A 72,089-nucleotide genomic window follows, 5' to 3' on the forward strand; every position below is an offset into this window, starting at 1 on the left:
TTTCAAATAAATTCCAATTTTTCATAGTTTATGTTAAAAAGAATGTTATATAGCATTTACTGCTATTATTATTGCTGTTGTAATTATTATTATTGTCTGGTATGGCTGTGTTGTGAGTTTACTCTCCAAAATATTGGTTATGTTAGGTATGGTCTATATAATATGATCTTTGATATTTTTTATATTGTAGTTTAATGCATGGTTAATTTTTGCTTAAAGAGAATATATTCACTAACTGTAAGGGTTAAGAGTTCAAGTTACATGTCAATATATAGAGATTAAGCTTGTTATTTATTTTACTTAATTCATTTTTAGTTGTACTTTTGTTCTGCTTGATCTACTAGTTTCTGAAATATCATCATCTCCCACGCTAATTGAAGATATGTCCAATTTTCCTCACAATACAGGCGAATTTTGAATTATCTATTTTGAGATTGTTTTAAACTCATTCCTGTTCTGAATTATAACATCTTGTCAAATTTTTCCTTAATCACTGTGTAGAGTAGTGACTTTATCTCTAATAATCATTCTCTCTCAAATTCAAAATTGTCTGATTAATATTATTATATCAACTTTCCTCTCTTTAGTATTTGCCTATATCATCCTTTCACATGCAATCTTTCTCTGTCATTTTGTTTCATGTGTGCTACTTTATAGAACAGGTTTATTTTTTTAATTCATTTTGAGAGTTTCTGTCAATTGATGAGATTGGCTTATTTCTATTTATTGTGATCACTGGTTTATTTAAATTCATTTCTGCTGTCATATTTTGTACTTTATATTTGCCATACTTTTATTTCCTTTCCTCTTACTTTTTTATTTAGTAAACTTTATTTTTTAGAGCTGTTTTAGGTTCATAGCAAAACTGAGTGGAAAATGCAGCCCCTCTTCCCACACATGCACAACCTCCCTCACTGTCAACATTCCTCACCACAGTGGTACATTTGTTACAACTGATGAACCTGCACTGACACCTCATATTCACCCAAAGTCCACGGTTTACATTAGTTGACTTAGTCCCTTTGGGCTTCTGCAACAGAAAGTTATAGACTGTTATAGAAGGTTTATAAACAGCAGAAATTTATTTTTCACAATTCTGGAGGCTGAGAAGTCCAAGATAAAGGCTCCAGCAGATTCGATGTCTAGTGAGAGCCAGCTTCCTGGTTCATAGATGATCGTCTTCTGTGTATTCATAGAGTAGAAGGGGTGAGGAATCTCTCTGGGATCTCTTTTGTAAGGATACTAAACTCATTCATGTGGGCTCTATCCTTATGATTTAATCAACTCCAAAGGTCCTACCTCCACACCACTACATTAGGAACTAGGCTTCAATATATGAATTTTGAGGGGACATAAACATTCCATCTATAGCTTTAGGGTTCATTATTGGTTTTGCACATTCTATGGGTTTCGATAAATGTATAATAACAGGTGTTCACCATTATAATATCATACAGAATAGTTTCACTATCCTAGAAATCCTCTGTGCTCCTATCATCCCACCATCCCCCATAACCACTGGCAGCCACTGGTATTTTTACCATCTCCATAGTTTTGCCTTTTCCAGAATGCCATATAGTTGGAATTATATAGCATGTAGCTTTTTCAGATTGAATTTTCTCTTAGAAATACACATTTAAGTTCTCCCCATGTCTTTTTACGGCTTGATATCTCAATCACTTTTAGCAGCAAAGAGTCTGTTGTCTGGATGTACCCAATTTATTTATCCATTTGCCCGTTGACGGACATCTTGATTTTCAATTATGAATAAATCTGCAGATTTCTGTGTGGATATACGTTTTCAATTCATTTGGGTAAATACCACAGATCATGACTGCCAGATTAAATGGTAAGAGTACTTTTAGTTTTGTAAAAGCTGACAAACTGCCTTCCAAAGTAGATGTACCATTTTTGCATTCCTATCATCAATAAATGAGAGCTTTTGCTGTTCCACATTCTCACCAGCATTTGATGTTTCAATGTTTTGGATTTTGGCCATTTTAATAGGTGTGTAGTGGTAGCTCATTTTTGTCTTAATTTGTAATTCCCTAATGATATATGATGTTGAGCTTCTTTTCACATGGTTATTTGCCATCTGTTTATATTACTTGGTGAGATGTCTGTTAAGATCTTTGGCCCATTTTTCAAATCAGGTTGTTTATTTTCCTATTGTTGTGTTTTAAGAACTCTCTGTATATTTTAAACAATTCTTTATCAAATGGGTCTCTTGTGATTATTTTCTCCCAGTGTGTGGCTTATCTTCTCATTCTTTTGAAAGTGTCTTGAAGAGCAGAAGTTTTTAATTTTAATAAGTCCAACTTATCAATTATTTCTTCCATGGATCATGACTTTGGTGTTGAATATAAAAAGGCATCACCATGCACAAGATCATCTATATTTTCTCCTGTGTTATCTTCTAGGAGTTTTATACTTTTGCTTTTTACATTTAGGTAAAAAGCAAAACTATGATTCATAGTTAATTTTTGTGATAATGTAAAGTCTATGTCTAGATTAATTTTTTGCATGTGGATGTCCAGTTGTTTTTGTACCATTTGTTTGTTGAAAAGGCTATATCTTCTCCACTGTATTGCCTTTGCTACTCTGTCAAAGATTAGTTCACTATATTTATGAGGGTGAACTATTTCTGGGCTCCGTATTCTGTTCCATTGATCTATTGTCTGTTCTTTCACCAATATCACAATGTCTTGATTATCATAGCTTTTAGTAAGTCTTGAATTGGGTAGTGTCAGTCCTCTAACTTTGTTCTTTTTCAATATTGAGTTGGCTATTCTGGATGTTTGGCCTCTCCATATATACTTTAGAATCAGTTTGCCAGTATTCTGGGATTTTGATTGGTACTGCATTGAATTTATAGGTCAAATTGAGAATAACTGACATCTTGACAATATTGAGCCTTCCTGTTTATGAACATGGAATATCTCTCAATATATTTAGTTCTCTGATTTCACTCATCAGGTGTTTGTACTTTCCCTCATATAGATCTTGTACATATTTTGTTAGATTTATATCTAAGTATTTTCATTTTTTTGGAGTGTAAATATAAATGGCCTTGAGTTTTAATTTCAAATTCCACTTATTTATTACTAGTATATAGGAAAATGATTGGCTTTTATGTATTAATCTTTTATGCCTTGTATCATGTGATCTTGCTATAATCACTTATTAGTTCCAGGAGTTTTTGTCTGTTCTATCTGTATTTGACATAGATGATTATATCCTCAGCAAACAAAAACTATTTTATTTCTTCCTTCCTAAGCTGCACCTTTTTATTTATGTATTTAAGAACTCAGGCATGCATTCAAATTATATGATTAATTATTTTGTTTCAAAGATTTCTAGCTGCTGTGGCAGAAGAGTTTTATACTTTGTCCATCTGTCATCTTGATAGACGTGAACATTATGCTCAAAATTTCTAGACATCACAACTAGAAGAAGAACCTAGGTGATCACCTCAAACAATGTCTCCAAGCCTCTATTATGACCCACTCAGAAATAATAAATGTACAGCTCACTGAATTAGACTGTATAAGACTTCTTTTAGTTTGTGGCAACCAGCCTAGGCACCCAGCCACCCCAGGTTCCACCCACCTCCAAGGAAGGCTGAGAAGATCAGCATCCCGTTAGCCTATTTGTAAGCATACTGTGTTCCTTGGCACACAGCTTAGAAAACTCTGATAACTAAGATGAATGTTTTACTATCTCTATTTTTGATAATTTAAACACTATAATATCTTAGTATACTTGTTACAGTTAAAATCTTTGTCTCTATTTGCTTACATTGTAACAAAGGTTATATTTTTCAACTCTATACTTTGTATATTTCCTTAAAAATACCAATTTGTTTTAAAACATTAAAAAAAATCAAGAAATATAAAATTAACAGAAATCTCAACACCAAAAGACAAAAAAAAAGCCCTTATAACCCCAAAGCTTAAAAAACATGTCTAGTAGAGAATATGTGCTCAATAACATTTTTAAAGGGCATGAGTTCTGAATTTTTATAGAATTAAAAAATATATTTTACTTTGCATATTTGATATAGTTGCTATCCTTATATATGTAAATACAGTTTTATGTCTAACTTTTATTTTTTTACCTAACATTCTAATGTAATTAAATCAAGACAAATTTGTATAAAAGTGACAGAGAAGCAAATTAATCTGATTTAAGGGAAAAGAAGCCATTGTTGGAAAGATATCAAACAACTGAAGGAAATTTTAACCTTCAAATTCTGAAAGCAGGCGTGTTCTTGTTTAGCCACAAAGAGTGCTAAGGCACTCAAACCATCCCAAGAATCTTTCTGCCATTTTTACTGACTTCTTTCTGCATATCAACTTTTCTCTCTGCCCATTGCATTCCCCCAGATGGCAGGAAGTATGCACACCAAATATACCAAATATCCCATATTGTGGCTTCTTTCAGCAAAAAGAGCTGATTTATGATCTCTCTGGTGCCACATTTAAAAAAATAACACAAGTAAGAATTCTGATGGATCACTTCCCAGAAGAAAATAGACATCCCTTCTAGAAGAAAGGAAAAATGCCTGAAAGGCACAGCAATATATGTATTATAGAGCATAAAGAATTTTAATTGCTAATTTAAGCTTCTTGTGAATATGTTCTTTAACGACTATATAATGAGCATTGTAGTGGATGTCCCAGAATTTGCTCACCTTTTATCCTGTTTCTAGACAGAACATCATTCTAATTTTCCACTATTAAAATTAATGTGGTAATGAATGTTTTTTGCATAATATTTGTCATTTTTATAGAATTTACTTAGAATATATTTTCTTTAAAAATCACTAGGGAATACATAGTAAGTAATGTGTAAAATTTTATTTACATCAGCATTGGGCATTATATTTTAAACTTTTATTTGAGTGTTCATGTTGACTGTCTCTACTTTTTTTTCAGGAGAGTGTTTTACCCAATGTATCATACTGTTTGTACATTGGACATCAGTAAAATGAACACTGGTTTTATACAAATTGAAAACAAATATTTACCACATGCTGAAATCTATATTTATATGCAGCTGCGTGATAGAATAAGCCTTAAAAAGTACGCAAGTTGCCAGATGAAAGTCTTATTTAATGAACTGTATTTAAAACAGATGAAACAAAATATAGTAGACTGACTATATGAAATCACCATTTTTACAAGTTAAAAATTCATGGATATCAGAACTTTTATGTGGTTAAGCCTAATATATCAGTTAGAAACTTTTTTTTAAATCTGCAAATAAGGAATACTGAGCAATAGTAACTTAAAGCAAATAGAAGCTAATGTTTTTTTCTCACACAGCAAGAATTCTGGAAGTGGGTGCACATGCTGGTTCAGCAGAACAGGGCTTGTAGAGCCGCAGGGTACAGACTTTTTTCCTTCCTTTCAACTCTACTACATATTGTGTGTTGGCTTTCATTTTTATGCTTGCTACCTCATAATCACAAAGTTGTGGCTAAAACTCTAGACATTATGTTTGTATGATGAGAAAAAGGACAGGAGGCAGGGTAAAGGCACTGTGGTTCCAGCTCTGTCTATGCCTTTTTTTATCAGAAAAGAAAATATTTTTCAGAAACCCACAGTAGCCTTCTGCTTATAACTCACTGGCCAAAACAGTGTTGTGGTCACATTTGCCTGCAAAGCTGGAGTGGCAAGTAGGTACATTGCCATCCAAAACAAAATCATGATTCTGTTGGTTAAGGATAAGAGAGAAATAGATAATAGGAAGGCAATTCACAGAGTATTTCCTCACTAAATTCAGTACCATGGAAATCCAGAATAACACGATAATCTCTACTCATGGTAAATATGAAAGAGGACTTTTAACATGTATGAATGATTTTAGGAATTAAGAAACATAAATAAGTACAATCATAATTTTAGATATTAATAAACATATGCTCTATCATCTTGAACTTTGTGTATTACAGAAAGAAAAAGAGGTTTATAAAATTGTTTCCACAATTGGTGCACCTAGTGATATATTTCCCTATTGAAACACTGGTATTACTTCTTCAAAGGTAATCCTACATAGTAGGCATCTAGAATTTACTCAGCTGACAATGGCTGTGCTTCATACATGGTGAAACAAACCTGGAAAAACTATGAAGCTGACCCACCAGAAATCATTTTACGTCAGGCATTCTGAAGCCTCCTGAAAAGTGAATACCATCCTTATGGAGAAAGATTCAGGTGTGAGAAGCTTAGCCTCAAAACAAAGCCTTTGTATTGGGAAGGAGTGGTGACTCAGAGCCTATCACTGTTCTGAAGCATGATTTGTTTCTCAATCCAAACTAAACCCTTCCAACTATTAGAATCTTAAGAGTATAGAGGGAAGGCATGATTTATAAATGAGAAATGGTTTGTAAGTAGTTCACAGTCATACCTGCTCAATTAACTTACTGGAACCCTAGTAGCTCCCTTTAGTTAAATATAACACAAAAATAGGAGACAGGTATTCTTCTCCACTCAGTAACAATATTTATGAGGATCACAGTGATTCTAGCATAGCAGGTGGCTGCAGTGACTAAGGGACAGAGAGATGCCTGAGGGAAGCCGCCATCTCTGGCAGGAATACCTACACATCCGTATAGACAGCAATGCCAAGTGTTAGAGGAAGGCCAAGAAGTTATGGCTGTACCCAGCATTAGTGACATGGGTTAAAGTGGAGTCCAACATGAGGCACTGTGATACTCAGCTGGGGATGGGGGGTGCAGGGCGCTGCCAAGTGGTCATGGCAGGCTCCAGCGGATGGAGCTAGTTTAAGACAGTGGTCCTGGGCTTCCCTGGTGGCGCAGTGGTTGAGAATCCGCCTGCCGATGCAAGGGACGCTGGTTCGTGCCCCGGTCCGGGAAGATCCCACGTGCCACGGAGCGGCTGGGCCCGTGAGTCACGGCCGCTGAGCCTGCGCGTCCGGAGCCTGTACTCCGCAATGGGAGAGGCCACAACAGTGAGAGACCCGCGTACCGGGAAAAAAAAAAAAAAAAAAGACAGCGGTCCCCGACTTCGCTCGCTTGCCCGCCGCTCACCTCCTGCTGTGCGGTCCGGCTCCCTTGGGGATCCCTGGTTTAAGAGGTAAGAAATGGAGCACGCTGATAAAGTAATCATATTTGTCTGTGAGTGGGTATCATGTTCCTAGATATTCTTATGGGCACATTTTCAGTAGCCACAAAGTATTATTCTTATTTTGACTTCTTTCATCCATTTTAAAAAGTGAAAACCATTCCTAAGCTCTCAGGCTGTATAAAAACAGACACAAAGTTGTAGTTGCTGACCCTTGTTCTAGAAGCATAAATGAACTCATTTTATCTCTGTAAGAATTTAATGGATTAGTTATAATCTTTATCAAATGTATGAGTTAACTGAGGTCCAGATAGACCTCAGTGGGTGGACATACAGTGAGTGGTAAAACCAGTATTCACACAAAGGTATATGTCTGACTTTAAATCTCATGTTCTTCTGATATATGGAAATTTGTATTAATTGGCAGTAGTTTCCAAGAGTGCTGTGCTGAGATGGACCCGTAAAGTTGTGCTCTGGCTCAGCAGGAAGTCCAGCGAAGAATTTATGATGTCTTCCATGAGTATGGGATGCAAGGGTGGAGGCATATGCTCTGTATAGTAATTTCTCCGTTGTTTTCATTTCTACTGTGACAACCCTTTTCTGCAGCAACAGATGAATTGGTCTCACATCTAACTGAAGAAGGAGAGCCGTCCACAGACTAATAATGGAATTACAGTAAATAAAGAATACATAGCCGAATATATCAAAAGGTCATTTTGTCACTTTGTTGATGGCCTTGTTCTGCTCTCTCTTGTGGGGCAGACTCCTTCCTGGGTCATTGCCAGTGCGAGATTAAAGTGAAGCAAAAGGGTGAAGTCCTTGGTCAACTCATAGAGGGGAATAGACCTCAACATTTTCCAAATCTGTGGTTTCCTTATACAGTAAAAATGACTAGAGGGTAGAACAGGTTAGCTCCTGAGGAATTAGGACTACAGGCTTATTAACTACATTGAGTTAATCAGTGTCAGCAGAAGAATCAACAGAAGATAATGTTTGTCCCATTTTACATGGGAGAAAACTAAGCTCAGATTTTTGCATACAGAACTCATTGACATTATGCCTATGATAGGCAAGTGTCATGTTGTATAATTTTCTATTACTGCAGTTACAAATTACTGTAAGTTTAGTGTCTTAAAATAATAACTGTTTATTATCTCAGAGTTTCTATGGGTCAGAAATCCAGGTGGGCTTAGTTAGGTATTCTGCTGAGGTAGACAGGGCTTAAATCAAAATGTAGGCTAGTTCTTATCTAAAAGCTATGAGGAAGGATCCATTTACAATTTCATTCAGGTTTTTGGCATAATTTGGTTCTTTGAGGTTGTAGAACTGAGGTTCCTGTTTCTTCGACATGTTGCCTCCTCTGTCTTTAAGCCAGTAATGGTGTTTCAAATTGTTCTCGTCCTTTGAATCTCATTTCTTCTGTCAATCTTCTCTGATGTCTGCTTGTGTTTTGAAGAGCTTATGTGATTACACTAAGGCCATAAAATAATCCAGAATAATCTCACTATCTTGAGGTTAACAGACCTGTTACCTTAATTATATTTGTAAAGTCCCTTTAGCCATGTAACACAACAAATTCTCAAGTGTAACACACTGGCACAAAGGCCACAGGGTCCAAAATTCTGCCTAACACATGTGTTTATACAACATGAACATTTAAAAAAATGACACAGATTAATATATAGCATAGTTATAGTCTAAATTTTCAACATTCATGCACAATAAATATGCTTTGAACATATTATCTGGCCACTTAGAGAAACAGAAAGCCTTCTAGTATTTGCTTGGACAGTGTATGACTTGAAATACATCATTTAATCTTTCAGTGCTTCTGAATTTTTATTGTAAAATGGGAATAATACATTTTACTATACCTAACTTGCTGAACTGATTTAAGCATCACTAGAAATAACAGTGGTAAACGCAGTATTTCAAGAATTTAGTGCCTATCCCTTATTTATCATCACTGAGATTAGACTGTGATTAGAATCACTGCTCTTGGCTGAAAAAAGAAGGAAGAACAGTCAATGTTTAGAAGAATGTATATTTAGAATTATTTAACTCTAATGAACTTTGAGAATCTTATGGAAAAAGCCATATGGTGTGTGCAAGTGCAAATAGAAAAAAAAAGTTGAGAAATCTATTTCTTTTCATGTTTTATTATGCCAAGAGATAATGCAGTCCTTGCTCTGGAATCTCATCTGTTACACTGCTCTATAAAGTGACAGGACACGATGTGACATGTTGATGAGACCCAACGTGACACAGGGCATGGTTTGTGGTCTGCGTGTAGGCATAGATAATTAGGAAAATCCTGGAAAAGGGCAGTTGGGGAAGGATTTAATGAAGAATTACTCTGATAGATAAATAAGAGATAAGAATGAGGGTATATCTTTAAAAAAATAAAACATATAGAATATTAGGTGGACTCCCCCGACCCTCAAATTCTATAATCATCTGTTTGGCCTTTAACCTTCATATACGATTAAGATAGCAAACCTCATACCACAGCATTCCCTTGTAAGAGGAGAATATGGTGATATGAAGTAATTGAATTTTGTTCTGACCCTCTTTGGCCTCTGTGCAGAAGCAATTTGTGAATTATTTAGGAAAAAAGGAAAAGGATATTTGCTTCAAGAGAGAAATGCTGGATGCAAGAAGAATTTAGTTCAGTTGTGCTGTCTCTTATAATACATCTGCTTTCCCAGCTTGAAATGAAAATCGAAATGGAAATTTCTATTCATCCTTATGCATTAACAAGATCCCTTCCTTTTGCTGCAATGCTTCGTATGTCCTAAACGAGAGCAACAGCAGATCTAAAACTTTACAAATCATGCTGGGGCCTTTGTTATTAAAATGACAATCTATGACTGAGCCAATGAAAGAAAGTAACCCCACTGTAAATAAATATGGCATGAACATTTGGGCTTCTCAAGTCAAAACTAAAGCAAATTAAGAGCAGTGTTAATCTTAGCATTTCTGAGTTATATCTGTTTATATTTATAGAACTTTCAAAAAGAACTACAGCTTATAGACATAAGAATAGTGGTGAAATGATTAGAATAAATTCCTTTTTTCCCCTTGTCTCTTTCTTTGGTTTTAAAGTACTTTTTGATGTTGTGATTACATAACTTAGTGTCTGAAAGAATAAAAAAAGGCTGATATTGTCATTGAGCTTTAAAATAAATCATGAATATGTCTCCAGAACACCATTCTCCAAAGATTACAGATACACTACTTTTTATAGCCATCAACAGTATTGGCATGTATGTGACAGCCAAAGGGTCAGAATGAAAATTATTTAATAAAGAAATTGAAAACTAATGTAAGAAATGAAATTGCAACCCGGCTGTCACAGCCTTAGAGAGTTGAGGGGCCCGTATGAAACGTTTTGTTTTATTTCTAAAGCTTTGATTGGCCTGCCAACTTGCATTTGTGCTGTCACTCTGAGGACCCTTCTAGTAGCACTGAAGTGGCAGGTAGCTCTTGATTGATGAGCATTGAATCCATTTTATTATTTGTTGCATATTTCTTCCCTGACATGTTTAACTGAAAAAAATTCACACAAGAACTTCTACAATTATGTGAGTCAACCCACTCCAGAATTCCATTTCAATGTGTTTAAGAAATGGCAGCAAAAACAAACAGGTGCACAAACACAACAGCTTCTATGGAGATATAAGGAAGATAATATCAGTTCCATAACATCGTTCATATAGTTTTGTTGAAGGGGGAAGAAAGGGGGAACAAAGAATCTAATACTAAAAATATAAATAAATCAGACTTGGCTAAAAACTTTCTGAAATTGTTTCTATTTTTTTGGTATTAAGTCATTTTTCTCTTTCCCCATTGCAATTTTCATTTGCAAAAGGCAAAGTACCTCAAGATTGAGACTATGTAGCATTTGATTCTCTAAATATTAGTTAGCTGTGTTTGGAACCTACAGTGGCCTCATGATCAATGATTCAGCATCCTCATTTCATGAGCTATTGCAGGTTCGCACAGGTTAACGCCTTAAACCCAAGGGTGGCTCAGGGTGCAAGTTGGAGCATCCATATTGGCTTCAACTTGGTCTTTCATTGTGTTTCCTGACTGAACAAAATGCATGAAAAATACATTTGCCCTTTGATTTCTCTCCCTTATTTTAATGGAGCAGTCTTTGTGTGTGTTAGAGCTCTATGTTTCAGGTGAAAAAAAAGCAACTAAAACTGGCTTAAATGATACACAAAAAAGGAATGTGTTTTGCTTTTTGCTTTTACAACTGGACTATCCAGAATTGGGTGGAAATCAGGATTGACTTGCTTTAGCTGTCACTCTGTGTGCCTTGTGCAGGGTCAGCCACATTTCCATACGGCCTTCTCTCAGAGGGGCAAAATGACTGCTTGGATTTACACTTTATATATACTCACCCACTGTCAAGAATTAGACACAAACCTAGCTTTTTTCTCAGAATCTGCCAGAAACCTGAACTGTTCTAATCGAGTCAGATGTTCTTTCTTGAGCCAATATAAAGAGCATGGTTGACATTCACCAAATACCAAACACAGGACAAGTTTAATTTATGGTATTTTTAAGACTCATAAGTCAACTGGTGTTTTAATAAGCTTGGTGAAGAAATTTTTGTGGAAATTGAATTAATTAGCATTAAAATTCTTCCTGGAGGAAGTTATATTCTTAATAGATACTTGAAACAGAAGAAAGAAGAAATGTGATAAACTAGGAGGGGGAAATTGGAGGTGTGTGTACAGGTAATCGCTTCCTATTCCAATACCTTTGTACATGCATCTGTGATGCACTTAAAAATAGCTACCCTATCAAGCACTTACTCTAACCCCTATGCTAAACTCTTTATAAATATTATTTCATATTGTACAACAATGCTACTTAGAATTAGATATTATTATCTTTATTTAGCAGATGAGGAAACTGGATTTCAGAGAGATTAAGTAACTATCCCAATATCATTGGTAGAAAGTGATGGAGGATAATTTGAATTCATATTTTCTAATTTCAAAGTTCATGGTTATGACTACTACATTATTATTGTACTCACAATTTTTTGGTTTGCAGGTCAGTCACTTATTACTTGAATACCCTAAGGGCAGAGACTTTTCTGCTTTATTCACTACCATATCTTCAGTGCCTAGAATAGAGCCTGGCTTATAGTAGATGTTTACTTAATATTGAAACATTGTTGAATAAAGGATTACATCCCTTTGGCTAGAAAAATGACATTTAATAATTGGTTTAGGGCAACCCTGGTATTGGTTGCTATATAGGAGGGGAGGGATAGAATTTACCATAGGAAAAATAAAATAACTACAATGTCTACTACAATTCTTGAGAGAAAATTCTAGATTTGAAATTTGGCATGCCCTTTTATCAGCTATGTACTTAAAATATGATTTTCTGGTCCTCTCTTCCCTCCTTTAAAAAATTATGATAATTTATAGTACATATCTCATTGTATTATCGTGAATTACTGCAATAATTAAATAAGGTAACACATATAAGTCAGTTATCATGCTATCATCTGCTAAGCATAAACACCCACCCACTGAATATTAAATGTTGTATCTTATTGTTATTACCCTCCTTCTATTTCATCACTACCCTTATCATCATCATCACCACCATCAGATCAAAGTGGCTCATTTATACATATCTTGAAGGATGCCATTTTTAACATATGTTTTTAAGTGTAAGATGGTCCTTAATAGCATCAATACTCTGTATGAATTAGATAAGCATGCCCAAGAAGAATATTTGGGCTTATTTGTCTTAAATCAGTTACTCCCTAGGGACTGTTCTCATCACATGTCATTTAAAATACTATCTAATGTGGGAGGGAGGGAGATGCAAGAGGGAAGAGATATGGGAACATATGTATATGTATAACTGATTCACTTTGTTGTAAAGCAGAAACTAACACATCATTGTAAAGCAATTATACTCCAATAAAGATGTTAAAAAAAATACTATCTAATGAAGCCTCTGCTACAAGCAACACAAAGAAGTTAAAGGATGCCTTTGATATCCAAACAGAATATTTTGAATTCTAACTTAGTAGACCCAGGTAGCTGAAATAAATTACCTAATTTTTCAGTTTCTGGAAAGGTAGACTTTAAGAATTCTCTAAAATACATTTGATTCTGATGATTTAATAAAATTTTATTCCTACTCTATATGACTGATCTTAAATACACCTGTACTTTAGAAACCTGTTTTTAATCACTCCTCGTACACTGAAATATTATTGCACATACCTGACATTCATAGCTGTTTGTCACATATCATCTGACAGTACTAGTTGTCGTTTAATGGATCTTGGACTTGATTTTCTAAGTTTTTTGTCACTACCTATTCTCATAGTGATAGCACCTTCCGATCTTAAAAGGGTAAAATATAATTAATTAATGGGTGTATACACACACACACACACACACAGTACTTAAGAATGCTTTTTAAATATCAACCTTATATGACATAGAGCAAGTAATTTTATTTTACAATGGAGAACAATCTAAATTTCAGACGATTAAGTAATTTATTCAAGGTCACTCATATAGTAAGTGGCAGATCCCAGATTTCAATTCAGGTAGGTTTTTACACTCGAGTCTAGTATTTTGGCTTCTTTTCTAACATAGATATCACTATTGCCTGTGTACACGGTTGCACTAGATTGGGAGACATATGAAAGCGGGTACTTTTTCTTTATTTCTTTGTACTTCTCAGAATATTCACTGTATTTCTCAGAATATACATATTGAGTATTAAAAAAATAAGCTTAACTGATGAAAAAGGAAGCCCAGAAGCAGGTACAGAGGTTGTATGTTGGAATGATCTAGTCCTACCTTCTGTGGACCCTTAAAAAGTACCTTTAGAAAAGGCTGAAATTTAGTTTCTAGCTTACCAAACATGGAAAATGACACATTCAAATTTGGTGTGACTGGATCAGGGTTTATTTAAACACACAGTAATCATTAAAGTGTGAGTGTAATACAGGGGAACTGTAAGGAATAGTGTAGGAATCTGGGAATTTTCTCCATCCGTAAGCATGTAGAACTTGGAAGGAGAAAAATGTCTGCAGAGCAGACCCTAGCCACCTCGAGGAACCTCATAAGAGGGAAATAAGACATCTGACTTCACTCTCCTTTCTTTCTTCTGCCAATCTTTCGCCAGGGAAAACCAGGTTATTAATATGGTCCATAGAGATCAGTTACTGGGGCAGAAAAATGGATGGAGAAGGGTGGAGAGTAGTTCTGGAGGCTCAGTGAAGATACTGAACACATAAATCTTTCTGTATAGTTGTGTGAAACAATGAGATTATATATGCAAACGTGCCTGGTAAACTATAAACTGAAGTGCATAAAAGTATTCATTATTTCATATTATTTGAAAGCTTAAAAAATTGATAATTGATTGCATCAGAGTGCAATGCTTTGTATAAAAAAATACAGATCTGCAACTTGTCCAGTTAAAGCAAAATTTTAGTTCTAGTTCTATTACATTTTCCAGGAAATATGGTGGTTCAAAATATCGAATTTTTTTTAAAAAACTGCTGACCTAACTAGACTTACCAATAATTCTAAAAATCACATAAAAAAACAAAAATTGCATTTGGGTTGCAAATACATTCAGCTCTTTCTGTCTTCATGTCCTCCCCACCTACTTGAACAATCCTACAAGCACACACATTCTTCTAAATTCAGATAAATAAGAAAACAAAGTGAAATGAATTTTATACTTAGAAGAAACCAAAGATCATTAAGTCCTCCATTTTCTAGCTACAGTGATGGAAGTGAAGCTCAGAAAGGTAAAGTGACTTGTCCAAGGTCATGGAACTACCAGAGGAGACTGAGGGTGAAGGCTCTGACTTCCTGCATGGGATTCTTTCCATTGGTCCATCTTCATTCAGCTACACCCACTGAAGAATGCTCAGTTACTTAGGCATCCTCTGATTGTTTTTATTTTTCTTTAAGTTTTCATATATATATATATATATATATATAATTATTTTTTTGGCTCCACCACTGGCTTGCAGGATCTTAGTTCCCTGACAAGGGATCGAACCAACACCCTTGGCAGTGAGAGTGTGGTGTCCTAACCACTGGACTGCCAGGGAATTCCCTATGATTATTTTTAGAAATTGGAGATTGTTATTACTGATTTCTTGTTTTCAGTGTTTTTATTTTCTTGACTTTTATTCTAATATAAATATTAGAATAGGCGAGTGGTATGTCACTACATTGGCACCCAGAACTGGCTCAGCTTATATGACAGTCTAGATGAGGTTCTGCTTTCTTCTGTGCTCCATCGCATGCTTTCTAATATTAAATCAGACAAAGAAGATGATGACCATCCCATAGATATGAGGATGCAGATTTTGCTAGAGCCTCTAAACAACTAAATATTATTTAACCAACTGATTATCAAGCATTCATTCAACCCCTTGTTTATTCATTTATTCAACTCCTATTGAATCAGTGGGGATACAACAATGAATGAGATATAATCTCTGACCTCAAATGGTTTATAGTCTAGCAGCTAGTATGATGAAGCAAACTGATAAAACCACAGAGATACATTTGATCTTTGGGGTAAGCATTGGGTACCAGGTAAGCACTTACAAGGCACCAGTCTCTATTCTAAGTAGTTCACATGTATTAGCTCAATTAATATTCACATGTGTCTGAGAGATTGGTATTATCATTTTCCCCATGATACAGATTATACAATGGAAACCCAAATAGATTCAGTAAATTTCTCAATAGTTATACAGTTACCAAATCAGGGCTTAAAACTCCTAAGCTGTTTGACTGAAAAAATCCAAGTTCCATATTACCTCCATGCAATCAAAGTATTTGCGTTTAGTATTGTATCTCTCACAAGATTCTACAATATATGTTGTTATTTGTGTACATGTGCTATTTTCTACTAGATTCTTCGCTTCTCAGAGAAAAGAACCATATTTCATGTCTTTGGGACTTACCTGTACTATCTAGCATCATGTTTTGGGAATAACTGCTTTAGAAACACATTAAGGAGTAAATGACCGCTTCTCTTTCATTGCAATTTAAGAAAATGGATGAATAATATCAAATGTAAAGAATTTGACAGACACACTGGGCCAAATTTTCAAATTCATTTTGTAATAGCAAAATGTAGGCTCTTATCGTAATGCAGGATGATCTCAATGCTCAAAGAATAATCCTGTTCTATTGTTAAATCGAATAAGGACGTCTAATTAGCTAAGCACAGATTTTTCTTTCTTTTTTCCTCCCCCAGAAACCCATTCAATTTTTAAAATATTCAAAATTCCTAAACGAAACAATTTTAATCATCTACCTGTAAGTTGGTAGCATTATAGGAAATTGACAGCCTGGCATCAGAGTTAAACACCCTTTTAATTCTTCTTGCTCCTAATTTGTATCATTAGCGTATCTTAGTCTGTCAAAGTAATCAAAGCCATCAGTGGGGGAGAAAAGGTGACTTGTACTTACGACTATCATGTATTTATTAATATGATTATTTAAATCCTTTAGTTGGCAAGAGCTTATTTGTAATGAGTACAGTTGCTGACCACGTGTATATTAGCATATTTCCACCATGGCAAAGGTCCCATCTGCAAGTAAGCAAGCTGTAACTAGCATCAAGGAGTGATAACACAGCTCTGAGTAATGTGTGTTCTTGCACTCTGAGAGGCTACAATGCAGGGTTGGGGAGGAGGCTTTCTCTATAGTACCAGGTGGGGGATTATGAACACTTACCTGCCTTACTCTCCTCTACTTTTCATGGCATGTGTGTGATTTAATGCCACCACTGCAAATCTTCTGGTATGGCAAACTGAGTTTGGCCAGTGCCAGTCATTAGAATTACAAAAGCAATTTAAAGAAACTAACATTTGCTTTGGGGTCTCTAGTATGGACTACTTTTTCCTCTTTTTCCTGTCCATTGCCTGATTCCCAGCAAAAGAAAAATACACATATGCATGCCTATGTGTATAAACTATACATATGAAAATATATAGTCATATTCATAGATGAGAAACACACACTTACCCATTTAGAATTCCCTAGGAGGAAAAGCCTAACTTAACAGAATGTAGTGTTTTGTTTTTAGTTTTGAGAAAGTATTCATTAAGGGTAAAACAGGAAAGACAATCAAAGCACATGAAAGAGAAACTGTATTCTTTGTACTTTCCTTGTTGTCTTGACTGAAATTTAGTCCTCTTCACCTCTTGCCCCACTGGATTCACTAACCTCCAGTTTTCTTCTCCCTATTGTGCTAAACTCAAAAATGTGCCTAGAAACCAAAGAATAAGGTTGCCTGTGACTTACGTATGTTTGGAATAGGGAATTACTATAGGTAAGTTTTCTCAGATACTTTTGAATTATTTTTCCCCCTCAAGGAAAGGGAATCTTTTTTTTTTCTTGTTTCTCCCCCACCCCCGCACCCACTCCTGCTTTTCATTGTCCATTTAGAAGCTGCCTGATATAGGCACTGTGAAAACACTGGGTGGCAGTTCTCCTCCCTTCCAGCCACCAGCACAGGAATGGTCATCACGGGTGCTCCATCTATATAACATATTATTTCCCTGCTTTTGCCTGCTGCACTGAAACTCCAAATTCCACCGAAGCCTGTTCAGTGGAGACAGGGCAGTGCAGAGCAGCAGAAATAACAGATTTTCCTAAAAGCATGTGTCACAAAGCAAAACCATGAGATTTCCTAGGTCAGCCAAAACATGAAACCTGGAAGTGAAACATGTCCTGTTCAGTGATCCAGTCAGTGGGATTAAATCACAAAATTCCCAACAGTTGTTTTTAGTAATCTTACTCATGATTTTCTGAGTACAGATGTATATTTTGTGATCCAGTATCTTTTTCTCCCTTCCACATGTAGTTCCGTGTACCATCATCATTTATTTATATGAGTTTCCTTCAATCAAAGTATCTGTAAGGGCTAGCATCTGGAGTCTTCTGCCATACTCTTGTTCCTTCCCTTTTACTCTATAAATGCCCCCTCCTCCCCACCCCATTCAAGACAAGAGTTTATGTTATGGGGCTCCAAAGTACACACGGTACGGCTTGCCTGCTGGGACTCAGCAGTGTCCCAGCACGGAGCTCACAAATCAGCTCCTTTCTAAACTCCTGAGCACTGCTGGATGGAAAATAAAGGGTTTTTTTCCCAATTAATTTTAAAGATTAAAAAATATGACAGTGCAAGGCATTCAGAAAGTAATTAAATAGGCAACGTCTGACACTATATATATTGTAAGCAAAAAAATGAACAAAAAAATATTCCCCTTACGCAACTTTGTAAATAAACTATACTTCAATTTAAAAAATTCCCATATGGTGTATCTGATATAAGATATTTAATTTAAAAAGCCAAAACCATTTAAAGATCATGAGATTCCATCAGGAAGAAGCTGATATTTTAGGCATCATGAAACATTGTACATAAATGGGAGTCAGATATCTGTATCTGTACCTGTATCTATATCTAGTCTTTTTTATTGTTGATTTTATGCCACCAATAGTCTTAAACTAAAAAAGAAATAAGTAAACAGACAAACAAAAAAGCAAATAAATAAATACATTCACAAAAACAAAGGCAGATTTTCTAGCCAAATAAATTCACCACAAAGTGTTCCATGTCCCATAAAATTATTATTTTTTTTTATCATCAACATCCCTAAAAGAGCTAATAGGAGCAATGCTTCTTCAATGTTAATTACTGCAAAATTAAATAAGACAAATGAGTTAAAAAGTTAAGGTACAGTCTCCAAAATCATGGATAACAGTTAGAAAAAGGCTGTAAGAATTTATTATACAAGTAATTTTCAAAACAATAAGAATTTACTAATAATTTTTTTCTTTTAACAAATTTTTTTGAGTATCTTCTATGTGTTAGACTTTGATATGGGTCCTGGAGATTCAGCAGTGCTCAAAATAGAGGAAGCCGTGCTCTTGGGGCATAATCCTGACACATCAGGCATCTGTCTCTAATTCTAAATTAGGAGGTGAGGTAACCATTTCTCATACATCATTAAATTGTCTCGTACCTTACTTTGTCATTGGAGGTGCTCCCAATTTTGGTTTAAAAATAAATTAATTACTAATGCAAGGAGATGCTTGCATGTAAAAAGCAGTACACCGGCATGTAAAATGATCAGCCAAAAGATTTTTTTAAATACACAATTATAAAGAAAAACTGTATTAAAGTCTGTTATTGTAATATGAATTATAATGTGTAGTATTTTGATAGCACATTTCTAGAGTATTAATACTTTGCTTACTCCTCTGCCAACAATTTAACTTAATATCTATAATAATATACACAGAAATTCTAGCATTTTACTTTTACCGGAAATTCAATATTGAAGTTTTTATATATAAAGTGGAAAATCTTGCCCATGTGACTCATGCATTGTACCTGTGACTTTAATGCCTTTAACAAGATAGCCTAATGGCCCATTATTGTTTTTAACATGCCACCTTAAAATAACCTTTCTGCAAATTTTCTGACATTTTATCTTAGCCTCCATTTATTTCATTTATATTGACCCTGGTCCCTTTAAAATAGCTGGTTTTTGAGAAACATTGGAGTAAGCATACCATTTCTGCAAAGACTTTCGGATTCTTCCAGTAATTTCACGTTGATGCTGCTTAGTTTCATGGGTAGCAATCTGCTCTTCTTTTGGAATCTGTCAAGAGCAGAAAAATACGCGTTAATCATTTCCTATAGGAGCCTGTACTGCTCCAAATGTCCCCTATTTCAAGATGACAATTGGACACTTATCAGGAATTACCCACATCCTCACAAGTGAGGAGCTGGCTGTGCAGAGTTATCCGTGAATTTCACCTCCTGATCGGATGCTGTTCTTAGTGACATCAGGATGGACCTCTACAGGTTCTCATGTCAAAACAGGGCTGCCATATAAATATACTTTGTATATGATATACTATAGGGACTGTTTCACTTCTAGACTGAGTCTAAACCCAGACTCAGTTCCAAAGGAGCAATGTAGTTTTTCAAGAGCCTTTGGTCAAGAGCAATGCCATCTGCAAAAGACCTCTTCAGACCGGAGGTGAGCCTAGTAGTGGAGGGGCGCCAGAAAAATCATGGTTCTAAACTGGACAAGTAGTGTTGTGGGAATTCAGCAAGAGACTGCGTTGGTTTCTCCCTCAAAGATGTGAAAACAACTCTTCAACTGATATTGTGTGAAGCTGTGTGGTCCCATGAAGTCATTAAATAGAAGCCTTCTGGAATAATTTTCACCAACTGAATGTCTTTACATTGCTGCTACGTTTGAGACGCTTATCTTCTCTTACATTCTGACCTAGGTTCATAGTCTTTTAATTTCTCATGCCATCTCTAGTAGGTAGGATTGTCAATCGGGGGCAACCCTTCCACATTGCTCTTAGAAATGCAAATCCCAGAGTCAGCTATTTAGAATGCAAATATTGCTTTTCTAAAATATACCATAAGTGAATCATTCTTAGCATACAAGCCAGGCAAAACACCCAAGAGAAATACATATATTATTTTTTACTTAATCCTGCATCATTCTGCCTCTGAAAATATACAATTTTCTATTCTTCAAATTTGGACTCATGTTATTCCCAAGATTACTAGGTTATGAATAGCGTAATTTCTATCACATGTCCAGATATATGTTTCAGTTTGAAACAGACAGAAAAAGAACAGAGACTTAACACATCTATTCATTTCATTCTGTTTCTTCACATTTCATTCATATCTATTTCATTCTATTCAACATCAAGAGTTTCAAACTGGAAAGATTTAATATGTAGTAAAAGATAAATTACAATATGGAGTGGTAAACCAGTGTCAAATTAAAATATTAAATTAAAAAATCCCAAACACTTGAAGTTTTTGTAATGTGAATTCAATATTGCAGTCAAATATGCACATAAATAAAGGGTGAGAGGTAAAAGAATAAAGGTTATGAAAGACATTGGAACTTTGGGTCTTTACAAATTCCTCTGGATGACTTTTACATAATCTTACTAACAAGGAGAATCAAAGAGTAGTTTAAATGTTATTCCCAATGAGTACGTTTAATTCCAACACATACTAGGGTCTCAAAAATGTTGTTGAATAAATTAAAGAGTGGATAAATAAATAAATAATAAATAGATGGTGAAATAGTTCAGGAATGGTCGTTGTTGTCTGGATTTTATGAGAAATTGTATCTGGGACTTGAGTGAAAGAAATCAAAAATAGATTAAAGAGGAGGGTGTTATATTGCCATGTGGAGTTGAGAGTAAGGAAGTCATCTTCAGCAACTGAAGTTAGGAAAATAGGGGAGCATTTTTAAAAAAAATATGTAAATGATATATTGAAAGTGATATTCAGGAAAGATTAAGTTGATAGAATAAGAGTATAAATTAGTAGAAATTTTCTGTTAATAACAGATTTGATAAAACATATCAAAACCCTTTAATCTGAGTGTTAGTACCTACCTGACAATCCAAATTTATAAATTTATTTTAAGGAGATAATTGGATATATTAAAGAGTGTGTGATTGGAGAGACTCATTTTAGTATTGCTTTTAATGATGAAAGACTGAAAATGGAACAAACTGAATGAACAAACAACAGCCAACAGGTTAAATAAACTCATCCATAAAATGTGTAAATAACATTAACTTTGGAAAAAGTGCTCTTCCTATATTTACTGCAGAAAAAACAAGTTATAGAAATGAATTATTATATAATCCAGATATTAAAACTATATTCATTTCTAGGTTTGCTTTTTTCTGAATTATTTCATAATGGTGCAGTATGACTTTTTCATGGTATTCAATTATTTCCTCGCTTTGAATTGAATCTGCATTTCTAACATTCTCTCTCACTTTACCTATCTATCTATCTACCTATCTATGTATCATCTATCTGTTGGCTCCAGTTAAGAAGAACTTGTCCCTAAACAAATATTGCTCTTTCTTGTTTCAAGAATGTTGCTCATTTGCCTCCTGTATGATTACTTACCCATTATGATTTATCTGTCAAGGTGCTGTTAAAGCCATCTGTGATCTTTCAGGCTAGACATGATCTCAGTCTTCTCAAGTCACTTTGACCATAGGAGAATCCTGATGTCTGCGTCAGTAACACAGAGGTTACTGTGTTACTCTACCCCAACCCTTATCTGCTCCAGTTTGAAGTAACCAAATTCTGCTCCCTGAACCTCAGACTCTTCATGTTCAAAATGGGGCCACTAAGTACTAATTCACAGGGTTGTTGTATAGATAATGTGTTTAGAGCACCTAGAATACTAACATGGTTAAAAGGCTCTAGGCACATGAGTTCTTCCTCCAGGCTGTGTGTATGATGGCTCCCTAACTGCACCAAAGAGTGTTAAACGGTGAAAGAATCTGAATCTTTTTTCCCCTAGTAGTGTGATGCAGCACCATGTATTTAGCAGTTGTTCAAAAAATATTTGTTGACAGTGTGAATAGAAATTCACCACAGTGGAATTTTAAAACAACTTTTAAATAGCCTCTTAGGACACATACATAAAATAGGGTATTTCCAAAAATATATATTCTTTTCTCTTTCCCAATGTCTTTATCTCTCTAAGATAACAGAAAAAAATGTTTGCTAATGCTGTGGGAAACACAAAGCAGTAATCTCAGCAAAGTGGACATTATTGATTTTCTAGTTGGTCACCTACTCAGCTGGTCAGGCCAATGGTAAGAACCACAGGTGAGAAAGGAACAGGCTCATTAAAATACCACAGAAGTCAGTGATAATTTAATGAGCATATACACTGTATCCAAATTATGAAAATAGCTTACTTTTTAAGAAATGAGTTTCCTTAAAAGAGAGTTTTTCTTATTGATGAAATGAGTGTGTCAGCTTTGCTAATTGGCTAAAAATTGCTTTCTTGGGCAAGCTGAGGTGTTGTTGGGGCAATTACCGTGGAGGCCTTTTTTTTTTTTTTTTTTTTTTTTTTGGTTATGTTCAGGTATTTCTTTAAGGCAAGCAAGCAGGCAAGTAAGGAAACAAAAAAAACACCCCTGCATGAAGGGAAAAGAGATTGGTTTCCTGGCTTTTCTGTTAATTACACAACAGATAGAAACATTTCAGATCAAAGCAGACAACTGTAATCTTGTAAATTTATGTTTCTTTAATTGAGAGTCAGTACAATTTAATATTCTGATCACCCCAAGGTAAAAAATATTGTTACTCTTTTTAGGCATTTACCAGGCTTAATTAAAGGCATTTACCTGGATAAAATAGGCTAACAGCTTTAGAGAACAAAACATGCTTTGTTGGAATGAATATGAGTATATTTGAAAAAAAACTTTGCTCATTCACTTGAGAAACTAACTACAAACTAAACTGGAAAATAATTGCAAGCCTGGCTTCCACATTTAATCAGGTGGCAGCTATTGGGCTTTCAGCCCAATGAATTCCGTAACATTATTAGTAATTGTAGCATTACATTTCACAAAACAGGCTAAAAATAATAGCAATGTGTAAATCTCATTGCCATGAGGCCCCCAGTGCCAAGGCATTTATTTTGCATCATATCCTCACCAAAAGGAAAAAAATCAAACCCCAAACAGATCAATAGAACTGTCACTGAGTCATCGACACTTCTTAACTCTGTTCCCTTCCAACAGATGCAGCGCTTGCTGTTGCTTCTGGTTTCACACTCCCTCTTGCCATAGGAGCTATGGTATTTGCTGGCAGTTGTACGAATCCGAGCAGGGTCTGACGCAGTGTCGCAAAGGCCAATGTTTCATGCACCCTGTAGGTAAGGAGAACTGCCAACAAAATGTTCTTAATTCACAATGGACAGATTATGAAACTGAAACAGGAGCACAGAAGCTGTGTAGGAGGATGAGGGAGAGGAAATGAGGAGTAGAAGAAGGAAGAAAGTGGCAGATGTAATTTTTTTTTATGATTGGTACTGGGTATTGATAAAGCACTAATGATTGGAATGATTTAGCCATCCTTTTTAAAAAGACAAATTTTTTTAACATCTTTATTGGAGTATAATTGCTCTACAATGGTGTGTTAGTTTCTGCTTTATAACAAAGTGAATCAGTTATACATATACATGTGTTCCCATATCTCTTCCCTCTTGCGTCTCCCTCCCTACCACCCTCCCTATCCCACCCCTCTAGGTGGTCACAAAGCATGGAGCTGATCTCCCTGTGCTATGTGGCTGCTTCCCACTAGCTATCTATTTTACATTTGGTAGTGTATATATGTCCATGCCACGCTCTCACTTCGTCCCAGCTTTAAAGGCCCATCTCTGGCTGGAAGGTGAAGAGATACTATGCTGAATTCTGGAATAAGGAAAATGTAATTATTTTCATCTTTCTTTTCTTTTTCTCTTTTTTTCCTCTCTCTCTCCCTCCCCATTCCCCCCTCCCCAATTTCTTTCCTTCCATTCTCCTTCCTCAAAGTATATAATCAATTAAGCAACTTTTGGCTAAATCTTTTTGAAAGGAAGAGAATGTTTCATTGTGGGGTGTATGTGTGTGTGTGTGTATAGGGGCACAAAGTAAAATTTTCTGAACTGTCTTTGCCAATTTTAAATCCATCCTTCTCCTGAAGTTTTAAATTTTGCCATAAATCTATGTAATTCTTTACCTAATCAAAATAATTTAAATTTTCAAAACTAATAGGAACATGTCTACTTATAATAGTTTTTCATGCCTTACTGAGATTTTTAAATATTTTTATATGTAAGTAGGAAAAAAAAGGAGAAAATGATGACTACATCAACTCTTTCTTAGAATAATTAAAATAACTTTGTTCAGTGGAAACAGCACAAATTTAGCCTTTTGACAAAGGGAGAAAAAATGGTTCACCCTTATTTTACTAAAGCAAAATCTTGTTACAACAGACCATTTGTAAAATAACAGAGCAAAATTTGAATCTCTAACATAAAGCCTGCATGAATTGTTTTGTGTTTCTTGGGTCTGGATTACATAAATCTAAATTATAAAATGATTTGATGCATAAAATATTTAGCAAGTTTTTGTGCTTTAGAAAGAAATCATTTAAACTTGCGCTACTTTAAAAGACTCTTCCAGTCTACAGTATATCAAGGATGTGAAAATGACTTTATATGTTAGAAAATTGGCCTTTAAAGAGAAAAAAATATTAGTCAATTCTAAGTGCAAAGCTATTAACTGGATGATTTCTCATCCCTGACACAGGATGTCATCCTCAACCTAGTGCCTGGCTGCTCTGCATCCTGTGGGAACCACAGGCTTCCGAAGATTCCTTTTTACAAATAACAATCAGTTCTGATAGAGGAGACACAAGGAGAGCCAGTTAAATCTTTCACATCATTACCAGCCTCATTGTTTTGCAAATCAGTAGCATAAAGTAGAACACGTGCATGAATCCTCTTACAGGTTTCTGAATGCTAGGGATTTCAAATATGTGAATCCTTTTGATTAGCAGTAAATGGATAAGCCGCATGACAAATCATTACCTTTACCAGCTAAGTGGCTAGTTTAAAGATTACAGGTTACAGTTTGAATTCATCAAGGTTTGTCCATCTAAAATGATGAGGCTTTCCCCTCTTCATATGTCAGACCATGACTATCATGAAGTCTGCCACAGCTGATCACTAGCTCACTTGAATAGCTCAAAACTGCATTTTGAAAATATCCTATTTATAGTAGAGGTATGTAGAGTAATCCAAAACACTGCTTTAACATGCTAACCCTCTCTTGGCAAGAAATTCTTCTTGGGAGACTCTAATTTCTGAAATGATGAAGTCCTGAAGCTGAGTGCCAGAACAATGGGATAAAAAGTGATTTACCTGTATTTTAACTAGCTGTTTTTCCCCCTTCGTAATTTACTTTTACAAATGCAATTATTCATTTTCTTCAGTAGGTCACTAAGTTGATCATATTTCACTAATAGGTATTTAATATTCTTTTCCTTGTAATGATTTTTCAGTACTATTTTCCACAAATGTCAAAATCCTGAGTTGTTTATTTGAACGCTGAGTTATTGCTCTAACAATGAGAAGCTCTAATTACAGAGTGCAGTGAACTAGGCAGCAAGAGCTTGCATCCCAAATATTACTACTAATATCAAGACCTATGAAGAGTCCTAGTAACTTCTTTAAAATACATTTCTTACTTTCTGGTTGCATGGATATAGACTACTGTCTTATTTTTGAGGGGTTGCTATAAGCTCTGGGGTAAGGAACTCCTTACCCTTGTTACGCATATCCAAGCAATATGAGTTACAGGGGGCACACGAGGAAAGAAACCGTTTTCTCCTCCCACTCCCCATCTGTTGTGGAAAAAACACAGGTTTTTCCACCACAGGTTTAGAACAACCTCATGTCCTTGGAGCACAGACTCCGACTACGTTGTAACGACAGTGTGAACCTTCCTGCCACTCCTCAACCCACAAACCTATTTTAAGGCTGCCTTCTGAGAATAACCTTCACTGTGATGCTGTTGGCACATGAGCTACCATGTTAAACAGCAATGGGGTGAGACTAACTACTCCTGGAGAACCAACCATGATTAAATAGCTCCTCTTCAAAGCAGTAGTGACTACAAGGCTTACATCTATGGGATTGGAATGTCCTCACTCTTCTTCCAAAGGTAAATGACCCAAAATTATTTCTTACCAAAGCAAGGCCTAATTTTATAAATTTTTAAAACTTAAAGTATTTAAAGCTTCCACTAAATATTTGCTGATTTTTTTTACCCCCAAAATGAAAAGTTATATCATTTTTTGACTTATTGCCTCATCCATGGACTCAATGTTCAGAAATTACACATGAGGGATAAAAACCACTTAAACAATGTACACAACGATGTGCTGGGAAAATAGCTGATTCAGTAATAAAGCTGAATTAAAACTCAAGTTGTCTCTCTCTTTCTCTCTGAATAGCACAAGGGATTTAAACATACTGTGACATGTGAGAAAAATTAATTGGGAGCCTCTGATTACAGAGGTAGAAATCCAAAACCCTAGAATCTATTTTTGGCTTAATCACAGGTAATTTGTAGAATCTTTCCAAAATTATTTTTAAACATGTCTCCCTACTAAAATGGACTGCACATTGATTTAATTGTCATTCGTTTACTTAAAAAATCTATGGCAAGTTTAGGAAAACAAGATGGATATAGTTCTTTTGGATCTTGTTATTTATTTTCTTTTAATACATTTTTAGTATCACTCAAGAATATACATAAATGATAATGCCTGAATTAAAACACAAGGCATACAACTTCCAATAACTAATAATGTGCAATTTATGTTATTAGTAATTCTACTTCGTAATTTAATAATAAAATTTTGAGACAGTCAAATAAGTGACAGATTCTACATATAACGTTGTTCACAAGTAAACAAATTTTTTTACTATGAAACTTGAAATTAATCACTGAAGACATCATAAGCAAGAATTAGTACATGGCACCCCCTACTGATTTCATTGGAGGCAAAAGAGTTTAGAAGAATGGGGCCGCATCCTTGATTCTGTTGCACATAGTATCAGCTTATTTAAGTAATCAGGGGAAAGAAAACACGCTTAATTTTACATAGGCTAAATTGATAGTAAAATCTTAAGTTCTGAAGAGAGAATTAAAATGATAATTATTTTATTTTATTTTTTCAATGCAGTTCTTATCTGAAAAACCACCTCTTAATAGCTAAACTTTATGCCTCCACTTAAGCTTCTTAAATCTTACTTCTTCATAACTAACTCTTCATAGATAAACCTTTATAATTAACTTATTATAACCAACCCTTTGTAACTGAAGGATATGTTCATTATCCTTCACTGGATTTGCTTACATCCTTCCACTGTTCGGTACCTCTGAATAGTGCTAACTTTTGGACATAGTGTAGACTGGTAGATGCTCTCCTTTTGCCTCTCTGAAATCGGAGTGGAATTCTCCCCTGTAGCTGTGTCTGTAAAGAAGATTTAAGTTCTTATCTCAAAGGTTTATTGAAATACTTTTAATTACAAGGGGATAATGAGAACTCACCGATGAAGACCATCTCAAACAAAAATCAGTTTATATTAATATAGCAGTTAATTATATATGTCAGAATAACTTGAAAACCTTTCCTTTGTATTTATAGACAGCCTAAACTTATATGAAGTAAAGAAAAGTATTAATGGTGGAGAATTAAATGGAGAAATAGAGATCTATATGAATGTCAGTGGTGGTCTTGTTATAAAATTTAAAAAAAATTAATTAGTAAGAAAACAATGAAAATTTTCAATGATGAGCATTTTATTCAAAGTTAGAGTGGAGATAATTTGTATCTCAATGTCATTCATCTTTTTTTTCTTTTAGCATATTACGGAGAAATATGGACCAATTCTCAGTAATATTTTGGATACTTAGAAACCCTAGTGGTTTATGTGAGTTTACACTATGTAAACTTATGTACCCCAAAGAACTTGTAATGCTAATGGCATTTATCAGGTATTGTTTATAAAGGATGTGAAAAATAATAGTCCATCTGCTATATTCCCTTTTCAGCAGAGGAATCATACAAATTAATGTTGGCCTGGATGTAATCCATTTAGGATGACTCAAGAGAGTAATAAAAATGATCTCTTTCTTTTAAAAAATTCCTTAGCAAGTATTTGTCCACTAGTTATTTTTATGTTTTTTTTTTTTAAAGCCCTTTAACTTTATCAAATGCTTTATGACCATCTGGGAAAATTACCTAATGACAGGACCACCATCATCAACAATAATATTAAACTTATATTTATAACAACCTAAGCTTATGCTATGTTAATTATAGGAGAGAAAAAAGAGTATATGAAGATACATCAACTATAAAAATAAAAGAAAAATGAAAACTAACATTTATTGTTTACTAACAACTTTTGAAATATTATCTCTATTTGATTTTCACAGTATTTCTTTGAGGCAGATGCACAAATTAACCCCATTTTATAATGGAGAAAACAGAACCTAGAGCATAGAAAACCATTCTGAGGTCACACATCTAGGACATGATAGAGCTGGTTCTCAAACCCTGGTCTGTTTTCTGAAAAACTTATGCCCTAACTCACTATGAAAATGGTCTTTTCGTAGGGGCTGGTAGAAAGCAAGCCTAGATAATGAAGTGGTATGGAATGACAACATTTTGTGATTAAATGGATTTTATTTTTTAATTATGAAAATCAATATGCACAATTCTTTTTAATATCAGTAAAACATACATACCAGGTACAGTCTATGTTAGTTCTCATCCATAAGCCAACAGTTTTTCCTCTAATTTTTAGGGGGAGAATACCAATTGACTTCTATTTAATTATATCCTAATATTTTCTGGTACATGACAAAATGGAAGACTGAATAATCGCTTACAAGTAATAACTAAAATAATGCATCAATCCTTCATGAGTAGGAACTATTCCGAAGTCTTAGAAGGATTAGAATATATGCAGTTTTGGGAAATACTTCCTTTCATAGACATATGGCCCTTTCTTCATTTCTTCTTCTATTATAAACATTTTTTGATTGTGTTCCATCCTCCCTTTTAAAAAATAAATTTATCTATCCCTTTTCTTGTTTTGTCACTATCTCCTTTCTTTAATTTATTTACTACTAACGTTATCATAATGTAAACAATTGAAGCAGAGGAACAAAGATTAGAGTATATGAAAATTTGATTCCAAGGTAAAAGACTTTGTTTGTTTGAATGACTTCATTTTGAGCAATTAAAGGATTCGTCTTACTCTTCCTTACTAGATAGAAGTATTATACAGTAGTAAAAGCAGACTATGGGTTCACACAGGTTGGGATTTAAATTATAGCTCAACTACCTACTGGGTATAAACATTTGAACAAGTAATTCTTGTGTTCTCAGTCCAAATATGCATTGGGGCAAATGATACCTACGTTTATTTTTTATGCATTGAAGATAATTTAAATATTTAATTAAACTTAAAAAAATGGAAAAAATGTATTGAGTGCTTACTATAGGTCAGGTACTTTTCCACCAACAAAATAGACAATTAACTCACTACTTGCAGAATTTATATATATATATATATATATATATATATATATATATATATATATATATATATATATATTTACGCAGAACTCTTACTGCTGCGGCCTCTCCTGTTGCGGAGCACAGGCTCCAGACGCGCAGGCTCAGCGGCCATGGCTCACGGGCCCAGCCGCTCCGCGGCATGTGGGATCTTCCTGGACTGGGGCACAAACCCGCCTCCCCTGCATTGGCAGGCGGACTCTCAACCACTGCGCCACCAGGGAAGCCCCCAGAATTTATATTTTAAAGAGGAGAAAAAGAAAGTGAATAACTGACATAACTGATAAATAAGTTATTCTTATGTTAGAAAGTTATTTGGAGAAAAAAGTAGAGCAGGATAAAAGATTTAGGAGTGCTGGGTGTGGGACATACCACAATTTTTAATGTGCAATGTTAGGTAGGTATCACTGGAAGGGTGACAGAATTGAAGAAAGAAAGATGGCTATGTGGATCTCCCAGAGGAAAGAGTACAGCTAGGGCTTCCCTGGTGGCGCAGTGGTTGAGAATCCGCCTGCCGATGCAGGAGACACGGGTTCGTGCCCTGGTCCGGGAAGATCCCACATGCCGCGGAGCGACTAAGCCCGTGAGCCATGGCCGCTGGGCCTGCGCGTCCGGAGCCTGTGCTCCGCAACGGGAGAGGCCACAACAGTGAGAGGCCCGCATACCGCAAAAAAAAAAAAAAAAAAAAAAAAAAAGAGTACAGCTAGTGCAAAGACTCCACAGAGAAGTGCCTTGTATTAGGAGAAGAGGAAGCAGTGTGGCATGGAAGAGAGCAGAAGATAACTCACAGACATTAGAGAGGGATACAGGTGATGTAGGGTCTTGCCTGCAGAGAAACACTCATTAAATGCCACTGTAAATGTATTTAGATAAAAATATATGTTAGGCCTACCAACAGAAAAAATATTGTCCTGTGACAAATAAGTAAACATAGCATTGTAAATATTTATTTAATACTGACAGTGTGTCGAGCATTGCACTGATCACTAAAAAACATTCTCTCATTTATTTGCCATGAAAACCCTATGTGGATAATGCCATTTCTACATCCATTATACAGATGAGAAAACTGAGGCTCTAATAGGTAAAGTAACTTGTCCAGGATCACACCCTTATTAAGTGACAGAGATGTTATCCATTACCTTAACATGATTTCTTTTTGTTTAATATTAAATGCATGTATCAATTTGCTCCCTTCCAAAACCTACTTGTCATGTCCTTTTGATTTCCAGATGAGCCATTTACTTCCTTTTCCTTCTCAGTTGGGCTCCTTTGAGCTCTCTATCATTATATCCTTTCCATAAAAGGCATTCAGTGTACTGGCTGCAGAAAATAAATTACTTTTTCACCAGCTCTCTTCTGTATTCTTCTCTTTCACAAGGGACTGGATTTAATTGTCCTCTAGCTATAATTAGCTGATTGTGCAGGGATTTTACTTTAAATGTGGCCAAGCAACAATTTTGTGATTTCATTTCCTAAATCATATATTTTAGGTCTCCTTTTTTATTGTTGTTTTATTACTGCTCACGGTATTCTTACTTGCATTAGCATTGATTCACTCATTTGCTGTATTTTGGGTATTTCTTTTTCTTTGAATGATTTTACTCTGTTTTTTTAAAAAAATGTCATCAGTCTTTTGTTGAAATTTTTACTTAATAATATGCAAATATATAGTCAGATTTTAATGTTGGCAGTATGAAAACAAAGCCTGCTTTTAGGGATACACATGGAATAAAGGTATAATTATCCTGTGTTCAAATGACATAAATAAAACATGTTTTTTATTTTCAAAAATTATCATCTATTCCCTATTATCAATTTGATATTTTCAAAATTCACCATAAAAGGAACACAGGTTCTAGTATATCTTCTAAATGTAGAGTGGGATTTGTTGATCAGAACATACTATACCATGGTTAATGTCTATAAATCATAATGTCTCCTTATTTTTCTATTTCTATATAATTTTTAACATCATGGCTTAATACTTATATTCACCCTAATTTCATCCCTCTTGTTTTAGGTCTATATGCTAACAACAAAAAAAGCATTCAAAACTTATTATCAGAGGATTCAAACTTCAAGAAAGTATATGAAATAATTTACTTATCAGAAGCATACAAGTGGTTGTTTGCTTTTGAGAGTATTTAGATAGTTGAATTTTCTACTCTTAATCTGCTTCTTTTATCATGGTATGGACAAACCCAAGTTTTTATTTCCTTAGGCAAAGCCAATATGATTTTTCAGTATACTGAGGGCTATACCCAGTGCAGCAGATTCAGAACCTACAACTTTCAACACAACTCCCTCCTCAAGTCAGTGTACAAGACTTACAAGTGCAAATGAGATTGGCTGCAAATCCTGACCTCCACTCAGTGACTCATGAATCCAGTGCCCTGGTATCCAGCTATTAGAATCATCGACTAATACAACTTTCAGGGTTTAAGGAAATTAAGAGTTTACATGATCCAGTCATTGTACGTTACAGATGAGGAATTGGAGTTCTCATAAAAGAAGAAGCTAGTCAAATTTATTTGTGACCTTAATCTTAAAACAGTTTAAAAATTGATGTCATATAAATATGTAAACCAGCGACATTTGTTAAACATTTGGCATGTGCAAGGCAATGAAGTATCAATTAAACCATGGCAAATACTCATGATTTAATATTGAAAAAACGTGATTGTCAGCAAAATAAATCTCTAAAGTTATTTATAGTTCTCAATAATAGAGTACACAAAAATCACAAAAAAGTGATTTTTTTTGCAGGTGATTTTCATGAATTTATTTCCTATAATATTGGGATCTATTAAAACTAGGTGCAGTGAGAGGTGAAAAAGCCAAGGCATTATTGAGAGGAATCAGTGAAAACTGAAGAACTAAAAAAGTAACTTAAATGTTCAATCAAATACTTTACCCAAAGGACAGAAACATCTTTCATGTTACAAATGAGAAAGAAAAAAGCGACAAGATGAATCAGGAAGGAAAGAACTTTTCTGAAAAGGAGGACTTTAACTATTTCATGCCACTCTAACCCTATAATCCTAATAGAATATTGAGGGTAACCGCTGTAGTATAAAGAAATTAAAGCAACCACACAAAAAAGCAGCTATGAAGTAATACCAATTGATTATCTTCGTAAAAATATTTCTTAAAAAAAAAAAAGAAAAGAAATGTAAGGATTTATCCCATTCTGATCCTAAATGTAAGGATTGTCCTATTCTGACATACCTTCTGTAGCCAATCACTATTTTGTTCTAAGATTTTTCAGCATCTTTAATTAAATAAGCGATGTTCATGAGAGATATTTGTTATTCAGTGGCTCTTAATTGGTTTGGGGGAAAAAATCAGTATCAACTACTGGTAGAAATTCCACTTGATGGTGGCAAATGAGGCAGCTGTATTATTACAAATTGTCTCTAGTGATTTGAATTTTTTTCTAAGTAAAATGAAGAGTTTTATTGTTTTTTTGCTATAACATTAGGCTTTGTTTTACTTTGCTTTGTTTATTTTGTTTTACATTTTTAAGTGTTAGGAACTTCACCTGACTAATTAAAATTTAAGTTAAATAAATCTCAATTAATTTTACTTCCAGTATTTCCAAAAACCCATAAATTATCACCTCCATTTTATAGATTAGGAAATTGATCCTCATAGATTAACTTATTTATTCAATATTACTGAGTTAGTTTGTTAGAATGAAGGAAATCTGAACCTTAGAGACCATGCTATTGCCACTATTTGAACTTTCTATTTGTCACATATATGAGAATGTCTGCAGAGTAAAAATAAGTAGTCAGTTGGTAATGACTTCAACTTCACTTTTAGACAAGCTCTTCAAGAAAGATAGTTAACTTTTTACATTTCCTGAAACAATATCTTGGAAAGAAATGAGCTTGTGTTCTTAATTCTCTGACCCACAGTGACTGCAGGCTCCAATAAAAGCCTCTTGTCTTATAGAAGCAGAAATGCAGTCAATGTAGGTTACTGATCATTCTCCCAAAAGATTAAAAGGGTAGTTCAGAGTTAGGGAACACGGTTAACTGCTAAAATAAAACTTCCTTCACTGTGGTACACAGTATGTGTCTGGCATGAAAGCAAAATGGAAAAAAAAAAAATGACACTTTACATGTGTTAGAAATCTAGTACATTTTAGATTATATTTGACTCAAATGATTTTTCTTTTGTACAACAGTATGCTGTCTTTTTTAGATCTCTTTCAGTTTGAGAATATTTTGGTTTCTATGTATTATTCTTCATAAAAGCCAAAGGTCACTTATTTTTTAATATCTAAATTAATATTTTCATTTACTCAATCATTGAGTTTTATATAACAATTAGTGAATGTGAGACTGTGCTAGGTTCTAGGAATACAACTGTGAAACAGACTGACATTTCTTGTCCCCGAGGAACTTGTGTTTTACTGGTGGATACAGACAAGGAAGTGGTTCAGTATGACATGGGATAAAGATGGTCAATAGAAATATGGAATCTATAGTTGCTGGGAATGAGAAGAATCAACTAACCTGGACTTGGCACATTCAGAATTTTTTTTTTCAGTATCAAAAGTGAATTCTGGGGCTTCCCTGGTGGCGCAGTGGTTGAGAGTCCGCCTGCTGATGCAGGGGACGCGGGTTCGTGCCCCGGTCCGGGAAGATCCCACATGCCGCGGAGCAGCTGGGCCCGTGAGCCATGGCCTCTGAGCCTGCGCGTCTGGAGCCTGTGCTCCGCAACGGGAGAGGCCACAGCAGTGAGAGGCCCGCGTACCGCAAAAAAAAAAAAAAAAAAAAAAAAAAAAAAAAAAGTGAATTCTGACAAGTGGAGCAAAATTAGTCAAATAATGAGGAAAGGAAAAATAATATACAGGGCAGAGAGAATAGAGGAAGTCAAAGAACTTGATGACTAATGAGATGTGGGAGTGACAGAGAGAAGGGATTCAAGCAACTGGGAAAATAGTAGTGACATTCAATGTGAAAAAAGAAGGGAAAGAAAAGAGCAAATTTGAGTAGGTTTATTTACTTTGGTTTTGGACACACTGAGTTTTTGGTGACTATGGGATGATTAGTAGAAAAATATATATATATACACATTTATTTTAGTTTATTACTTCTAAGCATATTTTTCACATTTTAATAGGGAGAGAGAAGGATAAGCTAGGATGAAGTGAGAGAGTGGCATGGACATATATACACTACCAAATGTAAAACAGATAGCTAGTGGGAAGCAGCCGCATAGCACAGGGAGATCAGCTCGGTGCTTTGTGACCACCTAGAGGGATGGGATAGGGAGGGTGGGAGGGAGACACAAGAGGGAGGAGGTATGGGGATATATGTATACATGCAGCTGATTCATTTTGTTATAGAGCAGAAAATAACACAACATTGTAAAACAATTATACTCCAATAAAGATGTTAAAAAATATTTCTAAAATCCAAATGAATAGCACGAGCAAAAGTGTCTTACAGTTATAATCGCCAGTGGGCTTGCTTTCTTGCTTGTATATAAAGTATTGGTGCATATTACAGTGAATAGTGTCTCAGATTGAATGAAATATGATATGCCATGGATTTCAGTCTCTTCCTGCAATATTTAACTCGAGCCTAAATCATTCATAGCCAACTTCCAGTCATTAGATATCATTTGTGATATCTTTAGTGAACTTCAAGCTCTCTTCACCCTGAAACCAACTGCAAATGCAGGCTGCACAGCACATTCTAAGCCATGATTAGAATCCCCAAACGGGTATGCTCTGATCTTGCTGTTTAAAGAAGAGAGGTTTAGAGCCATATGATCATTTTACAGTTCTCTCTCTAAATCCCCACCATGTATCTGGGAAACAAAGGAATATTATTACCTACGAAATTGTCCAAGTACCTTGCCATGAGTACATTGTATCTTACAGGCAGAGCCAGGGTAAGAATCAGTGTCTTCCTGACTGCCTCCTGCTGCAATCAGCAGTATTCTGAGACTGTACACATAACTGAAATCAAGACTGCTGGGATTCAGAGCGAACGCCCCCTAGATTACCTTTCCATCCCCTCTTTTCAATTTATTTTTTTACCATAACCAGGCAATAACTCTGAGGAATGTTTAAAATGACTTTCTCCTCTAGCAACTCTGTGAGACCTCATGCTAATAAGGGGCTTAGGGGTGATAAACTAACAAAATATATCTCAGACTCAGTCTCTCATGAGATTCCAGGGAATGTGCTTAGTTAAAGATTAAAGCTTGGCTGGAATGTTATGCTTGAATTTTTGTGAGTCTTCTTGTAATCAGAACGAGTAATGTTTTTTCAACCAACAGAACGTTACTTAACAACTAAGGTACATTGCTTGTAGTTTTAACTTACTGTTTAACAATGAGTTAAATAACTTGTGTGAGTGTGTACACGTTACTAGGGATACTTGTAATGAAAAGATGCAAGACATTTCCTTTCATGGTGGTAGGCACACATATAAACATCCCTTTTTAATGACGGGAAAGCAGAAAAACAAGCAATATGCTTTGAGGCTACAAAGGCACAACTGATTTAATCTGAAGGTGAGAGGGCTTTAAAGAAGAAGATGTAGTTGAGATATCCTTGAGAGGTGGTTGATCTGGGGAGGACACTGAAGGCTGAGGAATTAGGTGCAGATGTCTGGAAGCACTTTATGTGTCCAGGTAATGACAACAGCTCTCTGTGGTCAGGGATCACGGTTTGTAGAAGGCTGAAGTGGGAAATGTAGCTTTAAAGTTAGTTTATGCAGTTAGAGCCAAACTTAGCATTGGGCAGTGCTAAGTTGTTTGCTTATTATTTTGAGAGGAATGGAGAAACTACTGAAGGGTTCTTAGCAATGGAGAGTCATGACTGGACCCAAGTGAAGTTGTAACATTGAATAAGACCTCAGATGTACATACTCTTACTCCACATATGAGGAAATTAAGGTCCAGAGAGAAAGCTGGTCGGTGTTAGCCCTGTTCAGCCTACTGTTCTATTGTTTGAGAAATAACAAATTAGCCTGAACAATATTATTGCCACTGATAAAATGAATAGGGATTCTAAATGAACAAGAAATATTTCCTGGCCTTAATATTTAACTACACAAGCAGACAAAAAAATTCTTAAGTTAGAGACACAAAGATATCCCTATAACATAAGAAACTCCCATAATACAATCCACAGATGTCATGATATATTGGAGGATTGGGATACTACACTGGGTAATAGGAGGGCTCAGTTTATTCCTGGTCTCCATTTTCCTGCTCACATTCTATTGAGAGAGTCAGGATATAGATATATAACACAAGGAAAAAGAGGTGAATATAGTGACCAAGTCTGTATCTCAGAAAAATTAGTGTAAGTTTGGGGTGAGGGATGGAAAAGTTGAGGAGGAAGAAGAGATGTTGAGTTTTACTTCTGTTTTGACTGCTTGTTCTAACAATCACTGCATTATCCTTAATTCTTAATTTAAGACTCTTTTTTCTATTGAATCAAAGCATTGAAAAAAGTAGTGCAGAAGTATGTAAACTTTTAGTGATACAGCACCATTATGCCTGATACAAAACTGATTCTGTAATGTTGTAAAATAAATATAGGGTTGTGTTAGTCAGCTTAGGCTGTCATAATAAAATACCATATACTGGGTGGCTTAAACAACAGAACTTTATTTTCTCACAGTTATGGAGACGGGAAGTCTAAGATTAAGGTGCCAGCATAGTAAGGTTCTGGTGAGAGCTCTGTTCCTGGCTTGCAAATGGCCACCTTTTGACTGTGTGCTTTTATGGCCTTTCTTCAGTGCCTGTGCATGGAGAGAGATCTCTCTCTCTCTTCCTCTCCTTATAAGGCCACCAATCTTACTGAATTAGGACCATAATCTTATGATCTCATTTAACCTTAATTAGGAGCCTTATCACTGAATACAGTCACATTGGGGGCTAGGGCTTTAACATATGAATTTTGGGGGGACACAATTCAGTCCATAGCAGGTCATTACTGAAAATTTGGAATGTGTAGGATAAGAAAAAGAAAACACTATCATTTTTCATCCCTTCTCTCAAAGATTAATATGAATTAATCACTATTAATATTTTTAAAATACCTTATATGTCTTTTCCCTTAAACTTTCAGAGAATTTGAAACAGTTCCTTAGTGCAGTCAAAAAAAACACCCTCTGGAAATAAAACTGAGGAAGTCAGATATATAGATGAATGATATGTGTATATTAATTAATTCACCAATTCATTCATTTACTTAGGATCTACTATGTGTCAGGAGTCATTCCTGCCAATATGCCAAGGAAGTGGAGAGGCAGGAATTAAACAAAAAAATCACAGTTTAACATAAAATCAGTGAAGGAAAAATTCAGGGAGTATATGGTAAGTAGACTAAATTTAGCCAGCATGTGAGGGTAAGGAGGTCAGAAAACCCTCTAATGAGAACTGCTATTAATATTGTTGAAGATACCTTTTATGTGATGTATCATTTTACACTTGCTGCTTTCAATACTGTCTTTCTCTTTGGCTTTTGAGGTTTTGATATGTCATGCTATGGATTTCTTTGAAATTATTTTACTAGGAGTTCATTGAGCTTCTAGGATGTGTAGATTAATGTGTTTCATCAAATATGGGAAGTTTCTAGCATTATTTCTTCAAATATACCTTGTGTCCCTTTCTCTTTTTCCTCTCCTTCTGGGACTCCAACTATACACATGATGATACATTTTATGGTAAACCATAAAATGGTTTACCATTTTATGTGAGGGTCTGTTCATTTGTGAGGGTCTGTTCATTTGTCTTCACTTATTTTTGTTTCTATTTCTTAGGCTGAATTATCTCTACTGACCTATCTTCAAATTTACTAATTCTTTTTTCTGCAAGTTCAGATTTAATGTTGAGCCCCTCTAGTGAATGTTTCATTTATTTTATTTTTCAACTTCAAAATTTCTGTTTGGTTCTTTATTATAATTTCTGGCTCTACTGATATTGTCAATTTGGTGAGACATTAATGTCATATTTTATCTTGATTTTTAAAAATATATGGATTACTTTAGTTTCCTGAATATAACTACAATAACTGATTTAATATCTTTGTCTTGCAGGTACAAAATCTGGTCTCCTCAGTGACATTTTCTACTGATTGCTTTTATTCCTGTGTATGGTTTATACTTTTCTGTTTCCTTGAGGTCATTTAATTTTATTTTTTGCTGAAAACTGGACATTTTAGGTAACATAATATGGCAACTATGGAAATCAGATTCCTCCCTCCCAAGTTTTTGTTGTTGTTATTGTTATTTTTGTTTGGTTAGTGACTTTCCTGGTCTAATTCTGTAAAGTCTGCGTTTCACGTAGCATATGCAAAAGCCGTGAGGCAAGAAAAGGCTTAGTGCCTAAGAGAAACATATGGAAGATTATTATAATTGGAGTATAAAAGAAATGGAAGGATAAGGTCACAAAAATGATTTTGCACATTACAAAAAAGGTATATAAGCAACAAATGAAAGGTAATAAAGAAGTAACATGATTAAATGTTACTAGAAAGATCACTCAGGCTACTGTGTGGAGAATTAAGTGAGTATGGTAAGATAAATACTGAGTATCTGATTAGAAAAGACCTGCTATAAAACAGGCCAGAGATGATTCTGGCTTAGAAAATAATAATAGCAAAAAGTAACTGAAATGTTTTGAATACTGTTTCAGTGCTGATTTATGTATACTTTCACAATATCCTATAAAATAGATACTATTATTAGTACACTATTTTGCAGATAAGGAAACAGAGTCACCAACAGGGTAAACTATTTTTCCAGGGTCACACAGCTATTAGATGGAAGAGAAAGAATTTAAAACACAGGCAGTTTGGCTATGGAGTCTATGTTCTTACATATCATAATATACTACCTACAAGTTAAGACTAAATTAACATGAAGAAGCTGGATAATTTATAAAGCTGAAAGGGATATTTTTGAGGCAAGATTTTCAGGAGTTGGAGACAGATTGGATTGGAAGTATAAAGGAGAGGAAATTGTTACTGCAGATTCTAGGCATAAACTACTTAGCTGAATAAAGGTGTCATTTACCGAATGGGGAATGCTGAGGATAAACAGTTTGGGGACAAGGGAAAATTTTGGAATTGAGTTTGAGATGTATAAATTTTCACATCTCACATTATGTGTATTCATCTATGTAGAAATATTAAATAGACATTTGGAGTTCAGAGGAACAATCTGGATGGGAGACATCAGTGTGTGACTCTGGGGATATATTTAGCATCTGAGGTCATGGCAGTAGATAAGGAGGCTTAGTGAAAAAGAAAAGGGCAGAAACGTGATGTTGAGGTGTGCTAGTGTTTAAGGTTTGGATAATGGTTTCTATAACACAAACACAGAACAATTACCTCTCCCTAATAAATAACGATCAGTTTAGTAGTATAGATGATGGACTCATTTATACATTATTTTATCCAATTGATTATAATCCATTACCATCATTATTTGTTTTAATGCTCAAATTGTCCCAGATTTGGGAGCCTCTTAAAGCTGACTTCTGTCTCTTGTGACATATCTCCATCAATCTTTGAGCACTTGTTTGTTTCCTGGCTCATCTTACACATTTCCTATCCCAGTCCTAGAATTATCAGTTTACCCAGGGACTTTTTTTTTTTTTTTTTAGTAATGAGTGATATTTTGTAGATAATACCTATTGTGGTGTCACAGCTTTCTAGGCTCTCAGTGATTTTACATACAGAGACGAATATCTTATATACACATGTGTGTATATGTATATTACATAAGCATTTATGTATGTATGTGTGTATATATGCATACATATGTACAGAATCTACACATATGTATAGAATCATGTTTATACTAATACTTCTAACCCTACTTCCACATTATAGGGTTTATTCTAATTTTCTACATTTTCATATTTGTAACTTAATTATCTGGCAGCAATAAACCTGAAACTTATTATTTCTAATGTACTTAACTTGTTTAATCAACCAGTTAATAAGTAAGTAACCTCTTGTTACTGCCAACTCTCTTCTTCACCCCCATCTGTCAGAAGTCCTCTGAATCCTACTCAAGGTCTAATACCCAGCACTGTGCCATCACATCTGTACCCTTAATTAGACACCCTCCTTTTCTTACCAAGGTTCCAACTTCTTGTTTCTCCCATCTCATGTAGGTTGCTGTTATGAATTGAACTATGTCCCCCCAAATTTCATAACTTGAAGCCATAACCCCCAATGTGACTGTATTTGGAGATAAGGGCTCCTAAGGAGGTAATTAAGGTTAGATGAGGTCCTAAGGGTGAGGCCATGATCCAATATGACTGGCATGCTTACAAGAAGAGACTCCAAGGATGTGCATACATAGTAAAAAGCCCATGTAGGGACATAATGAGAAGGTGGCATCCACAAACCAAGGAGAGGCCTCAGTAGAAACCAAACCTCTAAAACGGTGATCTTGAAATTTAGGTCCCCAGAGCTATAATGAAATAAATTTCTAGTTTAAGCCACCCGGTCTATGGTAGTTTGTTATGGTAGCCTTAGTAGACTGATACAGTTGCTTCCTTACATTTCTCAAATTCCAGCACCCCATACTACCATGGAGAACTTCTCAATCCCTCATATCAGGCTTCAACAACTGCCACCAGGCCAACTCACTCTACTGGCTCCCTTCATACCCTTCCAGGTTGCACCCCATAGGAAGCCCTATTCACACTACTTGTGTTCCAACCTCTCCATTGTAGATATCTTTCCCCGTAGAAGGCTTCTTCTTACATTATAGTAGACTTTTCTAATCCTTATACACTGATATCTCATTTTCACATCTATGGGTGGATGCTATTCTCACCTCATTTGGACTCCCACACCATACACCAGTAGGGACATCAGGTCATCCTACCACATGGATATCATTCTCACTATGTTCAGGCTTGGACAACTTGTATGAAACACTCCTGCCACGTAGATGCCTTTCACGCTAAACTCTGATATCTCATACTGAGAAGCCCTTCATCCTGTTCATGTTCTAACTCTTTATATAACTGTGAATCCCCCCTTCTCCATTCTCCTAAATATGTTTATGTATGTTTTGCTTGGCTGCACCTAATGACTTCAGACTAATTTTCCACCCCCCTTAGGGAGACAAAGGAAGAGAAATAAAGAAGAGGAAGGAAATAAATGAATGAAAGGAAAATGAGAATTGCCTGGAAACTTACTCTGTACTAGACATTTTGAATATTGTGTTGTAAAAATTCTGGATTTAGCTTTCTTCCTCTGAGGAGCATTTATTTTTGTTGTAACAGTTGGTTAGTTGTGGCTGATCACTCTGAATTTGTGTAGGCTTGTGTTAATGCTCTTTATATAGCAGTCTTTAAGTTTCAATTTCACTCCTAGTTCTAAGTTTTTTGACTCTAAATATAGTTTTACTCCTAAGACAAGAACTTTATGGAGATTTAATTGGAAAGTGCAAGATATTTATCAAAATTCTCCAAGTTGATGGGCCTCAAATTCTAAACTCTGTCTCCTTTGTGGTAGGCACAAACTGAAAATCTTTGCTCAGACTTTTCAAACTTACAGCTTTTCACTGGGTCACTTTAAGTCTCTTCCATGCATATTCAATTCTGCAGTAAGTCAAGGATTTAATGGCAGTTTATACATAGATTTTGGCTTCTCTCTCTTTTGGCTTCTCTTACGATTTCCCCCTTCAATTTCCAACTGCACTAATATGCTCATATCCTAATCTTTATCACCTCAACTCTGTAAAACAAGCTTTTTCCTTAAATTCCAGCCAATATGCAGTGTAATGTGAAATTGTGCTCTCATGAGAAAAGTTATATTCACGTAGATGTTGCTAAGTTTAATTCCATTCTTTCAAGGGTCATGGAAACCTCCAGTTTCCACCTGCATTTTGCTGCTTTCCAGTTATCGTCAAATACTTGTGTGTCTGTGTGTTTTATTTTAATGTTGTGTTGTTGCGTTCTGAGTTTATAGTTGTTATTAGCAGGAGGCTCAGTTTTGTACAAGTTACTTCACCATTACCAGTATTGGGACTCTTCCTCTTATTCACTTTTAATATCGCTTTGGCATGTTCTGAGTAGCTGAAAATTTTTATGTTTTTCTTCTGTCATAAAGTGTTACAAATATTTTGAAGAAACATTGCAACTGTTAATCTTACAAATAAAGATACAAACATAACATCTACATAGCTTGATTTGGAAACAAAAAATTATACATATATTCTAGAAAATTCCTTGAGGCTTAATAATTGTGATTTAAATTTCTTTTCTGTAACTTTCTTTGAGTTGAATAGTTAGAAAAACTTATATTGATAAAAAGCTTAGGAGAAAATCATGGTATTGCAAAATATATTTTGAAATAGGAAGAATATTTTATTTTTCAAATCATATATTTTATACAAAAAGTTTAATGATTATGTACTTGGTAAAAATTCAGTTCATTCACACTAAAAATTTAATTCAACTCAAATATATTAAAATTTTAAAAAGACACAGAACACAACTGAGGTTTAATAATGTCAATGAATTTCTCTAGCTTTTACAGCTGGAAAAACCAACATACAAACTTAAACAGTATCAGCTAGACCTATCTACCTATCTCTATCTATCCACACATATATATACATATACTTGTACACATATATATGTATGTGTGCATGTATAAACACAAATATATACACACACATATGCAACTTCTTTTTTCCCTTGACAATTTATTGTAGCCATCTTTTAATAAAACTGTTTCTAAATTTTTTATGTCCAAATGTCAATTCTTAGTAGTATTGTGCTCTTTTAAAATTATATACCTCCTTTTAATGGATCTTTAAATTATTTATAGCTTTTGTTTTATACAATAAGTATTTTAATATAATTTATACTTATGCATTTATATTAGTTCTTATAGTATATATTATTAGAAGTAGAATTACTGTATCAAAGAATTTTCATAAGTTATGTTTTCACTAATACAGCCAAATCAATTTCAAGTCAGGCTAAAATGGTTTCCTCATACATTTCAAAGACTAAATAATTTAAATTAAGTGGTTTCATTTGATTTGGCTTAATTTTGCAAAGTAGTTTGGATGAAAAAGTATGTCATGTTGTTTTAAGTTGCATTTTTCAGATATGCACCTTAATCTCCATGTGAGGTTGACAATCTGTTCATTTCTTCTTCAAATTGTCTAGTTACATACTTTACGTACTTCTCTACCAGAAATTTTTTGTAGATATATAGTGCCCCTTTGTACTGTGAGTAATTAAGCTATTTCTGTTACATTTATCTTAAATAGGGTTTTTCAGTCCATTGCTTGTTTGGAAATTCATTGATGATGATTTATAACACCATGAAGACAATTTTCAATCTTCTTAATCAAATCTGTCGGATTTTCTCTTTGGTTTCTGAGTTTTTGAAACCTTAGAAAAACCTTCCCATCCTAAAATTATGCATGTAAAAAGATTCTGCATGTGTTTATAAGTATAATATAAATATTAAATTATTATTCTTTACTTTTAGTCAATCAATCTAAATTTCTTTTGTGTAATGTGGATTGAGATAATTATAATATCTTTCTTCTTTGGTCACACCTCAAGGCATGTGGGCTCTTAGTCTCCTGATCCATCAGGGATCAAACCCACATCCCCTGCAGGGGAAGCACAGAGTCTCAACCACTGGACCACCAGGGAAGTCCCAAAAGATAATTATAATATCTTATCTCCCCAAATGGAACACTTGATAAATGTATGTGTTGTGTGTCCTTTTTCAACTGTAATTTTCTATTAAACCACTCATCTATTTTAAAACTTCACATTTTAATTGCTACTTTTTAATACTGTTAATTGCAATTAATGAAACTTTTTATTTTGATTCTGATCAAAAGTATCTTAGTCATGATAAAATTTTAATGTAAATATTTGGTCAACTTTTCTCATTTATCTGTATGTATTTAACATCTCTTTGAAAATATTTTCTTTCTAAATGATCTGTTTACATTTTTATGCATGTTTATGTACATATTTATGAATATATTTGTACCCTGTCTCATAGAGAAAGAAATTTAGGCAGCTTCAAAGATCGTAAAATATTAAGATATAACTATAAATGAGATGTATTTGTGAGAGAATAAGGGAAAATATTTTAGACATAAAAATTGTTCCAAAAGTGAAACACAGTTATCTATATATATGCCAAACCAAGGGCATAGTTTGGCTATGCGTTTTCTAGAAGCCAATGAGAAAAGAGAAACCTAACCAATAACCTGATGCACATTCTTAAATTGTGTTTATGTTACAGGTAACCATTTTTACTGTTTAGATGGAGCCATTTTATATATATATTTTTGATAATAAATGAAATCCATTGACGCTGCAAAATGAACAAAATGGTTTCTACATTATAAACTCACTGAAAGTAAGAACCGTATTTTATATCTTTTTGACCCTAAAATTTCAACTTAAACTCCAGAGAGGCTAAAAATTATTGCTAGATATAACAACTTAGTATAGTAATAACTCATTTAATTTTGCTATTATAACCATTATTATCAATGAAATAATAAATATTTTATTAGTATTGAATTTTCAATTTTCTAGATATCCTGAGAGAAAATGAAAATGTATTTAAAAATAGTCTGTATTGAGACATTCTTTGCATAGGAAAGTAATGAGACTAATTCTTGGCTAGCTAGAAGTGTTTGCTTCTATAGTTATTTTGTATTTAAATAACAATTTGAGATTTTTCCATTTGGCCGTAATGGAAAAGCAAGACCTTTCACTGTAAATAACCAGAAAACAGGACAAAATACATGAAATTACTGTTTAAGACATCAGACAATGGGTAGCATAGATCCATGATTCCTGAGAGAAGGGAAACAAATAAGGGGGGCCTTATGACCACATCAGCTCCTGCCTTGAGACAATTTCTTAATAGTTGACAAAAGGAATGGTAACCCAAAGAGAGTACAGTAGCTCAAAGGATGAAAAGTAAGATCAGATTTTTGGGAATCTGAAGCAGCTGGAAATTGCAGGAAAAAATTCCATAAAGAAGGTTATACACAGAAAAGACCTCCAAAAAGCTGCATAGGCATCCCCTTTAATCTTTGCTGATTTCAAGGCCATACACTTATCCAATGAAAGGCTACAAAGAGGGGCAAAGACCAAGCATGGATTTGCAAAGTGAATAATTCTCAAGCTCATAAGGAGTGGTGAGATATTTGAACTGTGTCCAGTAAGTGTGGAGTCCCGAGTACTTATCTGGGGAATAGAATTTTTAGTTGAATACCTCTCTAAAAAGAAACCTCCAACCTCAGATAGCTTCATTGGTTAGTTTTATCAGACACTTAATGTAGGAAAAATTGTAGTCTCATGCAGACACTTTCAGTAATGGAAATATAGTGAATATCTCTCAACTCATTAATTTGAGTCCAATATTACCCTGATACCAAAATCAAACAAAGAGTACCACACTACAAAAATACAAAAACAAAATGAAACAATATACCTCATGCACACCGAAGCTATATAATCGTTTAAACATTTTAACAAATTAAATGTAGCAATATATATTAAAAAATGGTAATGTACCATAACCAAGTAGGTCTTATTCTTGGAATGCAAGGTTGTTTTACCATACAAAAGTAATCAGTGTAATTCCTTATTTTCAGATGGTGGGGGGGGGGGAGTATGATATTCTCAATATATGAAGAAAAATATTTAACAAAATTCAACATCCATTCCTGAAAAAATCTTTCAATAAACTAGGACATGGAGAAAACTTCTTAATCTAATAAAACAGATCAATGAAAAACCTACAGCTAATACAATACTTAATTGTTAATCTCTGTTTCTGGCTGTGAAGGAGCAACGAGGATGAGATTTACCCTGTTTTAAATAATTGAAAACTTAGAAAAAACTACATGAAAAAATGGCTTTGTATAACTAGTTAACAGGCAGTGATCCCTAAGAAATGGGGAAGAAATAATATGAGCCCTATGAGAGCCTTTCCTTATTGCCTAGAGAGATTTTCCAAACTGTAGTACAGGAAGGGGTAACCAAACAAAGCCCAGCAGTCTCACAGAGAATAATGCAGTTTGGCACTCAGGGAGGCCAAGGAAGCTGTAATTTGTAGAGTAACATACTAGAGTGGAGGAAGTTGCAGAAAGATAGAGCATTCCAGTGATCTGTGAAGGGGTTACCTCAAGTCATTGATAGAATCCTTATCTGAATATGTAAGAAAAGTACCCAATGAGGGTGGTGATAGAAGGATCACTTAAGCAGAGTAGACAGAACAATCTCTGAAGATCATATAGTGCGGGAAATAGCTTTTGTTCTTCCTAGTCAAAGGTAAATGTCCTTTTAATACTGTCATCATGTAGACTCCTCAAAATAGGATTACCTTAGTTATGGGGATAACTAATTAGAGACTACAGCTTAGACTAAAGGCTACCCTGGGCACATTCTACCAAGCTTAAAACAAGTCATGGAAGATGAAAATGATTCAAATTCACCTAACTATCCCAGAACAATGCTAGATAAAATTTAATGAAAATATAAGAACAAAGTTAGATAACTTATACTATCTGGTTTTAAGGCTTACTATAAAGGTACAGTTAGAAAGACAGTATCATTTTGGCTTAAAGACAAACAACTAGATCAGTTCAACAGAAGAGGGGGAGTCCAGAAGTATACGTGTAACAGAGAACAAACCTGACAACATATTAGATCTATTCCTTTAGCTCTACCCCTTGTGCTCTGTTGCCTGTTCTTAGTCATGCAGGCTCTGCACCTTTTACAAAAGAATGTTGCCTATGGCCTAAAATATACTGGAGAGCCCAGTATATTCTCAAGGCTGTGACCTTTAAAGGGATAACGCTTTTCCATTCATACAGAGATAAAAAGTTGCCTAAAAGAAAATAATTGTGTTGTTGGAGGTTTACAGTAACATCGTGACCAGCCCTATCTGGACATTTACAAGAACAGAGAATTCATGTACCAAAAAATGTTCAACAACCAGCCATACCTCTTCCCCTTTTAGTATAAAAGAAGCCTGAATTCTAACTCAGGTGATATGGTTCTTTGGGAGACCAGTCTGCCATGTTCTCGGTCTGCTGGCTTTCTGAATAAAGTCTCTATTCCTTGCTCCAGCACCTAGTCTCTCAATTTATTGGTCTGTGGTGTGGGGAGCAGTATGAGCTTAGACTCAGTAAGAGACCTGTCCATATGCAGATGATTGATCTTCACTAATGTTTCCAAGGGAATTTAACAGAGAAAGGATAGTTTAAAACAATGTCTACAGAAGTGGATATCCATCAGCAATAAATAAATAAATAAATAGATACGTTGACCCATATTACACTAAATGCAAATATTAACTGCAAATAGATCATCGTCTTAAACGCAAAAGATACAACATAAAACATTATAGAAAAAAATTGGGGAACATAGGAGGATGTCTTTATTTCTTTTGGATAGGTAAAAATTTCTTAGATTATGAAAAGAATAAAATGATAAATTAGCCTTCATGAAAATTAAATGATAATTCTGCTCTTCAAGAGACACTGTTTAGAAAATCAGAAGGCAAGCCACTGGCTGGGAGAAAATATTTGCAATGAATATACCTGATTAATGACTATATACAGAACATGTTAGTATCATTTAAAACTCAATTATTAGGAAGCGACCCAGTAAAAATGAACAAAATATTTTAACAAACACTTCAGAAAATGAGATAAGAAAGGCCAAAAAGCACACAAAAATGATACTCAATGTCAGTCATCAAGTAAGATGCAATTTAGCATGAAAATGAAAAGCATTTACATTACTTTAGAATGTCTAAAATAAAATAACTGGCAAAACCCATAACCTGGCAAGATTTTGGAGCAAGTGGAATTCTTTTATGTGGCTTGTGATATTGTAAAATTATACAAACATTGTAGAAAAATGTTTGGCAATGTATTATAAAGTTAAACATATATTTACCATGAGACCCCGCCACTCCACTCCTCTTTGAAATGAAAACACTTGTCCATAGAAACATCTGAGCATGAATGCTTACAGCAGCTTACTCATAAGAAGTCCAAGCTGGAGACAACATAAATATAACTGTTATATGGATAAACAAATAATGGTGTATTCATAAATGAAATAGAGTTCAAGCAATAAAAAGAATGAACTATTGATGACACAGCAGTATGGATGAATCTTAGCAAAATTATCCTGAGTGAAAGAAGCCAGATAAAAATAACTGCATACTCCATGATTCCATTTATTTGAAAATCTAGCAAGGACAGATAAAGTTACTGTGACAAATGGAAGTTCAGTAGCTGCTATGGGTGGGAGTTGACTGGACTGGGAAGAGTTAGAAAGGAAACTCTTTGGGATGATGTCAATCTTCTGTATTTTTGTAACAGAGAAGAAAAAACCTGACTCCATATTCCTTTAGCTCTAACCTTTGTGCTCTGTTGCCTAGGCTTAGTCATGCTGGCTCTGTGCCTTTGTAAAAAGAATGTTGCCTATAGCCTGAAGTACACATGATAGCCCATTCTCAAGGCTCTGCTTCTGAGGCTTGACCTTTAAAGGTATAGCACTTTTCATTCATATAGAGGTAAAAAGTTGCATAACAGAGAATAACATTTGTCTTGTTAGAGGTTTACTTGACCATCCCTACGTGAACAGCTGCAAGAACAAAGGATTACCATATCCCCTCTAGGGTCTGGCCAGCACCAAAAGGTCTGCAACAACCCATTTCAGTGCCAATAAGACCTCAGTCTTTGTCTTCTTTGAATAACGAATTCCACAAAGAGACCAAGATTGTAAAGCAGGCATAGGGTTTATTAGAAGCACAGTGCCTGTGGGAGAGCATGAAAAACAGCAGTTTATTTAGGGCAGAAATGAAAGTTACACACTCAGAGAAGAGTGTGGTCATCCTCATGAGTGAGAAGCATGCAATAAGGGCTTAGGTTGTTAATATGGGGTTAATCTTCTGGGGTTTAGATGAGGGTGATTCCCCTTTCCCTCCCCTATGATCCTGTCATCTTCATTTCCTTATTTGGACTTCCACCAGCCTCTATTTTGAATCTTTCCCATGAGCAACCAAGTGAAACCCAGGGGGGTGGGGAGGTCAAACCCACAATGCTAATGATATTATAATGATATTACAATGTGTCCAAGGTTACTAGAGGACGATTTGAGACCCCCTCTGTGCATGTTTCAGGCTAGGAAATCTCCTTGATCGCGGGAATGTGGAGACTGCGGTGGGTTGCTTTTGTCCTTCACCCAATCATCAGCAAGCAACCTGTGCATTTTTATTTGCACATGTTTCATAGTTTTCAAGGTCGGAGTTTCTTGCTCAGATGATACAAAGTTTCTGTTTTAGTTGCCATTCCTCCATGTGTCATGGTCTCATTAAGTGCTAAACAAGGAGGGTGGTTTGCCTTCGGCCTAATGCCTATGCATGAGGAGGCTGTCCTTGGGCCCAGCCCTGTATTTCCTGCCTCACAACCAGCCACACCCCCTCCCCTTTTACTATAAAAGAAGTCTGAATTCTAACTAGGGTAATACGGTTTTGGGGACACTAGTCTGCCATCTTCTCGGTCTGCTGACTTTCCACATAAATCCACTATTCCTTGCCCCCAAACCTCGTCTCTCCATTCACTGTCCTGTCCTGTAGGAAGCCATAGGAGCTTGGACTTGGTAACATTTTGATTATAGTAGTGGTTATACAAATGTACCAATTTATCAAAACTCATGAATGCATTGTGTTGCAGTTCGAACATGTTTATAGGATCCGCAAAAAACTGACAAGGAAAAGAGCTTTCCTCATACACCACAGAGATGAGGTGAGTTGACCAAAGTGTGAAATAGCCATCTACTACTATGTATAAAACAGACAACTAATAAGGACATACTCAATACTCTGTAATGACTTATATGGGAAAATAATCTAAAAAAGAGTGGAATATGTATATGTATATCTGATTCACTTTGCCATATAGCAGAAAGTAACACAACATTGTAGATCAATTCTACTCCAATTTTTTAAAAAAAGAAATAGCCATCTAGAAAATCAGTACTCACAAAATAGAATTAAAAAGTCAAAGTTTAAAAGCTTAATGAAGAAAAATAGAGACATTTGAAAAGTCTGCAGAAAAAAAAGATAATTCTTAATATATGGAAATGCTTGTATCAGTAGTTCTCTGCTATGCCAAGCAAAAACATAATCAGTAATACTTGATTATATTATTAACATTTTGAGACCAAAGAATACTTTAGATATTAAACTTTTATTCTTCTAAAATTTTTATTAGAAGACATCATGGGCAAAATGATGGAACACATCCAATATCTAAATAGCTTGAAAATTTGGCAGATGCTGTTTCTCTTTTTGTCACTCTTCCACGGCATTCTCATATCAATCAGAGTACCTTTAGAGAAAGGAACATACCAAATCCTCTACTTATGTTAACAGGTTAAATCCACTGTCATAATGCCCTTTTCCAAAATTCAGCAGCTCTAACATTTCTCTATAACTTAACTGAATCTCAAAATTAACAATGCCATGAAAAATCTCATTCCTAAAATTCCCTTATTTCAAAAAAAAAAAAAAGTGAAGCCATAATGAACTAATTGGCTAAGAGAAGGACAGAACAGACCAAGAGTTAATTTACTTTAGAAGAAATAAAGAATTAATCAGAAATAAAGAAAAAACACATACTGCAGAACAAGATGGCCTTTATTGCCTGGATATCAATGGACTGTTTAAATTTAGGTAACGGCGATGGTTGATTATCAATTCTAAAATTCTGATGTCTTTATATTTATCCCAGTCCACTTTTTAAGTATCTCCCTCATAAAATATTTTTATTCCCAATTCTTTTAAAATAATTCTGTACCCCTAGACAACTTTCCCACCTGTATCTGGTGTTGCCAGTCTTGTCTTTCTATATCTTACCTTTATGTCAAGGTCAAGTCTTCATTGGAACTTTGGTGAGCTTTCTCTCTTCTGAATTATTTTTGAATTAAAACCTCTCCTCTTTACATATTTATAATAATTGCTCTTTCTTTTCTTCATGAGTGCAAGTATTTTCATATAAACCTAACCTTTAATTACCCTAAGATATAAGTCACACACTCCCTATCTTCTCACAGTGGTCTGGAGTAATCTGGATTCAGCAAATATTTGGTTGTAACTAGTTCTTGGTAAATTGCTATTATGAAAAAAAATTGCCAAAATGTGAAATGATTTCAACACTGAAAAATAAGTAATTATTGCTTAACAAATGTGGAATTTTTCTTTTTGGGGTATTTCCAGTTACCTAGAAAAGAACTTTATTTTCAGGGAAGGGACTCTGAAATCCTTCCTGGGGAGGGATATATCTGAGCCTATGTTTGGTGACTTAGGTGACTAAAAATTTGCCATGGGAAGAAGTTTTAATTTTTTTTAATGTGCAAAATTCCTTTGTATCCTTATATTTTACATATCATGAAATCACTGGCAGCTTTTCATGCTACAAAAATGTGCATTTTATATGCTTTAACTTTTTACACCAATCACATTTTAATTAATGCACACTATATTAAATTAATATAATAATTTCTAAATCCTTATTGTATTATTGAAAATGTAGCTCTTTTTTAAACATTTATTACACTCTCTATTCAACAAATATTTATGTTGTATTTATCAGCACTATTCTAGACACTGGGAGTATAGTAGTGAATAAGGCAAAAGTTCCTACCTTCACTGATTAGTATTGCATGAAATTTTTGTATGTATCAGGACTCAAGGCTTTTTAATCTGACTTCCTGAGTTGTACTTTTACTAAATAACTGTCTTACTTGGAAAGATACTTCACATCACTAAGTCTCAGTTTTCTCATCTATAAAATATGAATGATAACACAAACTTCATGTTTGCTCTGAGAATTCCTAGGACTAAGCACCATAGAGCACTTAGTATTGAATAAATCCTTTAAAAAAGGTGTTCAAAGAATTACTGGGTCCAAAAGAGCTTCTAGTATCTGCCACAACTATACTCAGGTCCCCTGGTCATGAATCTTTACTACTACTTCCCTGCCTCTGGACTTTCAATGGAGTCTCCTTGGTCTGTAATCTTAACCCTAGTACTTGGTGCCTTCAGGTCCCAATGAATCTATATTTTAAAAAATGAGGGGAGTATACTCTACAGTGTTATCTGATCCTAATTTTACATACTGTGGATCTCTCACAAGATTTCCAATAGAGTTAAGATGATGGACTTCAAGGTAATTTTCTGACCCAATCTATAATAAATAGTTAGCCATTTTTTTAGTTAAAGGGTAAATTTTATATATATATATATATATATATATACACACACACACACACACATATGTATACATTTATATTTTTGTGTCTTAGTAGATACAATATTGAATAGAAAGTGATTTACTACGATTTTGTTATCTCCATTTTCTGGTTTCATATAATTGCCTACACAGCCTTTATTTGTCCTCTTTAAATACATTGCTTTCTATGGTTTATAAGAAAATATTATAAACTATAATGAAGTTACCTGAATCTCTCTCTCTCACTCTTTCTCACACCTCCATCTCTCCTATACACGTCATCCTCTCAATAATCATATTGCTTCTAATTATTTAACATCAATTGCTTATTTTAACACCTCCCTTAGATGTTATATCAAAACAGTTCTTAAGCTTTACATTTCATTTTTTCTTTTCTTTTGGGAGCAGAGGTTTAAGTGCTGTTTAGCTTCCATTCTCTTATAATAGAAAAGCTAAAAGGCATTCTAGAGCTAAAACAACTATTTCATTTTCCTTACATTTATTATTATAGGCTCCCTTAAACTCAGCAGTTTTAAAGCTTTATTTTTAGAGGCAAGTCACTCTAGATGGCAGGGGACTGTTATTTGGCACTGAAACAATGAACTGTGTCCCATTCTTCTTTGAGAACTTTTAAATTTTTTTGGCCAGAAAATCGCCAATTGTGAAGGATCTATTTTTCTCAGGTTTTAGTTCCAAAGTCCCATCAATCATACCAGACCTGAGGGGGGGAAAGCATCATGTGCGCACTAACATTTTCAAGCTCAAAGCTGTGTTGTTGCTCTCTCTACCAGTACCATCTGCTCTGAGCCAAGTTTAAAGCCAAGGGACTCCAGTAAACCCGCATGTCAAAAACTTCCCACTATACAAGGAAATCATCCTACAGGATCTGTGTAGGATGTACACACTTCAAAAAGAAGGCAAGTGTTTGGAATAACAGTGTAGAATTCAAACAGAGAGCCTATTACAGAACTCACGAAGAACCTGCTATACCAGGAGGCGGCACTCTCCAAAGAAAACTGCCAAAATTAAAGGGGTATTAAAAAGAAAAGCTGATCGCAATCTTATTATTATATAAATGTAAGCATACTTTAGTGATACTGAGAAAAAAAAAAAGGACTTTCTAAAGTTATGAAAGTAGATTAAGATCTTTTCTCAAAGTTGTATCTCCCTTATATTACTTAGAATGATATCTTTTTTTTAGAATGATATCTTAAAGTAATCTTTAGTGATATTCAATATTTAAAATATTTTAAAAGCATTCAATGGTATTAACTAAAAAATATTTACAAGGCAGTCAAAGATGAGAACTAATGTTTTAAGAGCCCTAAAACTAAGAGAAGATCATGTTATGGGCACAGAACGTTAATGAAATTTTAAAAATCTTATTTTCATGTAGTTTTTTTAGAGCTATAAAATGCTTTCATTTTAATGATTTATGTGGCCTTATGTTCTTTATGTTTAAATGTATTTTCCTATAGGAATAATGATATAATAGGACTTATGTTCCTAATCAGAGCTTAATATACATTATATAAATGAATACGTACATCATATTTAATTGTGACATACATTTTTCTCCCAAAACTTTTCCATGGTTACACAACCACCTGGTGTACGCTTTTATTTCCTTGTAATTATTTAATTTTATCTTATTTATAGGACATTATCTTTGTAGAAAGGTCACTGTACTGCTTGGGAAAAAAGGGTAAGTAATAGAGTTTTTTGGTAGAGGAAAGAAGAACAAGAAATCTTCAAGAAAATGGCAATGTGGAAATTATGAGCTTGAAAGACCCCCGAGAAAGGAAAATTTGAACCCAGGAAAGTCTCCTAAAGCTTAAGAATAAATGAGGGAATATTTTACTACATGCAATAAGATTGACCAGGGATGTGGGTTTTTTGTTTGTTTGTTTGTTTTCATTTTCTGTTATGAATGTTAAACATTGCTTCAGTTACCATTTTGCTATAGAACAAGTCAATCCAAAATTTAGTGAATTAAGACAACATTTATGATTATATCTCACAGCTGTTTGTGTTGACTAGGATTAGCAAGGTAATTTTCACTCAGTATCCTTCCTGCACATGTAGCTCAGATGGCAAAAATACTCTTCTCATGATGTCATTACAGTAATTAAAACAAACATAGGTACTATATTTTCTATGAAACATATATATGTGTGGGTCTATTTCTGGACTGTATTCTCTTCCATTAATAATGCACTACTCTTATACCACATCACACTCTCTTGATTTCTATAGCTTTATAATAAGTCTTGAAATCAGATAAAGTCCTCTAATTTTGTTCTTCTCTTTAAAGATTGTTTTTTTCCTATAAATCACTCATCTATAAGCAATACATCTTTTTTCTCTGCGAGCATTTAGTATTATTTCTTTATCTTTGATGTTTGTAATTGTGATGCTATGTGCCTAGTTTTAAAAAACTATTAATATTTTGTTGTACTTGGAACTCAGAGCAGTTGTTTTATACTCATAACTCAACTTTGACAATCCCTGTGGATATTCAGAGACCCGTTAATATCAGTAAAGTTTTTAAGGATCTAGTGTTCTGCAAAATGGCAGTATATCCCATACAAAGTAAGGAATAAATTATTTTGTCTTACAAGTGCCATTACCTGAGTAAGAGGTAGGTCTCTGTGATCTGGGGCGGCATATTATACATACTTGGAACACTTTTCCAATCTTTCATTGAGTAACTTGCATGGTTGTCACATTTGCACAGGGTTAACAGCAAGAAAGAGCTCTGGAGCAGATCCAGGCCTCACTGGATGCAGTACTGCCTTGTGGGTCAAAAATCTTGAACAACCCTATGGAGGAATGTGTGTGGAATAAGATACCATGATGAGTTTATGGCAAGTCCTAGTGGGAGAATCTCAGTGTAGACATCTAGGTTTCTGGAGCAAAGCGAAGCTAACTAAAGCAGAAAATTATACACTGAAAAATAGTCACCACTGTGCTAATGACCCCTGGTAGAGACTGAGGCTCTTACCAAGGAACATAAATGACTGAATCCAGATATTAAAAAGTCACAAGTCTAAGCAGAGCAAGGAACAATTTATCATATGATAGAAGTTATAATTCTTGGATTAGGCTTGAGCAGATCCAGAGGGCACAAATAGGCTTTAAGGGCAGGTAGGCAAATGCATCTCCCTCAGCTCACATCTAAGACCACATGAAGGGGTTTCTTACGCCCAGCTGACTGAAGAAAAAAAGCCAAGCTTGGATCATGAATGAGTCACGCTGGTATGTGAGTACAAGATGGAAATGGGTTGCTGGTATTCTACAGCCCCAAATATTGATCACCCACTTTGGGTGAAAGGTAAAACCTGGCCCAAGGTTAAATTTACATATAAACTCATGGACAGTGGCACATGACTTGGTGATTCAGGCAGAGGATTGGAAGGAGAAAATATAAAAGATCATGGACTGCAGAATGGGAAAAATATTTGCAAATAGTATATCTGATAAAGAGTTATCGAGATTATATAAAAACTCTTACAACTCAACAGCAATAACAAAACATGTAAGCTGGGCTTCCCTGGTGGCGCTGTGGCTGGGAATCTGCCTGCTAATGCAGGGGACACGGGTTCGAGCCCTGGTCTGGGAGGATCCCACATGCCGCGGAGCAACTGGGCCCGTGAGCCACAACTGCTGAGCCTGCGTGTCTGGAACTTGTGCTCCACAATAGGAGAGGCCGCGACACTGAGAGGCCCGCGCACCGCGATGAAGAGTGGCCCCCGCTCACCGCAACTAGAGAAAGCCCTCACACAGAAACAAAGACCCAACACAGCCAAAAATAAATAAATAAATGAATTAATTTTAAAAAACAAACAAACATGTAACCTGATAAAAAATGGGCAATGGACCTGAATAGACATTTCTTCAAAGATGATATACAAATGGCCAACAAGTATATGAAAAGATGCTCAACATTGCTAATCATTAGAGGAATGCAAATCAAAACTATAATAAGATATATCACCTCATGCCCATTAGGCTGGCTGCTGTATGAATTTGTTAGGGCATCCATAGCAAATATCACAGAGTTGGTGGCTTAAACAAAAGTAATTTATTTTCTCACAATTCTAGAGGCTAGACATCTAAGAACATGGAATTGACAGGTTTGATCTCTTGTGAGGCTTCTTTCTTTGGCTTGCAGATGACTTCCTTCTTGCTGTGTCCTCCCACGGCCTTTCCTCCTGTGCACATGCACCCCCCACCCAGGTATCTCTCTTTGCTTCTAAATTTCTTTATTTTATAAGGATTCCAGTCAGATTGAATTAGGGCCCACCCCCAACAGCTTCATTTTTCCTAAATTACCTTTTTAAAGGTTCTGTCTCCAAATACAGTCATACTCTGAGGTACTGGGGGTTAGATCTTCCACTTATTAATTTGGGAGACACAATTTAGTCCAAAACAGCTACTATCAAAACAAACAAAACATGCAAACAAAAAAACTCAGAAACTAATGTGTATTGGCAAGGATGTGGAGAAATTAGAATCCTTTTGAACTCTTGGTAGGATTGTAAACTTGTGCAACTACTATGGGAAACAGTATGGCAGTTCTCCCCAAAATTAAAAATAGAACTACCATATGATCTAGAAATCCCACTTCTGGGTATATATTCAAAAGAATTAAAATCAGAATATCTAGGAGATAGTTGTACACCCATGTTTGCAGCAGCTTTATTCACAATAGCCAAGAGGTGGAAGCAACTCAAGTGTCCATTGACGGATGAATAAAGAAAATGTGGTATATACACACAATGGAATATTATTAATTATTAATAATTAATATTATTGTCACATGCTACAATATAGATGAACTTTAAGACATTATTCTGAGTAAAATAAGCCTGTCACAGAAAGACAAATAATGTATGATTTCATTTATATGAGGTATTTAAAATAATCATATTCACAGAAACAGGAAAGTATAATAGAATAGTGCTTGCCAGGGGCTTGGGGGAAGGTGGAAATGGAAGTGGGGCATTGTTGTTTAATGGGTATAGAGTTTAAGTTTTGCAAGATGAAAAAGTTCTAGAGTTCTGTTGTACAACCATGGGAATATACTAATCATTATTGAGCTATACACTTAAAAATTGTTACGATGGTAAATTTTATGTTATGTGTTTTTTTTTTTTTACCACAATTAAAAAAATGATTGGAAGAACTGGACCAGAATATCATGCCCTTATCATGGAGATGTGGGTGGGAATTAAATTTGCATCAGAGAGACCAGACGTTATAAATGGCAGTTGCATTAATAATGTCTAGTAAATAACCTATTTCAGTTGATTCTATCTTTAAGCATTCTGCTCAGTCTTGGCTCATAGTTTGCTGCCGTTCTTGAGAATTCTTCAAATTCCCCATTGGCTGCAGAAATTTTCAAAGTAAAGGGATTTTATAAAACCTTGTAATTGATTAAATAAAACAGATGACCTCTCACAAAAAAGAAAACAATGAAGAAAAAGGGTTGGATAAAAAAGGAAAAAAAAAAGAATAAGCTATTTATATATGAAGCAACACAGCTGAATCTCAAAATAATTATGATGAGTGAAAGAAGATAGACAAAAAAGAGTACTTACTGTATGATTCCACTCAAATAAAATTCTAGAAAATGAAAAAAAAAGGGTTGGGGATGAGGCATGGATAGACCTATGGGGGTAATCACAGAGTCTGAAGATTAATGTATCTCATGTTCATAGTATATGTTAATCTCATGTTAATATAGAGCATTTCCTGTAGAAGAGGCACTAAAAAACAAGTAGACAGAATGTCTTGATTAGTTGACATCAGTCAGACTTTGTCTTCAGCTGTTTCAAGTTTGGCACAATGGGCCAGGGATGATATGAAGGAAAATGAGATGAAGTAGCAATGATGACATGAAGGAAAGCTATGGAGAGGCCCAAGAGCATGGGCTCCTATTCATTAAGGCACTACTGCTGAATGGTCTACCTGCCAATGACCAATGTTAATGACCTGTATTAGTCAGGGTTCTCCAGAGTAACAACAGAACCAATAGGAAGTATATAAGAAGTGTGTGTGTATATGTGTGTATGTAGCTTGATAGATAGATGAGAGAGAGAGAGAGAGAGAGAGAGAGAGAGAGAGAGAGAGAGAGAGAGAAGAGAAAGTGATTTATTATAGGAATTGGCTCATACAATTATGGACGCTGACAAGTGCCACAGTCGGCAGGGAGTAAGCTGAATATCTAGGAGAGTCAATGTAAAGGTCCAGTCTGAAAGCTGGCAGGCTTGAGACCCAAGAAGAGCTGATGTTTCTATCTGAGTCTGAAGGCCTGAAAAGACTAATATCCCAGCTCAACAGTCAGAGAGCAGGAGTTCTCTCTTACTCAGCTTTTTTGTTCAAGTCTACAATTGACTGGATGAGGCCCACCCACATTAGGGAAGGCAATGTGCTTTACTCAGTCTACCAATTCAAATGTTGAGCTTATCTAGAAACACCCTCACAGACACACTCAGAATAATGTTTGACCAAAAGTCTTGGCACCCAAGTCAAGATGACAGGCAAAATTAACCACTCCAAGGACCCAATATGGCATTATCCTCAAAGAGACCAACCAGCTTTTTGGTGGTAATTTATTTCTTTGGACTTCTTCCACCCTGGAAGGAAGAATGCTTTATCTTGACTGGAATCAAAATAAACACATATTTCAAGTAGAGGTTTAACTTCTGTCTTCAGGGTCTGAGCCAGAGGATTATTCAAGGGCATCCTGAACCAAATAACTCCCTTTACTACTAAAGAAATGCTCCAGTGAGCATAGGACCAAGGTTATCTATTTGTCCTATCACATACCTCACCTCCCCAAAGTTGTTAGACTGATAGAATGACAGAGGCACTGCAGAGGCACCAGCTTGGAGATGATACCCTGTTAAGAAAGAGCACCATCCTATAAAACACTGGATATATCATAAATAAAAAGCAATTACATGGTGTTGTATCCTTCATAAGCTGAACACACAGGTTCAAGAACCAAAGGATATAAGTAGTATAATGACTCTCAGTAAGCTACTTGGAGAATTTGTGCAGGTCTGGGTTCTGCAGGTCTATGTGTCAGTCTCTCTGTTTCCAGAGGTGAATGCTTCCAGCAGGGGAAACAGAAAGTAACTAACTACACTTTAAGTCATGACTACTACCTAGTCTCTTTGGACTCCTCATGCCAGAAATCAGTAGGAAAATAAAAATCTCACAATTCTGACAGAGGTAATTGATCCTCTGAGGGAGATAATGTTGCTGATTCAGAACAGAGCTGAAAGAATATAAATGCGACTTAAGTGATTCTACTGGATCCTTCTTGGTGTGCCCTTGATCAGTTTTGGTAAATGTGCAGATGTAGTAGCTATAGCAAAAGAATACAATGATGAGTGAGTGCTTAGAACCCTTAGGGTCTTAGTCGAGTATAGCACCAAGTAAGGGACTTAGATCAACAGGGATGGTAGCTGAAGGTGAGAATCTAGGAGGAGTGATAGAGGAAGGAGACGATGATTGTCAGTGTAACTCTCTCTAAGGTTACCTGTGGAAGCCAGGGCTGTAGGTCACTCCTCTAGCCTTCCTCTTAGTTTTCCCAGGAAATGAGAACAACCATGGTCCTGAAAGGGCTATCCACGTTAAGCGGAGGACTGTAGTGTATGCTGCTCCCTCCTTTAATGCTGAGACATTCCTTGTCTTATCTTACCTAAACCCTGCCATCTCAGCTCCATATCACTCCTTGGGTTTAACCAAGTCCTCTTTTGCAACTGCATCACAGTTCACCTTACCCTTTGCCCGGTCCTATGTTTTTAACTCCCCCAGAAGTGCTATTCCCAAAAGCACCCTCCAGTAAAATTGCTGCATGCAAATCTTCACCTCATAGCCCACTTCCTGGGTAATCTGACATACATACTTTAAGAAATATCTTTGTTGGAATAGTCTATAAAATCATTTCCTACGAAATACAATTCATATTCGAATCTTCCATTTCTTAATGGTCTTTTTAGCATTAGAATCCTTTATGTACTTAAGAATTTTGTTTGCTATTTATTTTGTGGGTGATTCTTTCTCTCCCTCCTTCCGCATTCTTTTTTTTTTTTTTTTTTTTTTTTTTTTTTTTTTTTTTTTTTTTTTTTTTGCGGTACGCGGGCCTCTGTTGTTGCGGAGCACAGGCTCCGGACGCGCAGGCTCAGCGGCCATGGCTCACGGGTCCAGCCGCTCTGCGGCACGCGGGATCCTCCCAGGCCGGGGCACGAACCCATGTCCCCTGCATTGGCAGGCGGACTCTCAACCACTGCGCCACCAGGGAAGCCCTTCTTTTCTTGTTTAGCAGCTGTCTCCATCACGGTTACCTTTTTCTGTGCCCTCCCAGACAGTCATACATACAGTATATGGCTTATTCCCTGCAGTGAGAGTGCATAGCCAGTCTTCAGGCCAACAAGAGTCTTGATTTTTGTCCTTGTATCATGGTTACAGATATGTCTTCCCGACTAGGTAGAACCACAGTGGGTCAGCAGCTGTAGTATCAGTTATATGACCAGTAGCATTATTCTTTTTTGTACTTCCCCTCATGAACAGGGAGAATACACTCATAAACCTGAATTTAGCAGTGAGCCAGGATTGGAGCCTGTCGTTTTGCCCTGAACATATTTAGTCCCTTTACCCACAGCAGTCAAACTCCTGGTTACCAGCAGCCAGAACCCTGCATCCGTATGGTAGAGCTGCTTCAGCTCTACAATTACATTCTCTTTGTGTTCAGTAAGATTTTCTCTACCTTTGAGGCCCTTTTATTTTGTTTTGTTTTCCTATTTGATATGGTATTGTTATGTACATGGTGAAGAATCAATAGCAACATTGTGAAATCTTGAAATTATCTAACAGCACTTCCTGTCACTCAGTTCCTGCTTTTATATTTTAGTATATACCATCCTTCTTCAATATCGCAAATATATACCCATCTTCAGTTTTTAGGCATTATGAACTTTCCATGTGGTCAGCATCTTACATCCATCATGATTTTTAACACAATGACTTCCACAGAATAAATTAAATATTTGTTAACAATGGTGAATTTAAGGAAACTCCCATACAGAGAAAGAAAATAGCAGAAATAGCAGAAAGATGTACCTTGTAGGATCCCCAAAAGGTCTATTCTTTCATTAATATTTTATTCCTTAAAGCACTCAATTAAATTCCACATTACATTGTTGTACAGTAGGGATGAAAATATGGCACCAGGTAATACAGAACAGGATTTTGTTAGATTTTCTAAATAGCCCTTAATAAAGAGAAAGAGACTGTGACAAGGGACACATACAGTGCTTGGAAGAGAGCCTGCCAAGAAATATCTAAGCATTTCATGTTACTTAAAAATAGAATTCTTGATGGGTCCTATCTTTATGTGTGTGTGTGTGTGTGTGTGTGTGTATTGGCTATGGGGTAGAAGGGCTCCCTTGGGCATGCAGAGCCAGTGCAAAGGTGCTGGGTGCCTAGGGGAACAAAGAGCAAATGGGACTTATTACACTGCCAGGCTCTCACTTTTGCTGAGAGCAGCCTTGAATTGGTTGCAGTGCTTATTTTACTAGTTTATTTCCCTTGAATATAACAATTATTATATTTTCCTTAAGAAATTACATATATATTTAGTTCCTTTAAAAATTAAAAGGGAGGTTTAAATTCAATAATGGGGAAAGAAAGATAATAGAAAAACAAATAGAGGATAGGAAAGAAGCTACTATCCAAGCATCACTCCTAATTTCTACAGCACTTAAAGCATTTTTGGCAGGAAATCTGAGCATATGACCCATATCATTTTAATTTTGCCTCCATGGCCTAATGAATTATACCGTACCATCAGAATCTGAGCTTATTAAAACCATGGTTCTTCAATAGACAAAGTTCTCGTCCTGGTTTTTTTTTTCCTTCTAAATTTGGATCGGTTATTTGTTATGTATTATGACTAACCTAAAAAGTATTCATTTAAATATTATTGCATATCTAAAACAAGGTTTTACTGCAACTGTATTTTCACACTTAATTTTTTATTGCCACCGATTTTCAACCATTCAATAATCCCACTGTGGTTTTTACACTGAGATAAAAGAACTAAAAAGACAAGCTTTGCAACCAACTGCTTACTAGGCTAAGCTCTGCACAACTCCCAAACTTAGATCCCTATACTCATAGGACCCAAAACTTACTTTGAGCTTTAAAAAAGTCATGACGCTGAGATGAAAAGAGCATCAATACAAAACATTTGAAAATATAACACTGGATTAAAATATAGAAAATTTCTCTAAGGTAACAAATCAAATATACTCATTTTTATAAAGCAAACTCAATTTATTAACAGTGAAGTTTTAAAGATTTGTAACATTTAATGTATCAGCCACCTGTCTAAACTGATATTAATTCAGTGAATGTAGTAAAGCTTGTTTAATGTTTTTAAAGAGGGCAATTAAAGAAAACACATTGAAAATTTTGTTAAACAGTGAAGTTTGCTGATATAAACATAAAGGTACAGTTGTGACAAAATATTTTGATGGAAAGTTCATATAATCTTAAATGTGCTGTATGTAAATTTTGGCCTACACACTGAGAAAAGTGCCTATTGATAATAATTCATCAGAAAAATCTGGCACCAGTGTCAGTGGCCCCAAGGCTGAAACCATCAAAAGAGGTGAGAAAGACATCAGAACATGGCTACACCTGGCTCTGCTACTAACTAGCTTTGGGAATATGGGTAAATTATTGAAACCTCTGTGCCTCAGTTTCCAGTTTCCTGGAAAACTAGGATAATGATAATAATGCTACTCAACTTGTAGAGTAATTGTGAACATTAACAAAAAGTTGATAAGTTAATATGTGTAAAATATTTATAGCAATGCCTGAAATATTGTGTGCTCCCAACAAATGTTAGGTCATAAATATCATTTGTATGTTTTTAAAAACTCAAAGTGTTAAAAAATGAGGGATATCTCTAGTAGCTTTGGTAGCCTTTTTGTTAGTTTCCCTGATGCCATCATAGCTCAAAACCTATTTGTAAGTCTTTCTTTGAAACAGCTTTCAAGGCTTGTAGAGCAAAAATATTCAGCTTTCATTGAATAACTGTCACATACTATATGCACATACTATATGAAAAATGAGTAAGACATAATTCCTGCCCTCAAAAGACTTAGTCCAGCGGGAGAGAAAGAATATACAAATAAGCCCACAACACAACATCCTCTAGGTATTTTAGTATAGAATTTTTGACATTGAGTCATAATTGAGAATTTATGTGCATTTTTTATTCTCATGGGACTGAAATGTATTCATAGCAGAGGTTGCCCAGTGATCAGAATTGAGACTGACTCCCAAGTAAGAATCCAATAATTGATTGTTCACCAAATATAAACAGTAATAAATATACATAAAAAGTGAAAGTGATGGTAGAAACTGTCAAAGCTTCCTAAGAATGGATAAGGTCTTCACTGGGTTTTAATTGCTAAATAACAGTTTATAAGGTAGGGAAATGCAAAATAATTTCATGTGTCCAGAGAACTTTAGATAGTTTGGTATAGGTATGATGAAAAAATATCCATAATTTTTTCCAAGCTATTTCAAGAAGTAGAGTACCTTCTGAAGGAAGGTTATCTGGAGAGGGGAGTTTGGTGATGGGAGACTGGAATCAAGGCCACAACAGCTGAGGAAGAGACAACAGATCCTGAGATATTTAGGAATTACTATCTGCAAGATTTGATGAATTGAATGTGGGAGGGGGTGAGAGAGAATGAGGAACCAGTGTGATTTTAGATTTCAGTCTAGGGTGAGGCTTTGAATGACTAAATGGTAACAACCTGTTGTATTTTGATGGCAGATAAATTTTAGACAAAACCAACATTTTTAGAGCCATCTTTGTGTAAATAAAGGGAATCATCAAACTCCATAGTACTATTTTTCTCAAATGTTAGCAAATGAAACTAATTTTCTTCTCTCATATCCGATGGTTATATAGATATTTTCAGTTAAAAAGTTTTCAAACATTTTAACTAATGGAAACATATGGAAATTTGTGTAACACCCATATGGGGTTAATTATAAAGACAGAACTTGGATAAATAAGTTCCTATTTATTTAATGTTGCCTTATGATTGTAGTATCGTGTTATATTTGTTATTGCTCTATGGTGTTAGGAACTCAGGAATGTGCTCTAAGTGCTTTCCCTAACAAAGAACTACTCTTTGTCTTGGCTAATGCAGAGGTGCAAAATGCTGATAGAAACTAAGGGGACAATATCTGTGATTTGTGTTGCAATGTCCATCTAGTCATTTAGGCATTTTATTTGAGGAACGTAAGAATACTGTGACCTAGGCTCTCTCTCTCTCTGTGCCTAGTTCCTATGTGTCAGAAATAATAATCTGATATTTTTGAGGCATTAGGTGTTCTAACATTTTAGCAGAACCATTTTAAGTGTTCATAAGTTCCTCTTTCTTTGTTTAAGCTTATTTCCTGTGCTCCTTAAACTGAAAAAAATGATGTGTTTAGAATATTTTGGTGCTAAAGTTTTACCAAAGTTTGTACAGCTACAATTGCTTGAATCAAACAATACAAAAAGCTTTGTGGGGGTGATGGAAATGCTTCTACAGTTCAGGACAATTCTGGAGACTTAAATTTTAAAATTTTGAGGTGGCAAAAATTACATTATTGTACATTTACTATATGAATAAGAAGGTAAATTCCAGACAAGAATCTAAGTTAGACTTCAATTATTGACATTTTTCCTCTACATTTAGAAGTACTGCTTTTATTAAAAATAAATGCTGATGGGTGCACCCAGTTACCGGGGGATAGTTCTTTAAACCTCTTATGCATGCAAGGTATTTATATGCAGCCCTTAGCAAAGCTATACAATCAACACCCACTGTGGTACCATTATATACAATACAGTTACCACAGACACAAGGTACATTCAGTATAGCAAAAACTGTATATACACTTTATATTAAAAAGATACTTTTTGATAATTTGGGGGTAGATTAATTGCTCTCAAGTTACTCTTAACCCAAGCCACATAACATATCCCCAAAATGGACCATAAATGACTGTTTGTTTCACATAGTATTTATTCAAATTCTAGTGATTTTTTTAAAACTATATTTAATGGAGCAGCTGTGGGGCCTGAGCTTCGTTTTGTCTTGAAAAAATAATAAAGGTATCATTTAGCTTCTGGTGGAGCCCCGAGCTGCAATGTGTTTGTTAGTCTAGTGTATCCATCCTTTGTGTAACCACTAACTCCAGACAGCAAAATGACTCCCTTCCCTGCTAAACTATGTGAGAAGACAGTAGGTCACTGCAGCAGTCTGCCATCCAACAAAAGAAAGAGAGGTATTAGGAGAATGTTTGTGTACATTTGAGATGCAGTGACTACAGCCAAGTAATTAGCATAAGACAGAGGCTGGGCCATAACCACAGGAAAGATAAGAAATTTTACTGACAGCTAAATTGGAACTACGTTAATCTGACAAATATTGTGTAGAAAGTATGCTTGTATTTAGCTACCAGCGCCATACTATGTACAGTTTTCTTTATTGTTAGGAGATATTCAAAATTCTCAGTGAAAGAGAGCAGTGTCCTGATCTGTGCGGTGTGAAACCATGGTTTCACACCCTATTGTGGGGAAGTCTGACTGACAATGAAATCCACTAATTATAACTTTATAACCCTACCCTACCTCTAGTTTACCAAATTCTTCACAGGATCATTGCATTTAATTTGTTTCTTAGTGAATGACCTGGAAACTCCACAGCTCTCTTACAAATCTTATCAGAGGAACTATACACCACTTCCAGAAACCTCCCTAAGCTCTAGCTACCAGACAACCTTTAGACTTTCCCTCTTACCCTGATGCCTTTTCAAGCAGTACAACCTTCTTTCTACTTGGAAGATTTACTTTACCCATTAATCATGTGTAATTGTTTCCATGTTACAGAGTTTTTAGTACATTCTCAATGATGTGATTTATTAACTTTTATGTTAAAAATGACTTAGTTATGCACGCAGGAGCAGTAAAAGACATGCACAGTGCATTCAGGAAACACTACCCTGGGTTACAGGTGGTAATTACCTTAACATACGCCAGTGATTTCTTCCATTTCAGAGTCATAATTTACAAAAACTTTTATGACTAAATTTTAGGATACCTGGAATAAAAAAGATGAACTTTTATTACTCTTTATACCTTTCAAATGCATGTTCCTACATATTTGTTAGTACTAGAAATAGTGATAGATTTAACATTCTTAAATGATAAGAAGAAAGCTCACACTGTGATTTTACATCATGACTTTTGCTTAGTTAGTCGGAAAATTTAGGATCTCTAATGTCTGAATTATGAAGTAACCATGAGACAAACTGTTTGAAGTGTTTTTAAGTACAAAATTGTATGTTTGGAATGTTAGCAGCAAATAGTGGTCAAGGTAGTTAAACTATAAAACATCATTATAGCTAAAAAGAAAATAATCATAGCAACAAAACCAGACATCAGAAAGAGATAAACTTAACTAAAATTAAACAGGAAAAATACACCTTATAAAACTGTATCTAAAAAAATAAAAACATTCAATATGTTTTGTCAGACATCATGAACCATAAATAAGTCATAATTTTCCTCTTTTGGTCCAAAGTTCCATATGACTTGCTATAGATGTAAATTCTATTTTAACTTACTATATATAGCATTTAAAATTCCTACATTCTTTCCTTTTTTCTGCATCATAAATATTTTATTTTATTTTTTTACTGGAGTATAGTTGCTTTATACTGCTGTGTCAGTTTCTGTTGTACAGCAAAATAAATCAGCCATACATGTACATATATCTCCTCTTTTTTGGATTTCCTTCCCATTTAGGTCATCACAGAGCACTGAGTAGAGTTCCCTGTTCTATATAGTAGGTTCTCATTAGTTATCTATTTTATACATAGTAGTGTATATATGTCAATCCCAATCTCCCAGTTCATCACCCCCCCTTGCCCCTTGGTATCCATACATTTGTTCTCTATGTCTGTCTCTATTTCTGCTTTGCAAATAAGATCGTCTATACCATTTTTCTAGACTCCACATATATGCATTAATATACAATATTTGTTTTTCTCTTCCTGACTTACTTCACTCTGTATGACAGTTTCCAGGTCCATCCACGTCTCTACAAATGACCCAGTTTCGTTCTTTTATATGCTGAGTAATATTCCATTATATATATAGTACCACATCTTCTTTATCCATTCATCTGTCGATGGGCATTTAGGTTGCTTCCATGACCTGGCTATTGTAATAGTGCTGTAATGAACACTGGGGTGCATGTGTCTTTTTGAATTATGGTTTTCTCTGTGTATATGTCCAGTAGTGGGATTGCTGGGTCATATGGTAGTTCTATTTTTAGTTTTTCATGGAACCTCCATACTGTTCTCCATAGTGGCTATATCAATTTACATTCCCACCAACAGTGCAAGAGGGTTCTCTTTTTTCCACATGCTCTCCAGGATTGATCGTTTGTAGATTTTCTGATGATGACCATTCTAACTGGTATGAGGTGATACCTCACTGTAGGTTTAATTTGCATTTCTCTAATAATTAGTGACGTTGAGCATCTTTTCAGGTATTTGTTGTCCATCTGTATGTGTTCTTTGGAGAAATGTCTATTGAGGTCTTCCACCCATTTTTGGATTGGGTTGTTTGTTTTTTTGACATTGAGCTGCATGAGCTGTTTGTATATTTTGGAGATTAATCCTTTGTCAGTTGCTTAATTTGCAAATATTTTCTCCCATTCTGAAAGCTGTCTTTTCATCTTGTTTATGGTTTCCTTTGCTGTGCAAAAGTGAAAATTCCCACATGTTTTCTAATAGTTTGATGTTACTTGAGAATTACGCCTTACAGATTTTTAGGAGAAGGGCTGTACTAGAAATACTAGACTTAGAGCACTGGAGGTAATTAAATGCCTGAAGGTAAACATCAAAAAGAGGGGAGAGGTAACCTCCTTTTTGAAGCTGCCAGGGACTGAACTTGTGCCCCCCAAATTCATAGGTTGAATCCCTAACCCGCAATATGGCTATATTTTTAGGAGGTAATTAAGGTTAAATGAGGTTAATTAAGGTAATTACATATAAATAAGTCCAAATCCAATAATGTTGATGGCCCTATAAGAAGAGGAATAAAGAGAGATCTCTCTCTCCATGCACAGGCAGAGGAAAGGCCATGTAAGCACAGGGCAAGAAGATGGCCATCTGCAAGCCAGGAAGAGAGTCCTCACCAGAGCCTGACCCTGCTGGCACCCTGATCTCAGGCTTCCAGCCTCCATAACTCTGAAAAAATAAACTTCTGTTGTTTAAGCCACGCAGCCTGTGGTATTTTGTTCTGGTAGCCCAAGCTAACACAGAAGCACAATATATAAATTATTCATTTATAACTGAATAAATTATATGTCATGAAAGCTGTAAAGTTTTATGCATTGCATACTTAATTAAAAATACTGTTTTCACTATTGGACACAGAAGAGAAATGTAAAGCACGGATTACTGTGTCACTTTGTAAAAAGAGATTTTCACAAGAATTTCAACCCCAGCAGTCTTAGAATATAAGAAGTAAGATTTTTATCCACCATCTTCTCAATCTTACTCAACCCTACTTTCACATATCTGAAAGATGAAATGGACACATATTGTACATTAAATATTCTCGATTATATGACACTTCTTGTTGAAGGACACTTGCGGAGATATGTTTCTGAAGAGCATTATTAATAGTTCGTTTTCCTTATTCCTTCCTGAATATATATATAAAGATTATGATGTATAAAAAGAAATAAATAACAGTCTACAAAAGTGATAAGTTTAAGGAAAATAACAGTGCTATATGTAAGATAGGATATTACTAGTTTTCCTTAAAGAAAAGCTGGTGTAAGTTTTTGATGATATTTTCAAATAATACAGTTAATCAAATTTACTGTTGTGGGTGATGCACAGAGTCTCCTTCTAGGACTAAGGAACTCATTCCCACAGGCTGCCTGTAATGCTTGCTGCTTCCAGAATACACATCATCGCTTGGTGAGAATTCCTTTGATTAAAGGAACTACCTCACCTGAGGTGTTTCCCTTCCCAAGAGGAAGTCCACATACAATGATTAACTGATGCAGGATACAAAGGCTTGGTCCTCTACTTAAACTGGGGATAACTCTGAAGGGTCATTTCAGCTCCATATCTCCCCTGGGGTGAGTTGATGACTCTAATAGGTGATCAGAGTTGGAATTCTCTTTATACCCAATTCTACTTCCTTCACTCCCTTCTATGGGGTTCCCCAGAGCATTGTCCTATAAATCTCCTCTGGGAAAATCTTCATTTCAAGTGTCAATTCTCAATTTCTTATTGAAAAACATATATTATATAAAAGTTACTTTTGGGAGTACTTTACACATATCAAATAAGAATTTGTGAAACATCAGTTGGGGATGGCGATGTTTGCAATTATTTAAAGGACTCACTACCATGTTTTAAACATTTTGTGGGGGATCCTAGATCCAGTGCACTTTCTAGATCCCATTACAGGAATGTAGGGATTATTTTCCAAGCTGCTGGAAGAGTTGTCATAGTATTATTTTTAGTTTTTAATCATCTTTGAGGATTTCCTCAGATGAAGAAAACTGTCTCATCCAAGGTTATGTCTCTTTCTGTGGCAGCCTGTATCCAATGACAGATTATGGTGGAGTACAACGCAGCTCTGAAAGGATATCCCAGCTTCAGAGTTACTGGTGGGTTTGGCTAAGGGGTGAGGGAGTTCCCTTAGGCCAAGGGCAATCACAGAGAAGAAAGTGCTGTATCTTGTCAGCATACAGCACTCTAATCGGCTGTGGGAATGAATTCCTGGTCCTGAAGCAGGAATTTAGGCAGAGCGCCACAACATCCACTGCTTTCTGCTCAATCCTCCCTCCCTTCCCTTCCACACATTTCGGTCCCAACGGCACTCATTCATAAATGTCTTTCTTACATGCTAAATTTTGCCCAGTCTTCTTTCAAGGGAACCCAACCAGCGAATATATATATTTGTGTGTGTATGCACATTTTATCAAATGCCTTTAATTCTGCTGCATTTTTAATAGCTTAAGTTTTCAAAGTCATCTTTTTTGCTCTTTTATCACCTCACCAGAATTATATTTTGCAGAATTTTACCTGGTACTTTGTATAATTACAGTTGAGCTGTACTCAATTTCTTTTTCTATTTTTCTGTCCATCATACACTTGGTTTTCAGATAAACCTGATACATATACTCTAGTAGGAAGCCTGCTTGTGGAATGAATTACAATTCTGTACTCAGTCTTGCTATCTTACAAGTAGGTAACCGAACAGTTCTTTCTCCCACGATAATTGCGATCCCTCAGTATCAACAATGTGGATTTAGTGAAATCTCATTTTCTTCCCATTAGAGCACTTGGTAAATGTATATTGCTAGTTTTTGTAATGATAATGGTAATGCAAACAAAGAGTACATCTTCAACTTATAAAGCTTTCAGTATTTGATAGCTTTGAAGTAGGAGTACACAGTGAAGTTCTTAAGTAGTGTGCTTGGCCTTTGTCATATTTTCT

The sequence above is a fragment of the Kogia breviceps genome, chromosome 13, assembly GCF_026419965.1.
Source record: "Kogia breviceps isolate mKogBre1 chromosome 13, mKogBre1 haplotype 1, whole genome shotgun sequence".
Lineage (NCBI taxonomy): Eukaryota > Metazoa > Chordata > Mammalia > Artiodactyla > Physeteridae > Kogia > Kogia breviceps.